General features: G+C 32.8%; 3 protein-coding genes and 1 long non-coding RNA gene across 4 annotated transcripts; 3 read left to right on the top strand and 1 right to left on the bottom strand.

Moving 5' to 3' along the window:
- Positions 1-12,972: 12,972 nt before the first annotated feature.
- Positions 12,973-14,075, bottom strand: LOC128185381 (uncharacterized). The gene is made up of 3 exons (XM_052854987.1): positions 14,066-14,075; positions 13,800-13,864; positions 12,973-13,650 (listed from the first exon to the last, which is right to left on the bottom strand). The coding sequence occupies exons 1-3, from the start codon at positions 14,073-14,075 to the stop codon at positions 12,973-12,975; spliced, it is 753 nt and encodes a 250-aa protein (XP_052710947.1).
- A 15,617-nt stretch (positions 14,076-29,692) lies between these two features.
- LOC128185037 (uncharacterized) lies at positions 29,693-34,812 on the top strand. The gene is made up of 3 exons (XR_008243811.1): positions 29,693-30,557; positions 30,676-30,793; positions 31,800-34,812. It is a non-coding gene; the product is annotated as an uncharacterized LOC128185037 (long non-coding RNA).
- Positions 34,813-41,097: 6,285 nt separating this feature from the next.
- Positions 41,098-55,025, top strand: LOC128183700 (protein jagged-1-like). Its single transcript, XM_052852821.1, has 15 exons — positions 41,098-41,389; positions 44,512-44,718; positions 45,549-45,661; positions 45,940-46,044; positions 46,399-46,503; positions 47,362-47,466; positions 47,676-48,017; positions 48,124-48,228; positions 48,417-48,521; positions 48,941-49,300; positions 50,331-50,345; positions 50,520-50,783; positions 51,142-51,381; positions 51,823-51,900; positions 54,086-55,025. The coding sequence occupies exons 1-15, from the start codon at positions 41,316-41,318 to the stop codon at positions 54,424-54,426; spliced, it is 2,559 nt and encodes an 852-aa protein (XP_052708781.1). The 5' UTR covers positions 41,098-41,315; the 3' UTR covers positions 54,427-55,025.
- A 3,138-nt stretch (positions 55,026-58,163) lies between these two features.
- LOC128183705 (chorion peroxidase-like) lies at positions 58,164-69,009 on the top strand. The gene is made up of 8 exons (XM_052852827.1): positions 58,164-58,195; positions 59,842-60,011; positions 64,282-64,461; positions 64,728-64,880; positions 65,739-65,840; positions 66,760-67,246; positions 68,155-68,364; positions 68,742-69,009. Exons 1-8 carry the CDS (start codon positions 58,164-58,166, stop codon positions 69,007-69,009), a joined length of 1,602 nt encoding a protein of 533 aa, XP_052708787.1.
- The last annotated feature ends 3,080 nt before the right edge of the window (positions 69,010-72,089 follow it).

A 72,089-nucleotide genomic window follows, 5' to 3' on the forward strand; every position in this document is an offset into this window, starting at 1 on the left:
TGACAAATGACTAATGTGCTGTGTAACAATCCATTGACTTGTTAGCATTGTAGGTTGGACTTCGACTAGGCGCTTTTTAAAATTATAGTGTGAAAATTTTCACAAATGCAATAGTTATAATCATCTTGAAATCGATTCCTCTCGAGCTCTGTAGGTATTGAATGAATGAAAGTTGAGAAAATATTAACATTACATATTATTACTTATTAGGTTTGTTACTGACTGTTTACAGAAATGTGTGGGGTCGGTAAAGTCCATAGAAGGCGAGGCGGAGCCTATATAATAAATTAAAATCATAGGCTTATTATCTAATTTTGTACCTTTCTCGTCAGTCGTCTGTGCAAACCTGGATGCCATTGTATATATGATCGTGTTATTACGTCACTGGCAAAAGGGGAGTCACTCTGAATATTTTGGGGCTTTAAAATTAAAGGTATGGTTGAACGTTTGTGTTAAAAATAAGCTTAAATAACGTTACGTTCGCCATGTTGCCGTATAAATTTTAACGCCCGCCGTGTAAAGAAGTTTATAAGGCAATCACGTGACGCGATTCATCCAATGATGTCGAGACATTCTAGTCCGAGGCAAAACAAAATTCATTAAGTCTCAGGAACCATACAATGTATGAATCTTAATATACGCACAAATGTTGTACCTAAGGAATGAGTTCAATTTCTTCCTATGTTATAAACCATAACTTTGGGAAATTTACGCTTTATTAGCCGAAGATAAAACATTGATTTCTTATGTTGTAATTTCTTCACAACTTAAAAACAGAAAATAAGGCCAAATGTTAAATAAAATGACGTTAATCCGTACAAAAAAAGTACTTATAACGTCAAGCGTGTTCTAATGTTTTGCACACGCGTCGTATTGTGAAGTAACAAGTTATGTTAAACGATATATATGAATCTGTGTAGCCAGTCAAATGAGGCGTTACGACCAAAATTAAATTTCTATATTATAACTGCATGTTTATTAATAATACATCCATCTTTTTTGTTCTCTCGATTAATGGCGCTGTCGTTTTATATCGTATCTTTAAATTGTGTAATATTTGGCTGTTTAATGAAGAGTATGCAAATAAACATTTCTTAACAATACGTCTTAGCGATTTAGACTAATAAGAACAAAAAAACTAACATAGTTATGAGTAACTAATTATGTAAACCACAAAATTATGCAAAACATTTGCTCTAAAATAATTCATGTGATAAAAAAAATTCCCACAAATTTTAAACCACTCGGGATCTTCACCAAGCCATTTAAAACTAACATACATTTGTCAAACAGATTTTTATCAAGGTGGTTCTACATTGATATGATTATTTAAAAATATTATCAGAAACATACCAAAATGAAGAAGGCTTACATAGGCAGTGCCTGCTTTGTCTTCGTTATTTTCTAATGTCAGATATTTGTACATGTATAAACGAGCTGATTGCTGTTGTGTGAATTTTTAAAAATGCGCACTGTGCAGACAAAACAGTGTATTGCCTAAGAGGCGACTTGCATTTTAATGAACGGTATTTCACAATAAACTGATTTAACTCCAGTGTAATTCCTCTTCATGCAGACGGAATTTTTAAGAGTTTCTCAAATTTGCCATACATAGTATAATTTAACTTATTGTTTAAGATATATTAACTGTAAATTTACCCTAGTTTCTCGAGTATCGACAACTGATACATGTATACTTCGATCAATCTGTATACAACTATTCCATGATTTCACATACGTTCTGATATTTATATTACAACCTGTTTTTTGAAACTTAAAATATACCTTCATTTTTGAAAATTCCCATTCTAAATATAACTTATATGTATTCATGTTGTTTAGAAGAGTGTGCTCGCGGGCGCTTGCCAAAATTCCTATACCTGCAACATAAATTCTGACGAACGTTCGCGAGCTCTCACTCTGTTGAAAAAGCCTCGGGTTTCATGGTATCATTGTGTTTGTGATATCATTTTTGAAAAGCATTAAGGGGTAAGGTTAAAAAAAGCTTACAGCAACTGTAAATCAATAACTAGTTTCTTTGATTCTCTCCACATCTTAAATGTTTTCGAACGATTTTTAATATCAATTTTTCTCTGACTAAAAAAATTAATTTTATATATTAACTGATATATTTATTAATAGTCCCATACCGGTTTTCATCGGATGGGACTATAGCTTTCATCTGCGTCCGTCAGTCCGTCTGTCCGTCCGTCGGTCCGTCTGTCTGTCCGTCCGTCTGTCTGTCCCACTTCAGTTTTCCACACTTTTCTTTCTTTATGCGTTTGAGGAATAATATGAAATCTGCTGAACAGCTTCAAAATGTCAAACTACAGATCGAGTTTACACTTTTGTAGCGTCTGGTTGACATATTTTCGAGAAAATTATTTTTTTTATATTCCATTTGTTTAATGTTCGGGTTTGCTATCGGGTTCGGTGTATATCGAATAAACGAGGAAAGTATGTAGTCAGTAATAATATCGTACATTACTTGGACCATTCCTTTTATTGTTTCTAACAAAACAAATAAGTTCTGTATAATAGTGTCAAGCATTGTGTTGTAAATTTAATTGACGGGTTTTTTGTACTATTAAAATCGGGTTCGTTATCGGGTTGGTCTGTTGATTCGGGGTACAGAAGGCGGTAAGAAATGATATTCTGAATAACAGTGCAATGTTTACACAAATTTCTACAAACCAGTAGGGGACGTGTATTGCTTACGCAATACTTTCAGAATGACTGTTCTTTATGGTATAGATACAGAGTTTCGACTCTAAAATGTACATGTTTACCCAGTTGACGATAAAATACTGATGTAAGTTTAAATTCGTTAATCAAAATGACAGTTACTTAGAGCGGGAAATTTTTAAAGAAGGGGATATGGTACAATGCAATATTAATATAAAAAAATCGACACAATCAATCACGATTTCGAAGTATGTTTTTAACGAAACTTTTAAGGGGTGACAGGGGCTAGCAATGGCACACAATGGATGTGCACAGTGGCTGACAGGGGATTACAGGTTGTAAGAGGGCTGTGCTGTATACATGGGCTGACAAGGGGTGCCCAGGGAATGACAGGGAAAACACAAGGGAAGACTGAGGATTTTCATACGGACAGGGGTTTTCAGAGCCAGTAGTGGAAATTAAGTTTAATCTGTCGTATTTTGATTGATTATATTTTACAGATTTTTGACGAAAAGTACCTATTTGCATTAATGAAGATGGAGAAATAGTTCTTGATAAGAGCATTATTCTTGTTGATGGATTTCACGACTCTTGTTATCAATGGCGCTTTCCACAAAGCTTTTAAAGATTTCAAAGAAACGCCAAAAGCAAGTGAATTCACTAAAGATGATGCAAATGAACTAAAAGCACCAGTTTTGGCATTTGTTGTTCTGAAGACCATTACAGAAATTAAGAGCATTACAGTTACAATTTACCTTTTCATAACCGCAGATCGTTACGTTCAAGTTAACAGAAAATGGCCATTCATTATATCTGTCATCGTGTATTGTTTGACTTCCCTCAAACTGTTATTGCCCTTACAACTGCATTCAAAATGGAGAAAATGGAACTTGGGGATGTCCAATTTGAAAAACCAGTGTTAGGGTTATTTAAGGCAATATTGCAATCGCCACTACTTTGGCTTAATTATTTTGAAGAAGCACCATTTACTCGGCTAATAGAAGTTAAAAACGACGAAATAAACTACGGATCTAGTTCCAGAAAGCGTCCCTCTTGTCTTCAGTGGATGGCTTATATTGGCAATGGTGTAAACATTTTATGTTCTTTCATTTTGCTGACAAGAGTTTCAAAGTCTATGTAACACAAAAATAATAAAAGGACTGTTTGTAGCTTTTTACGCGTTTTGTATTCTTTTAAAGAGATTTATCAATAATGTCTACGTGTACATGAATGTAGTTTTATCAATGTGTGATTGTCCTCCAATCTTGATCTGCCCTATGTAAATATGTTTTCTTTTTTTTTCTTTTTTGCTACAAAAGCAACTTTTTATTATTCTTATCTCTATTCTGACAATTAATATTCTTTACAGGTAGGTTAATATTATAAACGCATTAAGATTTTTTTAATTGTATTGTCAGTGTCATTTCATTTTTGATTTTCAAATTCAATATTTTCCTCCACTTCCTCATGCTGTGCAATTCGCCCTACCAATGTTTTCTCCTTTTTTTTGGATAACAATGTTATATTTATATACTCATAGACTTACATACAAGATAACCGTGAAAATCTCTATATCATTGCTGAGTGATATCTATTTTTAGTGTGCACTATGGATAAATCCCCATTCTAATTTTATCTTCAATAGTTGTAAAAGAGATTCAACAGAATCAAAAGTAATGGCAGGAATCAAAAATAAATCAAAGCTTATTTATAAACGTAGCATTAACGTAGTATAATGTAAGTATAATCTTTCTGAAAATCGGACGTGTCTAGTTTTGAATATAATTTAAAGGGTCATTATCATGGCGTATTGAATTATCAGCTTGTAATGTTCAATTACCAACATGTAATGTTAAAGTATCAGCGTAATATGTTACAGTATCAGCATGATAATGTTAAGATATTCGCATGCACAATGTACATGTAACGTTGATGCATCAGCTATAATGTTGAAGTATCATCATATTATGATTATCCATATGAAGCAGTTAAGACGTTCCATATGCATAGGTATACCCCTGATTACACTATTACATGTTAATAAATCCAAAACCGTGCAAAATAGATATACAATATAGCTGGAACGGTAGCTCCACGATCCGTCATTCCATATTTTCTGTAAATCTACAGCTCTGAAGCTAGTGTAAGTGAAATTTTGTCAACAAAGCCTAATACTCGAAGGAAAAAATCGGCACAACAGTTGTGTCCTTTAATTTTACCATATTCTAAATGCTTGCTCTATTGTACTAAATTTCATATTTTTTTTCTTAAGTTATGAGTTTGGATAAAAAACAAATCGTGTTATTCTTGTGTCTTTGTGGTAAGTATACAAAAGATAATTTTGTATTATAATAATGAAGAATCGACTCTATTTTTAACAATTTATGAATATGAATTTCTCTGAAAAAGACCTCTGAAAGAAAGTCAGGTCTATTTTTAATAGTTCCTACTTCAATTGTTAAGAAGCTACAAATTCAAATTAAAGTAAAAAAAAAAAATGCCCGGCGTGTAAGAAAAAGCTTCCGCTATACCAAAATAACGAGCCGATAGCAATGATTCACCAAACTTAATCTTTGAATTTTCTTCAAAAAATAACCAAAAGAAAATTCTAAATACTTATTGAAGCATTGGCAAAAGATGCGCATGAAATTCATTACAGACGAAATACTTGACATAGCGTAGGTTTTAGGCTCCATACAAAACGAAAATAATAAATCTCGTATCACATTTCAATTTTTGTAAACATATTTGTAAGCGGCTCGAAGTTGCAGTCGTTCTGACCCTTCTCCAGTTCACGCCGTAACAAAAGCTAGCTGCAATAAACCACGAAACCAACTTGAATGCACTCTTTTTTCTCAGAAACGTATTGTCATATGCCTCTATAAAATACCTTCAGTCCTTTGAACCAGCTTTAGTTTTAACAATACCCTTGAGATAAACACATCTTTGATTTCCTTTTTCGTACGAATACTTCTTGTTCAAAAGGTAAGTTGAAGTTCAACTCTATTTAAAGCAATATGAGCTGCAATTTTCATGATTATTTTCGTCTAAAATGACAAAAATATCATGGTTTTCAACTTTCTTTCCGTCAAATTTTGGTGAAAAGGGGCGTTAAGGAGCCATAATTGGAACAAAATTGAATTATTGTCGTCCTCTACAAAATTGATTTGCTATATGTTCCTTAAAAGAGATATCCTTCCTCTGACAAAAATTAATAATTTTTTACAACCTTATTTATCGTAAAAGTTTAAGTTACATGCAGATTTACCATTCGATAAGTTTTTTTTACAACAAAATGAAGTTCTAAAAAATACAGCTCATATTGCTTTAACAACATAACAATCTGTGTATTTATTAACCTATCAACATGTCATGTATATATAGAGCCCAAGGCATGCCAAATTATTTTTTTTTTTTGCTCCTCAATGGATTGGACTCGTTTTCAAGAAAACTTAATAGCATAATAATATAGTAAATAAGTATGCAATGAAATGTCAAGTCACCTTCAATATGTAAACATTTTTACCTATCGCCGAAGCAAAGTAGTATTTAAATGAACATTGTGCCCCACAGGCTGCACGTTGTATAATGAAATGGGGCATGGAAGTCTGCCTTCCCCCACCCAGCCCACACTTCTCTTTCAGCACAAACTTTTCTTAAATCTACATATACAACTGTGAATTATCATGCCTTGTTTACAAGGGGGGGGAGGGAGTGCGGAAGGATCTTCATGATTGTTGGACGAATCTTTTTTTCTGTCAACTTTTTTTGGATTTATCTGCCCCACCCCCCCCCCCCACCCCCCCCACACACACACACATACAACACTAATAACACACTTTCGAAAGCGATGCTAGGTGCCTGTTTCAAATAACAATATCTATTTTAAATTTTAAGAGCAAAGTTTTAAATATTTTGACATAGTTTTCCAGTTCAAGTTCTATACAGAAAAAAATATTACTAAAATTAATAAAAACCTCATCAGCTAATAAAACTCGCTTACACTGCTTGCACGGATCTAAGCTTTCAGACCCCCACCCCTTGTCAAATTTAAAGGATACCTGCAGCCCAGCCAATGTGAAACATATGTTAAAGAGTTTATTTACCCAAATTTAACGCAAAAAACCGCATCGAAATCGGTGCAAAAATAACGGAGTTACGCCTCTTCAAAGTGGCTATTTTTAACTGCTTTGGGAAATCTAATCAAGAGAAAACAGAATTAGGCGATAACGAGGCTTCAGCGGAAGTGACGTCACGAGGTCAACAGGAGGGAAATTTCCTTACAAAGCTATACAAATTAAATTCGAGTTTTCAGCCAAAATGATTGATATAGGTCTGATGTTTTGACGTATCTTGTTATTTTAAGTATTGTAGATCTAGAAATTTGTATCCGTTATTATTTTATTACAATCAGATTTCTTTTTAAAGGATTTTAAAATTTGTTATTTTCGTCGCCTTTTTACCGATTAATACGATGTCTTAAAACGCTTACATTGGCAAATGTATGTTCATTATTCATTTTTTGATTACATAATATCCTTTCACACACGAGTGATCGGAGATAATGACACAGGTAAACAGGTAAACTAACGAAGCCACTGCTCCAGACACACGTGTATCTGGGGTATTTATACACAAGGTACACGAGTCTGGTGAACAAAGAGAGGGTTTCACACCTCTAGACTGGTAAATTGATTTGTGTATAATTAGCTACTCAATTGTTAAAAGATAAAACAGAAAAATAAATTAGACTGTGTAAAATCAAGCATTCGTCAGCTAAAAGATGTGTATCTAGTCCGTCAATTAGTGATTATAGACAATGCATGAAAATAGTCAAACTAATGTTCGAAGTAAATGCCTTTATTGTTACTTATCTAATCACTTAAATAATGACCAAATTTACAATTCAGCAATTGAAACCTTTTTATGTGATCAAGTAATTATTTCGGAAGTAATTACGTTGGTCTTTATAATTTCTTATTTAATAAAGTGCAACTTTCTTTCGAGCGCTGTGGTCAGCAATTAAACGCTTTGTAACTCCGTATAGACTGAAAACGAATCATTATGAAATCTAAATAAAATGGATCATTTTGACAAAGGATGTAAATAAATGTAAAATTAAATTCCATTATCGTATTTTTAAAAGAATACGAGACAGACTTAATCATGCAGTCATCGTGGACGTTCGCCTTGATCCGTTTATTATCCCGTGTTTGTTTGTTAAATAATGCATACAATTTTGATTGTTATTGGTCCGATATCAATATCATTGAATCATCGGGCGACATCATTTGTAATTTTATGCCTTATACGAGGAATAGACCCCGAGTTACCTTTTACGAAATATCATTATGTATTATCAATATTATTACTCAGTTAATAATGTCACTGAGAAATAATTCGAAAGAATGACAATATTAACAAAATATGTTTCTTATAACAATATTGCTTTGAATAATTGTCATTTTGCTACATATGGTGTGCATTTATATGTAGAATGTGTTACACATTTGACGAAATTCATGAAGCAAACAATTGTCCGAATTCGGCATTTTTGTTCGATAAAATACGGGTTAAACTCAAACGACAGTATAATTAGTCATCCAGGGTTGATAAGGAAATAAAACAACAGAAAAAAATGTTCATATATCTTTAAAACAATGCAAGAAAACGAACAGTTTTCATACGATATTCCTGTTTCTCATACAGCGGCGTTGACCCCGTGACGTCACAGTTCATCTCGCGCCAAATCGGCTTGATTCAAAACTCGTTCAGGTGTGAAATCGGGTTTTCCCCAATTATCTCGAAAACTACTTATGCGATCGCTGTAGAATTTTCAGGATGATGTTTTTACACATAGATCTCCATTATATCAAAAATTGACCGGCACTGCAGGTACCCTTTAAGTTTATAAAATTCCCGTGGTACTAATGAAATGATGTTACACTATTAGAATTTGGGGAGGGTAGAACACCGTCCAAAAATTTTTATAACAATTACAATTTGGAATCAGTATCAAACAATAGTTGTCATTGAAGCAAAACCGATCATAGATAAGACCGACCGATAGACTGTTTAAAACTGGACCGTGTAGTTTTCAGCCCTGCCAGGTTCTGTAGCGCTATGTATCACAATTGGTTTTTTCTAAGAATAGAAGAGAATTGACTCGTTTGCAGCAAATATTATTTGATAAAGTTTTATGTCAGGTGCCATTTTCAATTTTATTTATCTGAACAATTTTGATTTACATCATTTTTTGTTTTAATTCATTTTACATATGTTCCTTTTTAAGGATCATGGGAGAAGGGTTGGTAAACAATATAAATAATACACCGATTTTGGTCCTTTTAAATGCCTCAATCTTGGCGTTGGATCTCCTTAGTCTTCTAATTGACGTCCTTACAAAACAAAACACTATGAATAAAACATTCCGTCCTTACCCTAGGTTATAACTTAATTTGTACTTAATAACATCGTTAATGATGTTCTGATATTCGGTAGTCAACATGTTTTTAAGTTGTATTAATGCTGTAGAGTGTATGTAGCCCATTGTTTAATTCGATTAAAATGTAAATATGCGAGGGGCGCAACTCAAGTTGCTCGCTAGATAGCGCCACCACATCACCGAGTTTTCGTAATAAAATCCGCCAATGTTTATGGGGAGCAAAGTGGACCGAAAACACTTGGCTAGCGAAGATGATAGATTGTGTGTCTAACAAATAACAATGTTTATACCGAATAAAATCTGTTTGTTAATTTTCTTTCTTTTTTTTATCCACAACCTATGTAATTAATAGTCTTTTCAAAGTCAAAATTTGAACTGTTCTCAACATTTTTGTCCTTGTCAGCGAAGAACAATTGAAATTGTCAACCATGTATGAGGGTTGCTTGATATGTAATTCTTATTGTACGGTATCTCCAAAGCATTTGACTCAAAAATTGAAATATACACTTCATCCCTGATTTAGATGGGCTTATGAGGCACTTACTGATGGCTGAGCTAAGCGCTTCTAATTAAGGACAGTTCCTACACTGAACAGATAAGAAGGTTCAAGGTATTGGAACAAACAAAAATAGAATGAGGCTGAATATGTAGAGTATGGTTGATGTGACAAGACGGTAACCTTTGACGACTTAAAGAATTGCTTTACAAGCTCGGATGTATGTGATGGAGCATTTATGAAGTAGACGAACATGCCTAAATTCTTACTCATTGCGATGTTTGTAGGAAACAGAAGACCATATTTTATTCTTCTGTTTCTTTTCCGATATTCTTCTTCGATGTTATGTATAACACAAGCAGTAATATGTAACCCAGTAGTACATGTAATAGAGAAAAAAACATATCAAAAAGGAAAAAAAAATGCTTCAAAATTGTCTTAACAATATGATACCGATTAAATTAATCTCTAGTAGTTTTTTTATTTTCAAAATATCTCAGTAACGGTAATAAGTTTTTAGACATTTGTTTCATTAGCCATTAAGACATAGGAACTTGCTCTTTACATTTGGGGTCTCGGAGGTCTGAAGTATTTCATCTTAGTAAAAAGGAGTCTAACACTTTGAATAGAGAATCTACCTCTTTTCAGGTCATGTCGCGTTGTCAAATATCCCAGTCAAAGTATAATCTTTCTGAAAATCGGACGTGTCTAGTTTTGAATTTAATTTAAAGAGTCATTATCATGGCATATTAAATTATCAGCTTGTCATGTTCAATTACCAACATGTAATGTTAAAGTATCAGCGTAATATGTTACAGTATCATCATGATAATGTTAAAGTATTAGCATGTACAATGTACATGTAATGTTGTAACATCAGCATGTATGTTGAAGTATCATCATAATACATGTATGAAGATTATCCATATGAAGCAGTTAAGATGTTCCATATGAATAGGTATACCCCTGATGACACTTTTACATTTTAGAAAGTCCAAAACCGTGCAAAATAGAAATACAATATAGCTGGAACGGTAGCTCCACGATCCGTCATTCGATAGTTTCTGTAAAGCTACAGCTCTGCAGATAGCGTAAGCGAAACTTTGTCCACTAAGCCTAATGCTCGAAGGAAAAAATCTGCACAACATTTGTGTCCTTTAATTTTACCAAATTCTAAATGCTTGCTCTATTGTACTAAATTTCATATTTTTTTTCTTAAGTTATGAGTTTGGATAAAAAGTAAATCGTGTTATTTTTGTGTCTTTGTTGTAAGTATACAACAGATAATTTTATATTATAATAATGAAGAATCGACTCTATTTTTAACAATTTATGACTATGAATTTCTCTGAAAAAGACCTCTGAAAGGAAAGTCAGTCCTATTTTTAATACTTCCTACTTATATTGTTAAGAAGCTACAAACTCAAATTAAAGTTAAAAAAAATAAAAATACCCAGCGTCAAAGAAAAAGCTTCCGCTATACCAAAAAGTCGAGCCGATAGCAACGATTCACCAAACTTAATCTTTAAATTTTCTTTCTAAAACCGATACTGGGTTTGGGCAGTAGCCGAAATTCGCTGGTTCAAATATCGCTGTGGTCACCTAATGATGAATGTTGTGCACTTTGACAGGCATTTTATCATTATTGTCTCAGTCCACTTTCACGGAAACCGGGAATGGTACCGGCATTGTGCGCCTCCTTCATGCCTCGGAGAAGGAATTTTTTTCGAAAAATCAAGTGGACCCTCTGGCAAAACTCCATAAAACAGAAAAAAATTAAACAAGACTGTGTATTTGTTTTTGCATACCTGTTTACAAAAGCATGGCATGCATGCAAATTGATCTTATCACTCTTTGTCTGATCCCTCCATTTCTATTCACACACGCTTTGCCAGTAGAGCTCGCTTCGCGCCGGCGCTGTGCGCCGGCGAGCTGCGCTCGGTATAATTAACCAATAAATTCATTAGCTAACTTTAATCTGCTTCAAACCAATTACTACAGTATGATTGTGTATATTTTTTTCATCATATTCTTTTCCGTATACATGTGTAGACCGGACTTCAAGCAAGCATCCTCAGATAGTGTAGAATCTAGTTTGTTTTAATCATTGTCGCAATGGGGGATGAAATTTTACATTGAAATATATAAAGAAAATCTTCAAAATATTCTGAGAAAGCTTTCAGTCCAACATGCAGGGAGGGAGGGGGGGGGGGGGTTTTAGGAATAGAGAAAAATCATCTTACAGGTACAACAACAAAAGGGCTTGGTATTTAACAATAAAAATATGTGCATAAAATTGGCAGATTTTCACAAAAAGTTTGGCGAGATCTACTGTACTTAGTTGTCAAGATATTTTGACTTTGATAGTGTAATGCTAATTTGAACAGAGTTAAGGCTATTGTTGCTCAGATGAGCAATGAGGCCCCTGTGCCTTTTATTTTGAACCCGTGACATCTTCTTGTTGAATGGTGGGATATCATATTCAATAAGCAGGTCACCTTTCTGTATCCCCGGTATTATTTTGAGCTTCAGATATATTTTAAAATGATCTTAAAATGATATCAAGGGATCAACATCTACCTCGTGCATGTGTAGATGTTACCTTCCTTTAACAAACTCTGTAGATTGTTTTTTGATAGTTGTTCTAAGTTGAAACCTGAAACTAAAACCGCTTTTCATATCATTTCAACGGAAGACCTTATTTTAATTCTTCGGTTTCTTTACAAATATATATTCTTCTTCTTTGTATTACCAAAAGACTACTGAAAGTGCTAAATAACATAAAATACAATACCAGTAAGAACATACTTAAATTTTATTAAGTAATGGCGTAAATTGGCTACATTGGTTGTCATATAATATTGCAACATATATACAACAGTGGAACTGCCGAACAACTGGCTCGCCCCAACTACAACATTTCCATGTGTTGTCCCTGACGGGCAAGTAGCATGCTGGCTAAAACTGCAATCATGCGACCAACACAATGACAACAATAAACTTTATATTTACCTGATAGCTATTTAATCTTTATATTAACTATATGTTTTAATAAATTGATATTTTTAAAGAATTCAGAGTCTATGTTATACAAACCAACAACAACTTTTCAACAAAATATCATTCAACGTAAACAATCATAGTCCAAACTTGGGAATTGAAGGTGACGATTTCGCCACTGGGGCTCACTGAATGAATGTCTAAATATGATTACACAATATTCAGGCAGGCCACCGCCACATAGTGAGGTTAGAAACCTTCAATTCAAAACCACTGTAGCCATAACTCTAAACCTAGATATCCATATTCTCCCCTTCATGTCTTGACACAATATGACTTCAAGAGTTTATGACACTGGAAAGTGTCTGCTACTCCCGTCCCCAACAAAATATTCTAATGCCCCCTGAATATTGTTCAGAAAGAGGTAGTTTTCTAAGTTAGACAAATGCACACCATCTGAACTGTAGAGGTTATGGGGTTTGCCAATAAACTGGGGGTGTCTGATTATTCTCCCTCCACAAGCTAAAACCTCCTTCGCAGCTAACCTATTGACCCTATTTCTAGCTTGCTCCATACACCTAGGCCTCTGGGAGTACCTCCATGTTATTCGCGGCAAAATGAAGGACCAGACAAGCTGACAGTCAGGGAAAACTGATGCCATAAGTCTGATGTCACACTTGATGCTGTACAACAATTTAGACAATGGAATTTGGCCCAAATCATTGCCACCACAATGCATAACAATAAATTGAGGAGAATCTTGCAATGTACCTAGGAACCTCAACTTCTTGGCCACATCTACAAATTTTAAACCCCCATACCCCTGCCACCATAACTCAATCCCCATGTTTTTCAGACCAAGGCTTGTTCCCGCAGGTCTTAATCTTGCTTCAAAGGCTGTATGCTTTACGATTGAAGAACCAACTATCCAAACACTTGTAAGATTAAGCTCTGAAATGTTAAAGAAAATTAACAAAAAGGTGAAAATTGTGTGAGTGGTGACCGTATGTATGTTTGAAAAGCACTAGATTTCCACCTTCCTGCAAATTTGATTTCCTCATCAGACAACCCTCGCTGAAAAGCAGTAGTAGCTGCACCTATTCAAAATGAGATTTGTAAAAGTTCTTATCTAAACCAATAGCAGCGATTGCCTTATCTAAAACTGCAGCAAACTGATATCTTGTCAAAGGTTTTCCCCCATAATGACAGAACAAAGGACCTGACAACTTCGGTCGAACCTGCAAAAAATTTAACATACAATTCACTGGGCAAATGTAGGAGTCATAGGACTTGAGCACTATTATGATATGTCATAGGTTTATGCTTTGTGAGTAATATTCCACAGTTAATAAAAAAATAGCATACAAAATTATCGTATTTGGGGACGATATTCTTTATCGCGATTTTCAGTTATTCTGTTCCCTCTTCGTTTTCTATACTTTTTGCCATGGTTGATTCCCTGTATAGCTTTATGATGATGTCCTACACTGAACCGATAAAGTTGACTTTCGTTACTAATCATTATCAACAGGTGTTTACGTTATTTATTTTAAAAGCACTGCTGTGATGTCATTCCTTTGTTTCAGCAGTCTACAATTTTACCTGTGACGGCCCGATATTAGTAAGGATCTTAACGTCAGGCCGTTACCAGTGGTTACAGTACTGATATCATTCAAAATCGGACTGTCTCAGGTAAATCAACAATAAAATTCAATGACAGTGTTTTAAATTCGAAATATGCCTCAAACACCTTTGTGTTACAGTCATTTCATGCATATCTTTTACAATTTTATGAAATGCTATGGTATGCGACTCTTATGATATGCTATGAGATTTGTTTTCTATGCTATGAGATTTGTATGCTATGCAATGAGAAATTGAAATGAAGGGCTTAATGATATGGTATGGTATGCTATGCTATGGTAAATCAACAATAAAATCCAATGACAGTGTTTTATGCCTCAAACACCTCTGTGTTAAAAATTAGCAGACATATCTCACAGCACAATTCTATCCAAAACAGCAATTATTACTAACTGAGTTCGAGATTATTTTTTTATCAATTGCAACAGAATTAAAGTTATTTTATTTATTACAGTGTAAACCCCTCGTATATATGATCAGGGAACTGCTAAGCTAATGTGTTCATTTTCTCAAATAAGCCCAAATGAACCAAATGCTAATTAATACATGTACAATGTAATCAATTTCATTTTTTTACTTTCTGATTGATGCTAAAAAAATCAAGTCATGCTTGCAGGAATTATGCTGAAGGAAGAATCTCTGTTTTAAAAAGTAACAAACGCAATACGAAACCATTCAAAAATTATTTGAAGGACAAACGGGTCATAAATACTACCGAGAAGTTCTTTGTCATGTGTGTTTTGGTTTAATTTTCATCTATGCAATTATATTCTATCTAGTTTATTACAATGCATTATATTAAACGGTTCGAAGAGATCTAGTTATAAGTCAGGTGTATTTTACTACTCTTTTTTTCTTAGCAATTTCAATATTATTATGTTATTTCTTATTGAATACTTTGATAAGATATTAAGTCAGGTGAGTTTACTACTACTCTTTTGATATGTGCATTTAAATGTTTTTTATTATGAATTTTTAATTTTTTAACATGTAATTGCTTCTGTAAAATATTATGTAATCTTTTTAAGGATCATGAACAAATGGTTGGAAAACCTTTTAGAAAAGATGACAAAATGGTTTTTTGTAAATGACTTAATACTGAAGTTGGATATCATTAGCCTTCTTATTGATGGTCTGTTCTACAAAGCTCTCTCCGAAGCCCCACAAGCAATCCTCAATCGTGCTGATGCAAATGCATTGAAAATACCTGTTTTGGTATTTGTGATTTTGGTATGCATTATACAACTTATAAACATCTCGTTTTCTATTTACATATATCTGATACGAGGGCCATATGAAAACGAACGAAGAAAGAAGGACTGGCCAATTATTGTATCAATGCTTGTTGCTTGGATTGACTTTGCTCAAATTGTAATTGCCCTCACAACAGCCTTTAGAACACAACAACTAATTGGAAGAGTTCAGATTACAAAGGCTGTGTTTGGATTAATTAAGGCATACCTTCAGATTCCTGCTCTTGTGATTCTTTACTACGACGGAAAATTTTGTCCCCGAGTTTTTGACGTTCACCACGAAGAAGAAAACTTGGTAGACACTTCAAAAGTGCGCTGGTCTTCTCTTTTAATCATTACTCTTGTTGGATTTGTTTTTAATTTCGTTTGTTCTTTTGCTTTGCTAGTGAGAGTATTTATGTTACTTGTAACATAAGCACTCTGACTTGTAATAACTATGGAATGAACATTGCTGGTTGTATGCTTTTCCATTGATCAATAATTACATATGCCTATATGATTATTAATAACGCAATATACCCGGTAAATGTTTAATTTATGTTTCATGACAGTATGTTGTACTGCATGTCATCCTAAAACATTTGCAAAGTACATTTAATTTTAAAGAAACCTACATTGTAAATACAATTTCAGCTCCAAATTTCAATTTCATTTCCCGTTTAAATGTATAGAATTTTACTGGGTATCTTCGATGCTTAATTAAAATTTGAATGCCAATCATTAAATTACAAGTGTTAAATTAACTCTTTGATTTGTAAACAAATCCATCCTGAGTCTTGTCATTGGTTATATGTGTGTTGTACTGGTACATGTATACGTTACAGTTAAATTTTCCTTCTTTGTGAATGAAATTACTAATGACTAATGAACGTACTACGTCAGTTTATCCTGTTTGTCGTCAGTCATTTTGTCAAAATTATGATTATTTCTATGCATTACATTTTTTGTAAACAAAAACTAAACTCGAAATTTGTCTACATATAAAAGTTATGGCGTCTGTATACCGTTTGTAACTCAAGTTACAATGTTGAAATACTGTGGAAATACACAAAATGCCCAAGTTAACCAATGTATTCATAATGAATGAAAATAATACATTTAAAAAGTTTTCATCTCTTATTGTGTTAAAGTCTCTTTAAGTAATATCTAAGTTTTATAGTATCATTTGGGATTGATTTGGTATGAATAATTCTTCAAATACTGGGGGGGTTTTACCTACAAAATCGCATTGTAGGATTTCTTTATTTTGAAATTTTATTGTTTGATACATTTCAAAAATGTCTTTGTTTTTTACATGTACATTTGCGTTTTCTTCCCAAAGTAGTGGATATATTATAGACTGCAAGCTATAATGTATTAGGGTAAATATTTTTGTGGTGTTTTATAGCATCATTATCTATATACTAGTATACTGTAAATCAACTTTTATTCGCGTACGAGAAATTTTCGTGAAGTTAGCGCCGCGAAGCAATCCTTTGTCTATAGTTTTTTAAACAATACAGGTATGGATAAGGCTTAGTCACGAACATTAGTCGTTGCGAACCAGTTTATCGGCAGATAATCGCGAAATAAAGTCGCCGCAAATAAAAATTGGTTTACAGTATTTGTTTAAGAAACTTTTTTTTTTAGTTTTATTAATTTTCATGGGTTAGAAATCCATAGGCTCCATATCACCTAAACATACTTTTAAATGTATTTTACTAATCATGTTTACAAAAATGAACATATTCCCATATTAACACCTCTTCATTTTGTCTGGCCTTTATATTTCGTAAAACAATGCGATGGGCCTTAGAATGATTCGGCAGCAATATCATATTGTAAACTTATATGAAACCTTCTGCATATTTCATAATGTATGTGAAAATCGATTCCAGATTACATAACTAATTTTTTGACACGGTGTATCTTGATTCTATTTGACGCTAGAATTATTGTCAAGTATCGATGAGATTAGATACGTAACAACCGGACATTATAGGCAATAACATGTTAAATTTCATGTCGTTCTATTCAGATACATGATTATGATATTCTAATGAAAATAGAAACAATATCAAATCATATTTGTTTTGTTTTTTTTGGTTTTTTTTTTTTTTTGTAATTTGGTATATAGCATATTTATTGTGCTTTCTATGGATAGTCTTCTTCGCTAGCCAAGGGTTTTCGGTCTACTTCGCTTCCCATAAACCCTTGGCGGATTCATTACGAAAACTCAGCTTTATGATTGGCTGCAGCTGCGAGTAGCTGTTCCACTCGCAGTGCTAGTAAATATAAACTTAAAAGAAAACACAAGTGTGATCTTTGGTAAAACATTCGGTGCTTTTAACAAGTTGAGACACAAGTTCTCGAGTACAGTGCCTCCCAAACGATGGTCTTACCAGATCGCTTTAAAAACCTGTATATTTTTACTGATACAATGTAGCATGGGAAGTAAACATGGCAAATGTAGAAGTTTCCTATCCCGTAAGTATATACATTCCTGCTTATTGTTATTGCTTTTAAGGGTTCAATGAGCTGTGTTTAATTTAATTTCTTTGGTCCGCAATATTCACAAAAACGATACCTGGTTTTATGGCATGAAAGCTTACATATATTGGCGACTTTTTCACTCCCTGTACTGGTCCTTACAAAACACTTTGAATAAAACATGTCCTGCTTACCCTAGGTTATAACTTAATTCGTACTTAATAAAATCGTTAATTATGTTCTGATATTCGATAGTCAACATGTTTTCAAGTTGTAAAAATGTTGTAGAGTGTATACAACCCGTTGTTTAATTCGATTAAAATGTAAATATGCAAGGGGCGCAACTCAAGTTTCTCGGTAGATAGCGCCACCACATCACCGAGTTTTCGTAATGAAATCCGTCAAGGGTTTATGGGGAGCAAAGTGGACCAAAAACTCTTGGCTAGCGAAGATGATAGATTGTGTACCTAACAAATAACAATGGTTATACGGAATAAAATCTGTTTGTTGATTTTCTTTCTTTTTTTTCATCCAAATACTATATAATTAATAGTCTGTTCAAGGTCAAACTTTTCACTGTTCCCATCATTTTTGTCCTTCAGCGAAGAACAATTGAAATTGTCAACCATGTATGAGGGCTTGATATGTAATTCTTATTGTACGGTATCTCCAAAGCATTTGACTCAAAATTAAAATATACACTTCATGCCTTCAAAGTAATCTCCGCGGTTTGAATCTGAAATGTGTCACGGTACACTAATTTAGATGGGTTTCTGAGGCACTAACTGATGGCTGAGCTAAGTGCTTGTAATTAAGGACAGGTAACAACGAACAGATAAGATGGTTTTAGGTATTGGAACAAAGACGAATAGAATGACGCTGGATCTGTAGAGTATGGTTGATGTGACGGTAACCTTTGACGACTTAAAGAATTGCTTTAAAAGCTCAGGTGTATGTGATGGAGCATTTATGTAGTAGACGAACATGCATATATTCTTACACAGTGCGATGTTTGTAGTAAACGGAAGACCTTATTTTATTCTTCGGTTTCTTTTCCGATATCCTTCTTCTCTTTGTTATATATAACACAAGCAGTAATGTAACCCAATAGTTATTTACCTAAACAACATTTGATTTTTTGCATAAGCTATGTATATAAAGATTTAAAAAGAAAACAACAGAAGAAAATATTTTGAGTGTTTAACGTTCATAGAGAAAAAAACATATCAAAAAGAAAAAAATGCTCCAAAAATTGTCTTAACAATATGATACCAATTAAATTAATCTCTAGTATCAGTAACATTAAGGAGTTTTTAAACATTTGTTTCATTAGCTCTTCAAATGGGGTCTCGGAGGTCTGAAGTATTTCATCTTGATAAAAAAAGAGTCTAACACATTAAATAGAGACTCTACCTCCTTCCAGGTCATGTCGCGTTGTCAAATATCCCAGTCAAAGTATAATTTTTCTGAAAATTGGACGTGTCTAGTTTTGAATATAATTTAAAGAGTCAGTATCAAGGCATATTGAATCAGCTTGTAATGTTGAAATACCAACATGTAATGTTAAAGTATCAGCGTAATATGTTACAGTATCAGCAAGATAATGTTAAAGTATTCGCATGTACAATGTACATGTAATGTTGAAGCATAAGCATGTATGTTAAAGTATTATCATATTACATGTATGAAGATTATCCATATGAAGCAGTAAAGACGTTCCATATGAATAGGAATACCCCTGTTGACACTTTTACATTTTAGAAAGTCCAAAACCGTGCAAAATAGAAATACAATATAGCTGGAACGGTAGCTCCATGATCCGTCATTCGATAGTTTCTGTATAGCTACAGCTCTGCAGATAGCGTAAGCGAAACTTTGTCCACTAAGCCTAATGCTCGAAGGAAAAAATCTGCACAACATTTGTGTCCTTTAATTTTACCAAATTCTAAATGCTTGCTCTATTGTACTAAATTTCATATTTTTTTTCTTAAGTTATGAGTTTGGATAAAAAGCAAATCGTGTTATTCTTGTGTCTTTGTTGTAAGTATACAAAAGATAATTTTATATTAAAATAATGAAGAATCGACGCTATTTGGTACAATTTATGAATATGAATTTCTCTGAAAAAGACCTCTGAGAAAAAAGTGAGTTCTATTTTAATAGTTCCTACTTATATTGTTAAGAAGCTACAAATTCAAATTAAAGTTAAAAAGAATAAAAATACCCAGCGTCAAAGAAAAAGCTTCCGCTATACCAAAAAGTCGAGCCGATAGCAACGATTCACCAAACTTAATCTTTAAATTTTCTTTCTATAACCAATACTGGGTTTGGGCAGTAGCCGAAATTCTCTGGTTCAAATCTCGCTGTGGTCAGCTAATGATGATTGTTGTGCACTTTGACAGGCATTTTATCTGTATTGTCTCAGTCCACTTTCACGGAAACCGGGAATGATACCGGCATTGTGCGCCTCCTTCATGCCCCGGAGAAGGAATTTTTATTGCTGTTTAATATTTTTCTCGAAAAATCAAGTAGACCCTCTGGCAAAACTCCATTAAACAGAGAAACGTTAAACAAGACTGTGTATTTGTTTTTGCATACATGTTTACAAAAGCATGGCATGCATGCAATTTGATCTTATCACTTTTTGTCTGGTCCATACATTTTGTAAAATGATGTTACGCCCTGCCTTACAATGTAGAATGAAACGAGAGCACTGTCAAATTGTTAACTTTCAAAATCATCCTTTACATATTTCACAATGTACGTGGGATTCGATCCCGATAATTTTGACACAAAATCGGATTGTTTTGTTTGGTTTCTTTATGATGCTAAAAATATATCCAACAACGATATCATACATGTACCAGCCAGACATGTTGCACAATCATCCATTAATCTTCATGCCTTCCTGTACAGTACATATCTATGAAAAGTACGGTTGGAAAATATTACATATCATTTATTTAGGTAATATTTGTACAGTTCTGTACCTATTTTTATTCTGTGTTGGATAGTGTATATAAAAATAAATGTTGCACATGGTATATATAATAACCCAATAAATTCATTAGCTAACTTTAATCTCCTTCAAACCAATTACTACAGTGTGATTGTGTATTTTTTTTTTCATCATATTCTTTTCCGTATATATGTGTAAACCGGACTTTAAGCAACCATCCTCAGATAGTGTAGAATCTAGTCTGTTTAAATCATGGTCGCAAGGGGGGGGTGTGAAATTTTACATTGAAATATATAAAGAAAATCTTCAAAATATTCTGGGAAAGTTTTTAGTCCAAAATGCGGTGAGGTAAGGGGGGTGGGGGTATAGGAATAGAGAAAATCTTCTTACAGGTACAACAACAAAAGGGGCTTGGTATTAAACAATAAAAATATGTGCATAAAATTGGAAGATTTAAACAAAAATTTTAGCAAGATGTACTGTACTTAGTTGTCAAGATATTTTGATTTTGATACTGTAATGCCAATATGATCAGAGTTAAGGCTATTGTTGCTCAGGTTAGCAATGAGGCCCCTGGGCCTTTTATTTTGAACCCGTGACATCTTCTTGTTGAATGGCGGGATATCATATTCAATATTATTCGGTATTATTTTGAGCTTCAAATATATTTCAAAATGATCTTAAAATCATATCAAGGGATCAACATCTACCTCGTGCATGTATAGATGTTTTTTCCTTTGACAAACTCTGTAGATTCTTTTTTGATAGTTGTTCTAAGTTTAAACCTGAAACTAAAACCTCTTTTTATATCATTTCAAAGGAAGACCTTATTTAAATTCCTTGGTTTCTTTTCAAATACTGTAGACATACTTTTGTCCGCGTGGTATTAATTTACGCTATGAACGCGGACACAAATTTTCCGCAGAATTTTTTCCCAGTGTACTTAAAGTGCATTTTGGAATCAAATTTTAAAATTGCATTACATGAATAAGGATAATTGGAAGTTACTACATTCTATACATGTAACACTTGCAAATACGTGTACCCAGTGTATATCGTGTTTATCTATGCAAACTGTCAAATTTGTTTTGAGAATTCACTTAATAAATAATTTAATCTCCTAAAGATTTGAATTTTCTGTAAATTTACTTGCATGAAATTTAAACTTCTCCCAGCTTGAGATAACGGCACGTGTCAGACGACAAATAGCCCCAAGCGGGTGTGTCTTTTAATGACCTAATTAACTATACGCTAAGACCCGTGTTTTTACTGCAATTTTTAGATCCCTTTGTGCTCTGACTTTTAAGTAATAAAACTGATCAACTCATAATTTAAACTATATGTGAACCCATAAATTGACAGTTACTATCAATTAAAGATGTGGTGTTTCACAAGACGATTTTAGCCAGCGTCGTAACATCTTGACGGCTAACTAATGACTACCGATCAGTCCACAACCGATAATTACTGTTCACAGTGAACAGTTCTTACAATTAAAGTCTAAAGTTGGACAAATTCTAGGTAATGAAAATCGCTCAGAGCCAAATTTAATAATAATTACTAGTATTCAAATGATTTTTTTTCATTCAAAGAATCCGCGTAAAATTTTACCCGCGGATTAAATTGATATTGTGATTCCGCGGAATTATGACCCCGTGGAAAAAAATACGTCTACAGTATATATTCTTCTTCTTTTTGTTATATATAACACAAGCATTATTGTAATTAATATTATCAGCATGTCATGTTGAAGTATCGTAATATTATACAGATTATCCACATAAGGCAGTTGAGGCGTCCCATATGCATACACCGTAGGTATACCCCTGATGACACTTTTACATTTTAGTAAGTCCAAAACCGTGCAAAATAAATATACAATATAGCTGGAACGGTAGCTCCACGATCCATCATTCCAAATTTTCAGTAAAGCTATAGCTCTGAAGCTGGTGTAAGTGAAACTTTATTCACTTTGCCGAATACTCGAAGAAAAAACTCCACAACATTTGTGCCGTTTACCAAATGATAAATGCTTGCTCTATTCTACTAAATTTCACTATTTTTCTTAAGTTGTGAGTTTGGTTAAAAGCAATCCGTATTTTTCTTGTATATTTATTTAAAGGATAGAAAAGTTAATTTTATATTATGATAATGAAAAATCGATGTTTTTTTTAACATTTTATGAATTTCTCTGAAAATGACCTCTGTAAAAATTATTTTTTATACTTCCTACTTGAATTGTTAAGAAGATATAAAAAAGCAGTTTTACAAACAACGATATGTTTCAGCTGGGCGTTGCAAACGCTAGTTGTATAATAATTGACGATATTACATCTACATTAAGAGCACAGCTTCAAATTAAAGTAAACAAGAAACTACGCAGCGTCAAAGAAAAAGCTTCCGCTATACCAAAAAGTCTAACTGATAGCAACGATCCACCAAACTTAATCTTTGGATTTTCTTTAAAAAAAAAAACCACAGAAAATTCTAAATAGTTTTTAAAACAAATGCAAAAGATGCTCATGAAATTCATTATAAATGAAATACTTAACATTGAGTAGGTTTAAGGCTCACATACAAAACGAAAATGATTAAATCGTATCATATTCAATTTTTTGTAAACTTATTTGTAAGCGGCTCTCGGCTCCAGTCGTTCTGATCCTTCTCCGGTACATGTAACCGTAACAAAAGCTAGACGCCGCAATAAACCACGAAACCAACTTAAATGCACTCTATTTTCTCAGAAACGTACATTATCATATGTCTCTATGAGATACCTTCAGTTCTTTGAATCAGCTTTCGTTTTAACAATACCATCGAGATTAACACATCTTTGATTTCCTATTTTGTACGAATATTTCTTCTTCAAAAGGTAAGATGAAGATCAGCTTTGTTGAACAACCTAACAATCTGTGTATTTATTTAACTATCAACTTGGCATGTATGTATGGCGCCCATACCAAATTATTTCTCTATTTTTTTCTTTTTCTTTTTTTTTGTTCCTGAAGGGATAGGTCTTGTTTTCAAGAGAAACTTAATAACATAATAATGTAGTAAATAAATGTGCATTGAAATATTAAGTCATCTTCAATACGTAAAAAATGTTATCTATCGCCGAAGCAAAAGCAAAGTTGTATTTAAATGAAAAGTGTTGTCCAATGGCGCACCTAGTATTAGGGAGGGGAGGCACGAAAGCTTACTTTCCCCCACCAAACCCCCACACTTTTCTTTCAGCAATCATTTTTTTTAAATTTACATATACAACTGTGAATTATCACACCTTTTTTAGAAGGGGGGTGCGAAAGGATCTTCATGATTTTTGGGAGAATCTTTTTTTTCTTTTTTCTTTTTCAAGATTTTTTTGGATTTATCCCCCCCCCCCCACTAACACACAACACACTTTCAAAAGCATAGCTAGGTGCCCGTTTCAAGTTACAATATCTATTCTAAATTATATAATTTAAAAAAATCATTAGCTGATAAACCTCGCTTACACTGCATGCACGGATCTAGGCGACTGGACAACCCCCCCCCCCCCCCCCCCACACACACACACACTATAAAATATAGGTTCATAAAATTTCACGTGGCAAAATCGAAATTTTTTTTTTACTTTCAGAATTTTGGGGAGGGTAGAGCAACATCCAAAAATTCTTGTTACAATTACAATTTTGAATCAGTATCAAACAAAAATTGTCCTTGAAGCCAATAAAAGGTCATAGATACTACTCTGTAGCATTATGTATCACAATAGGTTTTCTTAAGAATAGAAGAGAAATTACTCGGTAGCTGCAAATGCAATTTAATAAAGATTTTTTGTTAGGTGCCATTTACAATTTTATAAATCTGAGCAGTTTTTTAGAATTCATTTTACACATGTTCTTTTTTAAGGATCATGGGAGAAGGGTTGGTCAACAAAATAGACAATATACCGAATTGGTTCCTTTTAAATGCTTCGATCTTGGCACTGGATCTCGTTAGTCTTCTCATTGACGGCCTGTTCTACAAAGCTCTTACAGAAGCTCCACAAGCAATCCTCAATCATGCTGATGCAAATGCATTGAAAACACCTGTTTTAGTATTTGTGGTTTTGGTATGCATTATACAGCTTATAAACATTTGGTTTTCCGTAAACATGTATTTTAACCCAGAGAAAGATGACAACATATTCAAAATAGAAAAAAAGAAATGGCCTGTAATTTTATCGGTGCTTGTAGTGTGGATTGACTTTGCTCAGATTGTAATTGGCATTTCAACCGCCTTCAGAACAAACCAACTGATTGGAAAAGTTCAATTTTCGCAGCCTGTTTTTGCGTTAATTAAGACATTTTGTCAGATTCCTGCACTTGTGCGTCGTTACCTCGACAAAAACCAGTATTCCCAAATAGATGCCGACGGGGAGAATTGTTTGATAAACTATTTCAAAAGGAATAGATTTTGTTCTTTTCAGAATCTTGTAATCATTGCTCTTGCTGGATTTATTCTAAACTGTTGTTGTTCTGTTCTTTTGCTTGTAAGAGTTTCTATGAATTTGTGACAAAAAGATGGGTTTTTTCTTACATTTGTACATGCAATTGTCTTAACTTTGTAACAAACACTCCTTTACTGTTGTATATAAAACAAATCCTAACATAGTGATATTTACACTTGCAAATGTATCCATTATATAGCACTATCTACGCAATCCGCTGTTTTTACCTGCTTAACATCATTATGGGTCAAGAGGCCAAAGTAGCGCATTAATAATAAAGGTCACTACTTTTTCAATGTCCTTAAAACAAACCGACTTGTGCTGAAAAACACCTGTTAGATATCGTATTGAAAATACAGTTTAGGCATAAAAAAAAAATAAACGTATCTGTGTTTCGTAAAACTAGTACAATGTTTATTTATTCTCTTAAAAAACATAACATTAATTGCGGGGGATAAATGATTCATGTGAACGCCTGTAAACAGAATAGTCTAATGTTTATTGATCGACATCATTACGAGGCATTCTTGAAAAATACAACCGCAATTTGTCAAAGGAGTTAATTAAGTTAAATTTCTCATGTCAGAATTAAACACAATCCTCAATCAAAATCAAAAGCGAAATATCACAGACATTTCGTGTTTAGTCTACTTACGGATCACGGTCAAATTTAATTCCCTGTGCTTCTCTGTCTGTTTTATTCTGTAAAAAGATTATGTTATAGAAGTTAAAATTGCTTTCCTCTATAATGTCGGAGGAAAACATTATGCTCTTGAATCTGATTCTGCGATAGAGTTTTCCTTGAGTATGCCTAAGTAGACTCTAACTCAACCTCCATTCATCGCTTTGTTTTCAAATTTTCAACCGCATTGCGACTTCAACATAAGTAGTACGATTCCACCAAGCTTCAATCGGGTTTTTTTTCATTTGTACAAGTGAATTTTCTTTTCAGTTTTACTTTTATAATAAAAACGTGTTGTCTTGTCAAAAGTAGTGTATTAATCATCATATTCAAATGCGTGCAACATTGTTGTATTTTTTTTTGTTACATCATCTTAATCGAGGCGGCTTTCTAGGTCATCACAAAAAAGAAAGTATGGAGAATTGTTACTATCATAATATGCAACAAATGATACCTTATTTCTTAACAAAATTGTTCCTTAATATGTTAATATGTTATCTTGATCTGTTCCTGATAAGTTTGCTTAATTGCATGTATTTAAAAAACAGAACATTACATTTTAAGTAGTATCTTTTGTTTGTAGAATCATTTGGTTTTTCTAATTCGTATTTATACAAATATTCTAATGCTACTTGGACATTTTGAATGATAAATGTATTTTACAATTTATTTTCTGTCACGAATTCCATTTATTTCAGGGTTTGTTGGGGTTTTTTTTTTTACTTTCTTGTATATTGTAAAGATATTTATTGACATGATACCTTAATCTAAAAACTAGTATACTTTGTTTACAAACATTCGTTTTACATTATACTTTCAAACATTCATAGTACTGTTTTACGTGGAACACACGGCGCGGTAAACACAAGATTTGGGGCAATAACCGAAAAGTCACTGGTTCAAACCCCGCTGTAGTCACCTAAGGATGAATGTTGTGCAATTTGACCGGCATTTCATCTATATTGTCTCAGTCCACTTAACTGAAAAATGGGTACCAGCTTACACAGCGAGATAACCTGCAATAGACTGGTGTCCCATCTAGAAGCAGTCAATGACTCTCATCCGCTTATCACCACAAAAACCGGGAATAGCATTGGCATTGTTCGCCTTCAGGGGCGATGAAGGATTTTTGATTGCTGTTTAATGTTTTCTCGAGAAATGAAGTAAACCTTCATGAAAACGTCATAAAGCAGAAAAACGTTAAACAAGACTGTTTTTTGCACACCTGTTTACAAAAGCATGACATGCAAGCAAGTTGATCTTATCACGTTTTGTCTGGTCCATACATTTTGTAAAATGATACTACGGCCTGCCTTAAAATGAACCGAGAACAATGTCACATCGTTAACTTCTCTAAACATTCTGTGCATATTTCAAAATGCATGTGGAATCCGTTATAGATAATTTTGACACATAATCTGAGTGGTTTTTTGGTGTTTTTTGTATGATGCTTGAAATATACCCAACAACGATATTATACATGTACCAGCCGGACATTTTGAACAATAACCTGTTTATTTCCATGCCTTTCTGAAGAGTGTATATTTATGAAAAGTACCATTAGAAAATATTATGAATCATTTATTTAGGTACCGTAATATTTGTATAATTATGTACCTATTTTTACTGTGGTTTTGGATATTATATATAATAATCAATATTGCACAATGTCATAGTATATATAAATAAAGAATAAATTCATTAACAAACATTAATCTTCTTTAAGCCAATTATAACTGTGTATACGATTGTGTACGAGGGTTGTTCGGAAATTATTGAGACAACTCGAATATTTTCTTTCCTAATTGACGAATTTTGGTAAAAATTGGCATAGACACTGAAGTTACCCCAACAAAAAATAAAACAAAGTGATATTAAAAGAATATCTAATATTTTGTTTACGACGATAGATAAACAAGTCGGTGGTCGGGGTACCCGGAGCAGCCATGAACTCGGAGATTTAATAACTTAAACATCTACTTTATAAGTGTCCGTAGAATTACAGTTAATGATAAAAGAAATCAAATTAAATATGTTCATTTTGCTATTCTTTGCGACTAACTTTTGATTAAGTTTCACTGATGTTTGAGTTGAAATACGGTTATGGTACACATATATTTACCAAACAATAGAAATCGGACAACGACTTTACATTGAATTTTGACGTCAAGGCGGCGCATTAAAAACCGTCAAACTGGTGGAAATCTCGGAAGAAGACCTTTTAAGGCCAAGCAATTGCTTAAAAAAACTATACGATGACAAGACAAGGTATAGAGCCTCAGTTCATTATATTTTTTTCACTGATTGTTTAACTAGAATTAGGCCAAAGGGATTAATTATCAAGTACTTTTGACGCACTAACTGTTATATACAGTTCTAAAATATATAAAAAATAACTGCAGGAGACATTCGCAGTAATTAGACTTTCGGAAAAAAATAACTCGATTTTCCCCCTGAAAACAATAAGAATGACAGAAAATGTAAATGGTGACATCTTGAAATGAAAACAAAAGATGATAAATAAAGAATAATTCTTATTTCCGTTCGTTTGTAAGGTTTTTAGAACACAGGAGCAATAAGAAGCGTTAAGATGACGTTGCGAAAAGTTTGCGGTTGCGCCGGGTCATTGGACGAAGGTAGGTTGGTCAGCTTACCAGGAATGATCTATTCATGCCATGAACAAGAAACTTTTCACATTTATAGTCTCTATCCTGATTTACTTTTTGGTGAAATTTCAATGGTTTATCTTTTTTACTAAAAGAATAAGAGGAAATGTCTCAATAATTTCCGAACAACCCTCGTATGTTACCTTTTTCATCATATTCTTTTCCGTATTTGTGTGTAGACCGAACTTTAGGTAAGCATCCTAAAATAGTGTAGAATCAAATTTTTTAATCATTGGCCCCGTGGGTAAGTGGGGCCTCAATATTGATGTAACAAGTCACCTTTGTGTGTCCCTGGTATTATTTGGAGCTTCAAATATATCTTAAAATGATCATTAAATGATTTCAAGGCATCAACATTTTCCTCTCGCATATATAGAAACAAACTCTGTAGTTTGTCATTTGATAGTTGTGTTCTAAGATGATAACTGAAACCTCTATTCATATAATTTCCATTACGGTTTGAACTTGCCGAAATACATTGACCAACATTTGGCAATTACTAAACAGGATCAAGTAAACAAGAAATTAACTTTAAACTCATATCAATACACAAACTAATTAAGATCCGCCGTACGTGGGAAGCGGAAGACCTTTTTTTATTCTTCGGTTTCTTTTCCGATATATTATTCTTCTTTTTGTTAAATATAACACAAGCATTATTGTAATTATGTATGTAATATTAAATTATCATCATATTAAACAGATTATTCACATAATAAGGCAGTTGAGGCGTTCCATATGCATACACTGTAAGTATATCCCTGATTACACTATTAAACGTTAATAAGTCCAAAACCGTGCAAAATAAATATACAATATAGCTGAAACGGTAGCTCCACGATTTGTCATTTCAAATTTTCAGCTCTGAAGCTAGTGTAAGTAAAACTGTGCCCAATACTCGAAGAAAAAGAACTCCACAACATCTATGCCGTTTACCAAATAATAAATGCTTGCTATATATTACTAAATTTCAATGTTTTCCTTAAGTTATGAGTTCGGTTCAAAAGCAAATCGTATTATTCTTGTATCTTTGTTTAAAGTATAAAAAGTTATTTATTATAAAGATTCGATGCTCTTTTTGACATTTTATAAATTGAATTTCTCTGAAAAAGACCTCTGAAAATAAAGTCATTTTTTTTATACTTCCTACTTGAATTGTTAAGAAGATATAATAATGCAGTGTTACAAACCACGATTCGATTAAGCAGGGCGTTGCAAACGCTAGTTGTATAATAATCGCCGGTGTTACATGTGCATGAAGAGCACAACTGCAAATTAAAGTAAACAAGAAACTGCGCAGCGTCAAAGAAAAAGCTTCCACTATACAAAAACTTCGAACCGATAGCAACTATCCACCAGTCTTAATCTCTAAAAATTTTTATGAAAATAACCACAGATAATTTTGAATACGTTTTAAAACATTTTTAATGTTAAAGGCAAAAGATTCGCATGGAATTTATTATAGATGAATAGCTAACAAAGCATAGGTTTTCTGGTCCATACCAAAACCACAAATTCGTATCCTACTATCTATCTTTCTATCTTTCTATCTATCTATCTATTCGTAGGCGGCTCGCAGCGGCAGTCGTTCTGATCCCTCCCAAGTATCAAAGGCTAGCTGCAACAAACCACAAAAACAACTTCAATGCACTCTTTTTTCTCAGAAACGTGCTTTTGTATTAGCATCTTTAAGACACTCTCTTAGGATTAGCTTTCATTTAAACAAACCCTTGAGATAAACACATGTTTGATATTCCTATTTTGTACGCAAATTGCTTCTTTAAAAGGTAAGTTTAAGCCAACTCTATTCAACAATTTAACAATTTGTGTATTTATTAACCTATCAATTTGTCATTTTTATACATGTATAGCGCCGAAACCACATGGTTTTTTTTTGTTTTCAAGGGAAGGGAAGGAAGGGACTCGTTTTCAAGAAAACTAAACAGCATAGCAATGTAGGCAGTAAATATGCATTAAAAATCAAGTTCAATGCGTACAAATTTTGAAATATTGCCGATGCAAAGTAAGTATTATTTAGATATATTGTTTTATAGGCAAGTATCATTAGGAAGGGGGCATGAGAGTCTGCCCTCTTTTTCACTTGTGAAGACTTTTCGGATAATTTACCCCCACCCACCCCTCACCCACCCATACACATACACCAAACACACTTTCAAAATAACGCTACGTGCCTGTTTCAAGTTAAAAAATCTATTTTTAATCATAAATTTAAAGCTTAACCTTATAAGAGGTATGGTCACTAAATTTTTTAGGGTTTTATTTTCAACATTGCTTTAGAAATGCATTTCTAATGTTCAATCAAAATTTGAGTGTCAGATGTTGTCAAGACACAGAGCTCACAATAATTTATCATGTAAACAAGGCTCGTGTCCTGTTGTTGTTTACATTGGTTCAGTATAGCGGTAAAAGTTCTTTTCAAGCCGATGTCTTTCTCTTCAAAAATAAATAGATTTTCCCCTCCCTCCAGTGCAGTTAAGTACAAGAAGTCCTGAAACTGAAATAAATTAAACTAACATTTTTGTGAATTTTGTGCCTTTTGTTAATTCAGTTTGAAAATACAAATTATTTGTTGATTAATTAAGGAGAAAGCTTAAGTTTATGAACTCTTTATTCTTTAAATAAAGGCACTTTTGATTTACATTTCGTTTTGTCCTACCTTTTTACTCTCTACGACCAAGAATCATCAAGTTTTGGGGAGGGTAGAATAACGTCTTAAAAATTTAATAACCTTTACAATTTGGAATCAGTAACTAACATTTGTCTTTGAAGCAAAGAACGGTCATGAATACGACCGACCGATAAACAGGGTCGTGTAGCTTTTAGCCCTGTCAGTTTCTGTATCGCTATGTGTCTTGTTATATTTATTATCTAGATGAAAATATAATAATTATGATAAAAGCCTTTTATTGGGTGTCATTGATATTATTTATCTTCTTTTTTTTTGATAAGTTTTGATTTTCATCATCGTTTTGTTACAATTTATTTTAAATATTTTTTTCTTTTTTAAGGATCATGGAAAATTTGTTGGTAAACCATTTAAGCAATTATATGTCGAATTGGTTCCTTTTAAATGCTTCAATTTTGGCACTGGATCGTGTTAGTCTTCTTATTGACGGACTGTTCTACAAAGCTCTCGCAGACGCCCCACAAGCAATCATCAGTCATGCTGATGCAAATGCATTGAAAACACCTGTTTTAGTATTTGTGGTTTTAGTATGCATTATTCAACTTATGAACATTGCGTTTTCCGTTACCATGTATTTTAACCCAGCGCCAGATGACAATATATTCGAAGAGAAAAGGAAATGGCCAGTAATTTTATCGGTGCTTGTAGTGTGGATTGATTTTGCTCAGATTGTAATTGCCCTTTCAACCGCCTTCAGAACAAACCAACTGATTGGAAATGTTCAATTTTCTCAGCCTGTTTTTGCGTTAATTAAGACATTTTTTCAGATACCTGCACTTGCGCTTCTTTACTTTGACAACAACCAATATTCCCAACTAGGTGTCGAAGAAGAAATTTGTTTGGTACGCTGTTTCAAAAAGTATACATCTATTTCTTTTCAGAATCTTGTAATCATTGCTCTAGCTGGATTTATTTTAAACTGTTGTTGTTCTGTTCTTTTGCTTGTTAGAGTTTCTACGAATTTGTAACAACAAAAAGCTTTTATTTCTTATATACAATAGCTCCAACTATGTAATAAACAACCCTTTACTGTTATATATATAATAAGAAATACATGGTACATAATTGTTTTTCAATATGTTGTGTGTTCCTGATAACTTTGCTGAATTGATTGTATTTCTAAAACAATAAATTACATACTTTTTTTAGTAATATCTTTTGTTTTTAGTATCATTTTGGTTTCACTACATTAATTCTGTATTTATACAATTATTCTAGTGTTACTTGGTCATTTTCAAAAGTCACATTGTATGATAAATCTAGTTTGCAATTTTTTTTATACTTTATATTTATTTTAAGGGTGTTTATTTCTTGTATATGTGTACATGTATAGATATTTATTTATAGCAAACTATGTATTCGTGTTTATATTTTTTTTTTTTTGTTGCATGATACTTTTATTTAAATACTAGTATACTTTGTTTACACACATGCGTACTACTATTTACTTTCGAACATTAATAATGCTGTTTCATGTGGAGCACATGGCTGAGTGAACATGGGCGTTGGGCCAGTAACCAAAAGATCACTGGTTCAAACCCTGCTGTGGTCACCTAATGTTGATTGTTGTGCGCTTTGACGGGCATTTTATTTTTATTGTCCAAGTCAACTTTACTAAAATTGGGTTTCAGCTCTGCCCTTGGAGTTAACCTGCAATGGACTGGTGTCCCATACATCACATATATATATCACCTATTTCGTCATATTCTTTTCCGTTCATGTGCGCGTTGACCGGAATTGGGCCAAAATACTATGTAAAGCAATTCAATTCATAACCATTACTTCATGAAATTTAGCGTTAAATTACCATAAATGATAACCATTGCTTTTTTAAAGCAAAACATTACCTAAACCCTTACATGAGAAAAGTAGTGTAATACTATCGCCTAAAGCTACTTTGTGAAAAGTCAATGATGAATTTAAAAAAGTCAATTTCAAATAAGATTTTTTTTGCAAGTCCTCATTCAATATATCAAACACACTTACTATACTTACCATCATATTCAATTTTACTGATTTGTACAAAATTATTTCTGTCGTTTTATGGTCATTAAAGTTTCAAAGGTGTTGTCTTTTAACTGCATTCTGTCGGGTTTGAAAATCTTACCAGTTATACAAAATAAACGTTATACATGTACTAGTGCAAAGGAAGCTGTTGACTTGGTGATGTTGATGGTGATTGAGGTCAGATCATATTTTGGAAGAAGGTCAATTTTTGTTCGCTTTGGCTGCTAAGTTTAAAGCCGATAGTTTGGGAAAATACTGTCTTGTCGCTATTTCACTTTTTTAAGAAACTGACTCGTGAAATGAATATCATTTGAAACTGGAAGCATAATAGGGAATGTGTGTCAACATATTTATACATCTGAGATGTTTCCACATTTAGCAAATAACATTTTCCATATACTGTAAGCGCAGTATTGAAAAAATCATATTCTTTTTAATTTTATCGCAATTTTATGACCCTTTGAAATTTTAAAATTGCCCAAGAATGTTTGGGGAGGGGTACTATGGCTTCTGTCAGAAGGCAGTAATTTTAAACAAAAGGAAGCTATGTAGTTTCCATCAACAACGTATATTTTGATAATTTTAGGAAATAACCAAATTGAACGATATCAATTATTCTGATACGTGTACAATAGTAAGCCCCTTTAATTGTTTTTAACGTCTTGGTTCTGGATTTAAGATATACATGTACTTACAATTTAAAAAAATAAATGAATAATGTCTCAATGACAAGAACCCAATTTGTTTATTCGCAATCTATCAGCAGCGTGTTACATATCATAATCATGATATTGAGTCATAACATTTCATAATCTTGATATTGAGTTATAAGTCCCACAACCTGTAAACCTACATTTTAAACATTTTCTGTGCAAGATTTATCGTTCTTTTCCAGAAAATCTCCACATTTTCTGTGCAAGATTTATCGTTCTTTTCCAGAAAATCTCCACATTTTCTGTGCAAGATTTATCGTTCTTTTCCAGAAAATAAGTTTTGAAGTTATTTAGAAAACTATCTATTCTTTCTAAAATATTGATATGCGATTCAAAATCATTTATATAAGTCGTTGGGGTTGAGATGTAACGTTGGGTTCATACCAGTTAGATGAGCTTATTTTGTTTTTCTCTTAATATTGCGGGAACAAAAAGATTTGTAATATATTGAGACTGGTACAAAAGTGAGCTTGAGAGAAAATAGAATTGTATAATGTATATAGATTATGTAAGATGAAACAGTGTCTTTTTGTAAATAAGATGTGAAAAAGGGTTTCTTTGTTTTCTGTATTGCATTTCATAATAATAAACATCCGCAAATACAATACGGGGTTTTATTTTCATTGAGTGCATCCTTCTTGACTTTATTTATTGTAAGCTAGTTCAGAAAATAATTCAATATTAACGATTAATAATTATCGTTATAGATATATATATATATATATATATATATATATATATATATATATATATATATATATATATATATATATATATATATATATATATATAAATAGTATAAATCCACACACGTAGTATTATATGAAAAAAATCACAACACCGAAATAAACTCAACTAGTTTCATTTTAAATCATCAGGAGTTTGAAAACATGTTGCTTAGTTACACAAATACACATACATACGAATACATATTTCTTATTGTGACGTCATAAAACGCTAGTATTATGTTACGTTATGTAGCCGAATTGATTATGACGTCATAATATAAAGATATACATTAAGTACGGGAAAATAAAATTCTCCATACAAATAATAGAAATATATAAAATAATTACGGGAAACAGTTTTTATCTGATACATTATATAATTATTAGGCATTTAAAACAGGTCTATATTTGTTGATAAACAGTTTTCTTTTGCCTCACGTTCTTTTTCTGTGGTATCCCTCAGAAACTTGTAAAAAGGAAAAACGGTAAAATTAGGACTTTTATTCCTTGCACAGTTCCTTATATGTTCACTGACGGACGTACATTGGTATTTAGGTTCCCTGATTTGTTGTCGGTGCACGGTCATCCTGTGTCTCAAGGTGTCTCCTGTCTGACCGATATAATTTTCACCGCAACCAGCGCAACGTATGACATAGATAAGGTTTGAACTGGTGCATGACATGGAGGTTTTGATGGAAAAATCGCTTCCGGTTTTAAATTGAAATGTGGATCCTTCTGTCAGATATGGGCATGTACTACATCTGGGTTTGTCGCATTTTTTGATGATAGGTGGTTCCTGGATTTTACTGGAAAACGATGCTCTGGTAAGAATACATTTAAGAGAACGGCTTTGTCGTTTACTTTTGATGATATGTGAAGTATCTAATATTTTCTTCATGTCTTGATCCTCCTCTAGGATAGGTAGGTTATTTCTAATGATGTTGAACATTTCTGGATTTCTAGGGTTGTGCGTTGAAACGTATGGTATAACATTTTTGACGGGTTTAATTTTAACTAAAAGAAGGTCCTTTCGTTCATGGGATTTGGCTTTGTTAATTCCGTTTTGAATCAGTTGTGTGGGATAATTTCTTTGAAGTAGTAAATCTTGTAATTCTGTGAGACGAAAGTCTAAGATATCTGTATCGGAGATTATTGTGCATAAACGCCTTGCTAAATTGTAAGGAATATTATTCCTAGTATGTCGAGGGTGGGACGAGTCAAATAAAAGATATTGCTTAGTATCCGTTATTTTGTAGAAAACATCCGTTATTATCCGGTCTTCTTTTTTAAGTACCATAACGTCAAGGAAGGGTAGCATATTTTTATCCCATTCCATAGTGAATTTTAGAGTAGTGCTCAAAGTGTTGAGGATATTAACAAACTCAGTTAACTGATTTTCACTTTTGTCCCATATAATAAAACAATCGTCCAAATAACGTTTCCATGACTTTCTAATGAAGGTTTCATAGTCGTGACCAAATTTGTCTTGAATGTTTGAATATAGTTTTTCTTCTAAATAGCCTAGGACAAGTGTGGCATAAGTTGGAGCAACTTTGGTTCCCATGGCTGTGCCTAATTTTTGCTTGTAAATAATATCATTGAAATGCATATAATTGTTTTCCAATATCAGTTGAAGACTTTTTAAAACGAAGTCTTTGGAAACTCGGTCATGTAAAAGATTGGGAAATTTGTCAATCCAATGTTCTATGGCAGTAAGTCCAAGATCATGTGGAATATTGGAATACAGGTTGGTGACATCAAATGAAACAAGAATTGATTGAGGGTTGATTTTCTCAGGAATGATATTAAGAAAATCCACAGTGTCTCTTATATAACTATGAACTTTGGAAATATAAGGTTTCAATAGAATATCCAATAGGTTACTTATTCTGTGGGTTTCACACGTGGGTCCTGCAACTATGGGTCTAATAGTGAGATCATCTGGACTTGTTACGTTGATGTAAGTAGATTCGGAAATTTTGCACTTGTCCTTAATGGTCTGGCTTTTGTGTATTTTAGGCAAACCATAAAAGTTATTAGTTTTAATGTTAAATGACAACAAATATTTGGTTTCCTTCTCTGTCAGTTGTTGTCCGTATTCATTAATAATAGTTTTTAGTTTTTGCATGACTTCCTTACTTTCATATGATGGTTGTTTTTCATAGTATGTACTATTTTCAAGTACAGAGAGGCATAATGATTTGTAGTATTCACGATCCACGATTACACGAACCAAAAGTAATAAATCTATCAAATCGAATTCTTTCTGACATTGAAATTAAAGTACTTGAAAAGGGATTAAAATTTACACCGACGCCTCGCTCAAAACATATAGAGGAAATTACCAATGATACAGATGCTTTTTGCAGAAGATTACGATTGGCTGAATTTTTCTTAGATACAGATAATGATGACGAATCTATTGTATCCAACAAAAGTGACTTTATGCCGCCTAAAGGTAGGAACCAATATTTGGATAAATTTATTGATACAGTGAAAACGTTTCCTATAGAACAACTTAGCGGTAAAAATACCTTTAGGAACAACATAAACAAATTAGAGTGGGATGCAATTGAAAATTTAAAAAATGATGAAAGTATTATCATTAAAGAAGCAGACAAAGGGAGCGCTGTGGTCATAATGGATCTGAATACCGTGAATACTACAAATCATTATGCCTCTCTGTACTTGAAAATAGTACATACTATGAAAAACAACCATCATATGAAAGTAAGGAAGTCATGCAAAAACTAAAAACTATTATTAATGAATACGGACAACAACTGACAGAGAAGGAAACCAAATATTTGTTGTCATTTAACATTAAAACTAATAACTTTTATGGTTTGCCTAAAATACACAAAAGCCAGACCATTAAGGACAAGTGCAAAATTTCCGAATCTACTTACATCAACGTAACAAGTCCAGATGATCTCACTATTAGACCCATAGTTGCAGGACCCACGTGTGAAACCCACAGAATAAGTAACCTATTGGATATTCTATTGAAACCTTATATTTCCAAAGTTCATAGTTATATAAGAGACACTGTGGATTTTCTTAATATCATTCCTGAGAAAATCAACCCTCAATCAATTCTTGTTTCATTTGATGTCACCAACCTGTATTCCAATATTCCACATGATCTTGGACTTACTGCCATAGAACATTGGATTGACAAATTTCCCAATCTTTTACATGACCGAGTTTCCAAAGACTTCGTTTTAAAAAGTCTTCAACTGATATTGGAAAACAATTATATGCATTTCAATGATATTATTTACAAGCAAAAATTAGGCACAGCCATGGGAACCAAAGTTGCTCCAACTTATGCCACACTTGTCCTAGGCTATTTAGAAGAAAAACTATATTCAAACATTCAAGACAAATTTGGTCACGACTATGAAACCTTCATTAGAAAGTCATGGAAACGTTATTTGGACGATTGTTTTATTATATGGGACAAAAGTGAAAATCAGTTAACTGAGTTTGTTAATATCCTCAACACTTTGAGCACTACTCTGAAATTCACTATGGAATGGGATAAAAATATGCTACCCTTCCTTGACGTTATGGTACTTAAAAAAGAAGACCGGATAATAACGGATGTTTTCTACAAAATAACGGATACTAAGCAATATCTTTTATTTGACTCGTCCCACCCTCGACATACTAGGAATAATATTCCTTACAATTTAGCAAGGCGTTTATGCACAATAATCTCCGATACAGATATCTTAGACTTTCGTCTCACAGAATTACAAGATTTACTACTTCAAAGAAATTATCCCACACAACTGATTCAAAACGGAATTAACAAAGCCAAATCCCATGAACGAAAGGACCTTCTTTTAGTTAAAATTAAACCCGTCAAAAATGTTATACCATACGTTTCAACGCACAACCCTAGAAATCCAGAAATGTTCAACATCATTAGAAATAACCTACCTATCCTAGAGGAGGATCAAGACATGAAGAAAATATTAGATACTTCACATATCATCAAAAGTAAACGACAAAGCCGTTCTCTTAAATGTATTATTCTTACCAGAGCATCGTTTTCCAGTAAAATCCAGGAACCACCTATCATCAAAAAATGCGACAAACCCAGATGTAGTACATGCCCATATCTGACAGAAGGATCCACATTTCAATTTAAAACCGGAAGCGATTTTTCCATCAAAACCTCCATGTCATGCACCAGTTCAAACCTTATCTATGTCATACGTTGCGCTGGTTGCGGTGAAAATTATATCGGTCAGACAGGAGACACCTTGAGACACAGGATGACCGTGCACCGACAACAAATCAGGGAACCTAAATACCAATGTACGTCCGTCAGTGAACATATAAGGAACTGTGCAAGGAATAAAAGTCCTAATTTTACCGTTTTTCCTTTTTACAAGTTTCTGAGGGATACCACAGAAAAAGAACGTGAGGCAAAAGAAAAACTGTTTATCAACAAATATAGACCTGTTTTAAATGCCTAATAATTATATAATGTATCAGATAAAAACTGTTTCCCGTAATTATTTTATATATTTCTATTATTTGTATGGAGAATTTTATTTTCCCGTACTTAATGTATATCTTTATATTATGACGTCATAATCAATTCGGCTACATAACGTAACATAATACTAGCGTTTTATGACGTCACAATAAGAAATATGTATTCGTATGTATGTTGTATTTGTGTAACTAAGCAACATGTTTTCAAACTCCTGATGATTTAAAATGAAACTAGTTGAGTTTATTTCGGTGTTGTGATTTTTTTCTTATATATATATATATATAATATATATATATATATATATATATATATATATATATATATATATATATATATATATATATATATATATATATATATATATATATATCGTATAAAACGTGGTTTAAATACCATTCTATCCATGGCCTTATGTAATTTTATTTATGAATATTAAATGCAGGAAAAATTATTTCGTGAATTCTTTCTTTTCAATCAAGTATCTCAATGTTAACTGCTAAATATTCTGAATTTCAAGGAAACACTTTTTGCGTAAGTGGGATTCGCTTTGATTATTAACTATTTACTATTAGACTAAAAAATCCAATGTAAAATAATTGACTAAGGTGAAATAGATTGTTCACTTTTATAATGAACACATGCAGCATTAATGTTAAAGGTGTTTACAATCTTCAAAGTTTTGTTTTACAAAATTAAGAAATTCAAACTGTGAATCATAGCTATATTAACCTTTCTTTCATTATTGCTTATGTGCTATTTTTAACATTATTTATGTATCACAAATATGCATGTAGATATTGAGAATAATGAATAAGCAAATATAAGTGACTGGCTATCGTTATTTAGTTGTTTGTACATCTGAATAGTAGCACTCTTATGAAATTGGTTGAACGAATTTTCGTTTACGTTCGGCTTTGACTGACCACGTGTTTCTATTTTTATTATTGATACTTAATTATTTAAAGTGACTGCTAATTCGGTGTCTTTGAGATTAAATTGTCGATGAATAATTTGGAAATACCGGCATACGAAAGAAATTTCATATGCACTCATCAGGTACATGTACACTGTAGCACCCCAGGTTAAAAGACATCAAATCACACTGGAAAATATCACTGTTTAGTAATTCGTTTATAAATAGTTGATTTTAAGGAGGGTTCCTTAAAAGAAATTGAAACACTTTTACAAGAACAACTGATCCCAAATAAACTGTTCAGACACTTAGTATCAGGGGAGAGGGGGGGGGGGGTGGGGGGTGGCTGCCCCCCCCCCCCCCCCCCCCCCCGCACTCGCAGCAACTAATTTTTTAAAATTTACATATAAAAAGTTGAATAATCATGGAGTCCCCCCCCCCCACTTTTGTGGGAGCATGTAAAAAATATGGAAATAAGGATTGAAATTGAAGTTATATACTTACTACTATGTTATATACGCGAGCCCCCACCCCCACGGATTAGGATTTTGAAGATTTTGGGAAAGTCCTAATATTTTTATTTTTTTAAATTTTTGCTTGTCAAGATTTTTTGGATGAGTCTGGCCCCCCACTTTCAAAAACGATGCTACGTGCCTGATGTTGATAATAATAGACCCTTAAAAATCGATGTCACGAACATGTATGAGTTCGTGTGCACTTATCGCCAATACACATTGTTCGCCTCGCTTCTCTGAACAAATAATACGTTTAAACTTACTGAAACTAAATATTCGGATTTATTGTGACTGAAATACTTGAACCAGAACAAGAAACCTTAATCTTCCGCACAGAGGGAATACCCTATTTATTACGGGTCTGTGGCCCATGCGGTAAAGTAGATCATGTGTTGACAAACAATTTACCAAGGATAAAAACAACTTTTGGCTGCGGAAAAACTAGCGCCATGATGAATCTGAAATACACTTTCGTACTTCTCATTTTGGCAGCTTTTCTTGCTCTTGGAGAGGGTGGAAGAAGGTAAGAAATACCTTCTATATGTTAAAAGGAAAGAGTAAATCCTTTTTATTTTCTATTGATCCTGCGAATCGACAAGTATTCATGCCGCGTTGTGTAACTCTTCATATATCTTTCATGCTGTTGAATATTAGTGCTCTGAAATGTTGGGCGCTGTTGGGTCATTAGAACAGCTTGCAATGGTAAAAATCAATATTATCAATATTATTTTAATCATAGTTTTCCCTTTCTACAAGGTTTGACAGATTTATTTCTGTACATCTTTATACAACAGAATTTTATACTTATCAGGCACGAGTCACAGGAATAAAATCACATATTAAATAAGGAAGGAAGGAAGGAAATACATTTTATCATGTGAACTTGTTTTCAATTTAATGGCTTTAAGTACATGTTCTAGGAAATTAACTTTTAGTCATAAATAGAAATAAATGATGAAAACATTCCACTTCTTTATCTCATATGTATACATGTATATATTATCAAAATTTCACACGTTAAGCTTAATTTTCTTTCATGACAGATTTCCCGAGAATGGCTGGTTTGTCGTTTTATATCATTGATACGGAAATGTACAAAATATTATATAAACAGATTTTTTTCAGAGTGTTTTATAACATTTCCTGTACGAATTTTTTTTTTACTGTTTTGTTAATTCAATTATCTATTTAATCTTAATCAACAAAGAGAACTTGGCAGGGAAACAAGGAATGGGCTATGCATTGCATGTATTAATGCACATAAAATATAAAACTGATGTTAACGCCAGAATCATAATGCTGCAAGATATGTATATATATAGGATTCCACTCGTGGTTTTTTTTTACCAGACAACCAACCCCCCCCCCCCCCCCCCCCCCCGTTTCCGCAGATTGTTTTAATGGGTTGTTATAAGGTTTTTTTCGGGGGATTTCTTACATCAGTTTTGGAAAGGTAAGGATGAGCCAGATGAACAATTTCAAATTAACAAATTTACGCCCCCCCCCTACCCTGTTCAAGCATGTGTACATGATTACTTATAAATATGAATAGTAAAAAAAAAGTTTAACATGACATACATGTTTCCGACGAAATCGTTTCAAGTCTTCATCTATTAAGAGAAGAAAGGTGTTCTTTTTTTTAATAATATTTCATATTTTCATCCGTTACAATGTATGTAATAGTTATTCACCCTTCCGGCAAAACCAATATCAGAACGCCACAATTATATTGACATAACACTCTTTTTTTCTCCCCGTATCTTAGCAACAGAATATATTAATGACACGAAAGCATGAAAATTGATAGGTGCTTGTTTTTCTCTGAAGGCAAGATTTAGGACATTTAATACAAATAAATACATGAAGTTTTATAGAATGAACAGATAATATATACCAACAGTTATTACCTATCTGAAAACCTTAAAAACGCCATTGATCGTTAGCTTTTGATATAATCTTCACAAAGGAATTTGAAAAATCGTCACATTAAAGTCTGCATTTGAAGTTCGTTCTCTTGATATTTCCAGAGATAAGTAGAATGTTTTTATACTTTATGCATAAAATTTAAATCAGATGTTGAATGTTTTCGGAAAATTGTTATGCACGTACTCGTTCAGTCATCTCTCTCTCTCTCTCTCTTTCTCTCTCTCTCTCTCTCTCTCTCTCTCTCTCTCTCTCTCTCTCTCTCTCGTTTTATGACTTTTTATTTTTTTTATTTCATTTCTAATTTGAATCTTTCTTTTTTTTTACCTTTTTATGACATTTCAATACAGGCAATTTCATTAATTTTATTAAACATAACTTAATACTTTTAAAACAGAAAACATATGCACAATCTTGTTTGTACCCAAAAGGATTCTTTTTAATTAGATAGTGTTTTAATACGCACCTGCATATTATTTCTATGTCTCATCGATTTGTTAAAAAAAATCGTGAAAGGCATTTGAATAACTTATTTACAAAATTCACTTAATTACAAAAAAAAAATAGATGATTAATTCATATCATCAGTTTCCTATAGGGACATAATCTTAAAACCCCAGTCAAACATCAGATATTTAAACACCATATATATGTACATGAAATAACAACCACGATTTTGGTGTATGGATTATTATTTTACACACTGTGCATGAATTCTTAAAATTGTTCTGTCTCTCCTTTACTCATTTATGGACAGCTGCTCTAAATAGCTTCATTTAATTCTTTTGATTACATTTTACATGAATGCGGTTAGTGTCACAGTTAGATTAATGGTATTAAGCATGATTACAAAGCACTTTAACTGAAACTAGAAACACAATCTGGTTTTAACCGAGTGGGATTTTCAGTGTATATTGGATTACCGCATACGTGGTATTTATTTATGGACACTCACCGTATTTATCATATATAAATGCGCCAAAGAAAGAAACGTATGTGCCTCTATTTGCATGCCAATATTGATATGATCGTTGAATTACTGTTTTTCACAGTCTGATGGTTGGGGATACATGTACCTTATAAATTTTCGTGTCTCTGAAACACTAGCCCAGAAAATGGCGAAGCCCGATATTAGCAAATTCTAAACTTTACAAATGGTGATGAGACATACATTCAGACAGACAAACGAACGAAATATAAACAGACCATTTGAAATTACACAGAATTTAATCTTTTATCACAGGGATTAAAAACTTGAAATAAAAAATAAAAATCGTGTGATCACTTGAACAAGGAATCATGGGACTAGATTTATTTACATACTAGGCTCATGTTACAGATCTTTTAAGTTCCAATTATTAATGTAAAAGAATCGCTAAATAATATACGTCTTTGGGTTCTTCCTGTTAAAGATTTAAGATTCTTTCATAGATAGATTCAACCAAACGAGTTCACAAAAGCTTAGCTTTCTTGCTTGTCGGAAAACTGAGACGACTAACTTTCTAAAAAAAAAACACTTGAACGAATGCTAAAGAATTCAAAATTAAAGATTGCTAAAAATAACTCCAATACAATATTTAAATAAATTTACCTTAACACGTTTAGAAATAAAATGCGTACGAAGATAACCCGATACATACATGTTTATTATCGTATGGTCAATTTTTCTTCAACGTTTATTCAACATGGTTTAGTGATCTTTTACACAAATGTATTTTTTAGACGCCGGAATAGAAATTGCCCAAGATCTGACCCCGAATCCAATGGAGATCACTGGTGTTGTGATGTCAAGACTAAAAACACGACGATGTGGGATTTTTTTTTGTGGCCTTGCGATGCTCTCCAAGAAGAAAATGGCGGTGAAAATCCCCCTGAAAATCAAATGGAGTGGAGTGAACACAGCAGAAAACGTCGGTCAGGGGACCATGGGTAATGCTCCGAATCACACTCTGAAAATTGTATTTTACAAAAAGAAAAGCATACGGACAAGTAATATTTTCGTATATTCGTACAAAATTCAAAATCATCGTGAAGTTACCGAAATATAACAAATGAAAGTATAAAAGTGCAATTTTAAGATTTCATAATTTCGTCATGGTTCGATAATTCTCTCTGCACAGCCAAAGGAGTTGTGAAGACATATAGTAAGCATGTCAAACCCTTGCTGTGAATAAAGGCCTGTGGTTTTAAATGATTTAGTTCCGAACGATAGCCAGTAAAGAGTTTTTTTTGCTAATTGGTGAATCTTAATAAGATCCTTACACAAAACCAGTTTGAAGCTGACATCTAAATACAGTTCAAAATAGGATGTCGCTCATAAACCACGTGTACATCCAGATCTGACATGCGTTGCTTTAAAATTTTTCTCCGTCATAATAATTTTTTAAATGATGTCTTACTTGGCAGCAAATCATCCAATATACTAGTATCGACTCGAATTCAAACTTTTTTAAATTAGTCTATGCTTTCATGCATTCACGAATCTACACAAAAATGTTTAACGTTAGCTTTAATCTCCCTTTTAGATCCAAATTTAACTCGTAACTGCTGTAATTAAAGAATCAGTGACAGTTACTTTGCATTTTCATATCTTTTTTAATCTAGAGTCAGTCATCTAACAGCCGTAATTTCACCACAATTCACATAATTTAATGAGTGTTTTGTACCTGTCAAGCGTCCTACATGTAAACTGTATTTTCCACGCTTAAGCTTTAATTTTCACCCAATCTTTTGCATTAATTTTACCAACATTCATTTAGTTGGTGGGAGGACTTGTGTATTGTGTGGGTACGTTTCAATGTAACTGTCACTTACAATAATTGGAAGTGCTGCGATGGATGGTCAATGGATCTCGATGGCTACTGCTCCATTGGTAAGATTCTTTCCCCCCGTTTGTTTTACAAATAGTTGATGAAAATGTTAATAGATACTTAATTTCCGGGGAGAAAAAGAACCACTTTGTTCAAGAATTAGCTCTCAGAAACTAAGACTTTTAATGGTTCTATACGTGGAATTGATGAAAATAATTACACAATTTGATTTTTCATAAACATTTATATGTATTTTATATCGAATTGATGAAATGAATTAAGGGTTTTGAATAATGGTACTGATGTTTGTTGCCTATTAACATGGAACATTTGACGACAGCTGACGATGGTTCGACAGACTTATACTGTGATAATGGCGGCACTCCAATTGACAATGCTTACTGTGCTTGTCCACACGGATTCACTGGAACACATTGCGAGACTCGTAAGTAGAAAGTTAATTTTATAAAATGTCTGAATGAGACATGCATGTGTGAACCAATCACCATATCACTTATGTACAGATTTTAAGATTCGAAGAAAAGTTACTGTTGCATTTATATATATATATATATATATATATAATTATATATATATATATATATATATATATATATATATATATATATATTTATATATATATATATATAATCACTTATATACATAATCTAATAGACGCTACTTACTGATACATTGTAATATTAATTGTATGCTGAAAATACATGTGTCATTCAAAGGAAACTCAATTTGACTGGTTTATGAAAGATTTTGTACCTTTGATGTTTCATTTTCTCTGCAGCTATCTGCACACCCGCCTGCCAGAACAACGGACACTGCGGTGCCAGAGATGGACGTCCGATCTGCGTCTGTCCACATAATTTCGCTGGAGATTATTGCGAAACTCGTAAGTTTGTTTTCTTCAGCGTCAGATTTTGTTTCTGTGTTGGCTGCTGCTTGGTGGTTGCATACATGCATAGTAACATTGATTCATTCGGATATTTTGGGTGGAATTGAGTGAATAATTTTTAACATTATTTATTTGATAAAAGATGTTTATTGAAATCTAAATGATATAAAAATACATTTCTCAAACTATACATGTACTACGTTCCGGGCACGTAGCATCGTTTTTTGAAAGTGGGGGGGCCACACCCATCCAAAAAATCTTGACAAGCAAAAAAGGGAAATTTAAAGTTTTCCAAAAATCTTCAAAATCCTAATCCGTGGGGGGGGGGGGGGGGGGGGGGGGGGGAGGTAACTTCAATTTGACTACTCATTTCCTAATTTTCATACCAATTCTTTACTAACTTCCAAAAAAGTGGGGGGGCCAACTCCATTATAATTCATTTTTTTATATGTAAATTTTAAAAAATTTGTTGCTGCAAGAAAAAGTGGGGGGGGGGGGGGGCAGGCCCCCCCTGGCCCCCCCCCCCCCCCCTGATGCTACGTGCCTGCGTTCAAAAGGAACTGCAATTAATACCAATGAAATGCGCGTACGGTGTATGGATATTGAAAAAAGATACGATTGAATGACCATCATATTTCGGCAATAACCGAATTTTCACCATTTACATTTTATCTAGTTGAAAATCATACACATGTAAAATTAGCAGAAGACCCATTCGGACTCGAACGCATGACAAATGGTTAACTGAAAAAATTGATGCTCCTACACATGTTCATGAATTGAAGGTAGACAAAAAAGATAAATGAAAGTGCCCCAGTACTCCTTATAATAATGGTTATTTTTTTCGTAATGCAGCTGTGTGCGACAGACCGTGTCAGAATGGGGGTCTCTGTGTGGCCGATGCCTGCGACACAAGATGTCGCTGTAGGGCAGGATTCGCCGGCAAATATTGCGAAATAGGTAAACGATCGATCGATCGATCGATCGATCGATCGATCAATCGATCTATCTATCTATCTACCTATCTATCTATCTATCTTCTTTGAATTCAATCAATCATTCTTCTTTCTTTCTTTCTTTCTTTTTTTTTTCTTATATCTCTACTGTTTATTTTTTTCATCTACATCTCGGTAGAATCCAATTGTCTTCAAAGCGTCATTTATCTTCAGTAATCAAAGAGGGAGAGTGTCCATCGAAATTTCATGGAGCCTGTCATGAGGCCTGCAACACAGATGTAGACTGCCTCGGTGTCAACAAATGCTGTTACAATGGATGCGGCCACGAATGCATGAAACCTATCAACTCGAGCCGATGTGTTTACAAAAATCGCACATACAACGTAGGAGAGCGCATGTTCAAGGACGACTGTACGACCTGTCTGTGTCAGGGGGAGGGGATGACCTCTGACCCCAGCGGCTTCGATTGTTTTACCATTACCTGTGCCGTCTGGAGATGTCCGGATGGGATGGTCATGAAAACTACACCAGGACAATGTTGCGGGCAGTGTGAAGGTATTAAAGGTTATTTACTGAAATTAAAATTCTGTGTTATTCAATGCAGTTAATTTATCTTTCATAAACATTTGACATGTTTTATTCTCCATCATATTCATAATAGCTATTGAATGTCCAAATGGTTGTGGCGAAGGAGAATGTAAAATGGTAAACGGAAGTCCTCAGTGCGCATGTCCTTCAAACTTCCGAGGGGAATCCTGTCAAATACGTATGTATATATACAATGTATTATATCATCGCATGATTAATTATGTGCATAATTTCAATAAAAAATATGATTTATTGTACAAAATCAAATAAATTCAGCAGACCAGGGGAACAGTTTTACAAAAGAGTGTTTGTTAGATGTACCAAAGATAGTTTACCAAATGTTATTTCGTTCTCTTGTGGTTACAGCTGTGTGTGCTTCCTCTTGTCTCAATGGCGGCACCTGTGTGGCCAGCGGAGGCAATACCTACTGTGTCTGTGGTTCTTCATACACAGGCCGTCGTTGTGAAATTAGTGAGTTTGATTTTCTTACAGCACACTCTTAAACTTCTGTGATTATCACAGTTAATTACCTAAATAAATGATTGGGCTTTTTTTGACCGAGTCCATGCTAGTCATACAAATAAATTGCAATTCGACATCTCATTTACATCAAAAAATGTTTTATCCCGTTGCACAAGCGTCATGTCAAATACGTAGACGAGTGAACAGCTAAAGAACTGTTAAATATGCAGTACATGTACTCATGCCAAATGCTTATCTTTGTAAAATGTGCATTCAACGGTAGACAGTCAGAATGAAGAGGAAGTCTGAAAAATATACTTCGAGGCTTTATTTCATGATAAATAAATTGCTTCATAGGCTTATAAGTTAAAAATAAAAAAACGAAGAGAACAGCTTAGAAAAAAATTGTCTTTTATTCATTTTCATAGAGGTTGAAAGCCATGAAGGGCTTTGTCCATCTGTAAACAGATCAACGGAGTATTGCCGCGACCTGTCTGATTGTCAGTATGATTCACAATGTCAAGGGTACCAGAAATGTTGTAAGTCGGGGTGTGGTTTCAAATGTATGGCAGCTGTCAATCAAGACGTCTGTATACTAGGGGGAGTCACCTACCGCAAGGGCGACTTCCATCAGAGGTCAGCGTGCGAATCCTGCCAATGCATGGGTCAAGGTCAAGGGAATGACCCCAGTGGATTTAACTGTAACAGTATGATGTGCGCCATGGTTAGGTGTGATCCTGGGTTCGTTCAAACGGTATCAAAGGATGTTTGCTGTCCATTTTGTGAAGGTGAGAGTTTAGTTACATATTTTACATAAATGTACAAAATGTATATATTGGCTCCATCCAAAAGAAAGATAACTCGAAATATCAATACTTAATTTTTCATGCAGGGCACTGCCAATTAGTTTATAGACTATGTATGAGTTCCATTCATATATTGTTGTTTAGGGAAAGAATAAATTTCAATGGATAACGCAGATGACCTTTACAGTAGTTTTCTTAAATATGTTGAAAGTATCACCATCATATCAATACTGTACATACCCCATAACGTACTATTTTTCAAGAAAACACATTTAAAAGCGACTACTTTAAATTTATTGTTGTTAATATGCCATGCATTCCTGATCAGTATACATTTTTGGGAGTTGATTGTAATCAACTCTCCTATGCAGTTACTCAGACAAACCGAAAGTGAAACAGTGTTTGGACCTCAGCACAAATCATCGCTGCTGACAAGACTTAGTTCTTGAAAATGATTGATGAATTCGATGTAATGTATGCTAAAGCATTGTTTTTCACGGAAACTTATTTATAAATACCTTTAAAATAGTCAGATTTTAAATGGTACGAACAATTTAAATATTTTTTCGTAGTCGTATGTATTCTTACACCAGAGTTCAATACAGTCTCGTTCAACTCGACGCTCGGCTGTCTCCGTAAATGTTTGTCGGAGATTTACGGTGTCAGCCGAGCGTTTGGTTGAACGAGACTACAGTTCAATATTGCTTGGATCCATTCAATTTTCGAGAAATATTTTGTATTACTGATACATAGTTTGATTTAATTAATTTTACTCTAAATATTCTTTAACACGATTCATATGGGGGTTTCTCGACATTCTTGTCGAAAAAGTCCAAAAATTCATATTATAAAAATGTGCGTAATTCAAATACAAATTAGAAACGACATGTACTTGTCTTGCAAATAACATATCATTGATTTTAAGATAAACAAACATCGACAAAATCAACTCCCGTCAGTTCTTCAGTACTTTGATCATTCTATTGTTTTCATTTATGCTTTTTTTTCACAGAGGAAAAGACTCCAGGTAATTATACCTTTAAGTTTGATTCATCAATTCTAAAGATTATCAATTTAACAAAAATTGACGGAAATGCAAACAGTTTACTCTTTGTAATATTATGTTACATGTAGTGACCGGGTTTTTTTTAAAAATATGTATAATCGTTTACATCGAGTTTACATTGTGTCATGCTTTTAGATCCAACATTCACGAAATGTCCTGAAAAAATCACCTTGGAGGTTAACTCCTACGATAGTACGGTGAACCTAGAGAAATCCCTCTTGCCAAAGTTGGAAGCTTTAGATGGGCGGGGCCAACCCCTGGAAATTTCGTTGAGCCAACGACAGCTCAGGCACTGTGCTTGTCCTCATAGTCAGCGCAACATCCACAACATCGTCGCCAGCACAGCACCAGATTATATTGGAAGAACTGCAACGTGTGCTGTTGCTGTGAAAGTAAAAGGTAAGTTGATTTCGCTAATTTAATTTGATGTATTAATATCGACTTCCAATTAGAAACTAAACAAAATTTTGTTTTTAATTTTTGTGAAAGTAAACGGTAAATTTGAATGCATTGCGTTTATGAAATTTGAAATGAAAAATATATCAAATTCTACTGTGCTAATAAAGACTTTTTTTGTTTTTGTGAAAGATAAAAAGTATAAATGCATTATGTTTACAAAGTTGGAAAAAATATCCAAATCTACTAAAAAAAAACAAGTTTCTGTAAAAAAGAAAAAATAAGAAAACAAAACAAACACCTTTTTACATAATTTATTTTTTATTCAATCTGAACATGAAGAACTTGAATTACTTTTCAGACGTTCATCCTCCAAGATTTACATCGTGTCCTTCCAATATTGAAGTCTTCACCAAAGAGATTGTCACCTGGGATAAACCGAAGGTTGGAGACAATGTTGGAATTAACAACATCGACTTTCTGGGTTCCCAGCATAACAACACCTTCTTTCTGAGTGGAAGTTTCTTGTTGGGTTACATTGCGCGAGACTTCGAGGGTAACGTTGCAGTTTGTCAGTTCACCGTGTCAGTATGGGAAGAAGGTACTATTGTTTAAGCACGATAATGTACAATGTCCATAGTCATGTACTTACCGGTCTTTGACTTATTTCAATTAATAGTAAGTTAAAAAAAAAACATCATTCAAACATCGTGTTTTGTTTATGTTTAAGCAAGAAAGAAGAAAAGGGTAATTTCCAAAGTATTTGAAATAAATATAAACTCTCAATGAATATATCAAAATTACAAAATAAGTTATTCTTTATTGTTCATGCCTGTAATTGAACAGGTTGAAGTCATAAATGTACATATGCATGCATTTCTTCTCTCTCTCTCTCTTTCTTCTCTCTCTCTCTCTCTCTCTCTCTCTCTCTCTCTCTCTCTCTCTCTCTCTCTCTCTCTCTCTCTCTCTTCAAATTCTTGAATCTAAACATGTAGTTAGAGAACCACTAAGATTTGATTCCGTTTACACTATTCTTTAACAGATTCTACAGACGTCAGTATGCCTCATCAGATGAAAAAGATTCAGGAAGATAACGCCCAATCCAAGAGCTTGTTTATCGGTAGGTTTAGATAATCCTTTGTTATTACAAATGTATTATGTCCCTTTATACTTCAAAAGTCAGACGAGTAGATATTTATTTGTAGCAAATTAGTAATGTTTGAAGCAGTCTGAGATATATTTTTTGTCTTACAAAAACTGAACAGTATAGATGAAGAATGCCCCAAATTCAAAAGAAAACAAACTATCGAATATTTTTCTTTTATCAAGATGATTATCATTTACAGTTCAAAGGACTATATATGATATGGGCCTAAAATGCCCCCCCCCCCCCCCAAAAAAAAAATGAACATCATCATTTTACTGTAATTCTTTGTTTTCTTTGTACAGATTTTTATGAGATGTTTTAACATTATGTTCATTTTGATTCAAGTGCCCACAATTTAGAAATATGATATCATAAAGACAACCTTTTCCCTATGGAACGCCAAATTAACATATATTCAAATATTTGTACCTATCTTCAAATAATTGTACCTATCTTCAATTAATTGTACCTATCTTCAAATCATTTGAAGATAGGTACAATTGAATTAAAGATAGGTACAATTGAATTAAAGATAGGTACAATTGAATTGAAGATAGGTGTAAATAATTATACCTATCTCTAAATAATTATACCTAGGTACAAATAAATTATACCTAAGTACAAATGAATTATATCTAGGTACAAATGAATTATACCTATCTTCAATTCAATTAAAGATAGGTTCAATTGAATTATACCTATCTCTAATTCATTTGAAGATAGGTAAAATTCATTTAAAGATAGGTACAATTGATTTGAAGATAGGTTCAATTCAGACATATCTACAAAGGATTTGAAGATAGGTACAATTCAATTATACCTAGGTTCAATTTGTTTTGTGTATTGTTGAAAATAATGAACGCTCCCTTGAAGACATTTCAACATGGAGGGAAACGAGGGAAGCACCAACAACCCCTCTATTTGATGGGGTATCAAGTGCCTATAGAAATATTTGAAAATAAAGACAAAATATATTAAAATCATGCATTCTGACTGTATTTTGGTCTTAACGTTCTACATAAAACAATTAATTTAAGAAATGAAGATAATAATTTTTCTATTGATCGACGTATCGCATTGATGAAAAAGTTTTCCGGTCATTTTTTTCTTTGATACGCCGATCAACAGAAAAATTATTATCTTCATTTCTTATCCTTTAATAAAACATTTTCAAATCAAAAACTTTGAAGTGTCATTGATTAAAAATGTAAATAATGTAAATGAAGCGTCGAATACAAAACAACAACAGCAACAATATTCAAAATGGATGCGCCTTCATCTGATGCAGTACTATACAGGGAGTATTCATTATTGCCAATATTTTAGTAATTGAAGATAGGTTCAATTCAATTGTACCTATCTTTAATTCAATTGTACCTATCTTCAATTCATTGCATTTGTACCTATCTTCAAATCAATTGTACCTATCTTCAAATGAATTAAAGATAGGTATAATTGAATTGTACCTATCTCTAATTCAATTTGAAGATAGGTACAATTGAATTGAAGATAGGTACAATTGAATTGAAGATAGGTACAATTGAATTGAAGATAGGTACAATTGAATTGAAGATAGGTACAATTATTTGAAGATAGGTACAAATATTTGAATATATGTTAATTTGGCGTTCCATATTTCCCGCCATTTTTGCATTTTTAGCATATAAAACAGCTTGTTTTGAAGAAGTTTTTCTTTCAAAAAACATAGGGCGCATTCTTTCTTGAACAAACAAAATTATCGTAATCAAAGATGTAACTAGCCAAGACTAATAATTGACACAAAAAAATTCCTTGTTCAAGCATGCACTCTATATTTCCCATTCGTAAAGAGATAAGAAAAATGTCAATTTTTGACTGATTTTGATTGAATTATAGAAATAGCATTATTTCTGACGTCTTATACTGCAAGTGAGTTCAAATAAATCAAATAAATAGGTGAATAATATATTTTATATCACTCTTCTAAAAAATAACATAACATTTTATTGTTCCCGAAACACTTTAAAAAATGTCGAATTATCGGGGCCAAATTCAGCTCATATCATATATAGTTCTTTCTTATGACGTTGTTTTAATTCTTCTTCAAATTTCACTGTGCTTAAATAATGGAAATCAAACACGATTACAAAAATTACAATGTATTATTTTTTCCAAAAAGGTATTGGTGCTGCACTCGGAATTCTGATAGCAATCGCCGTAGGTGTCGCTCTATACATATGCTGTCGCAGATCTGCTGCGCGCGCAGCTCCTCCCCATGACACGTCACAACACCAGGGATACGACAATGGAATATATGCCATTTACGGCACACCCCCACCGGATTACGATTACCCAGGGAAAGAAAAGCTTCCCAAATACTCCGAATCTGAGCCCCCGGAGTACGAGACAGTGGACCCATTTCCCAAGGAATCCCAAGGGGTGGTGAATCCAACCTATGTCAGTACAATCGACGTCAAACTTGACCTTGACAACAAGACCAATGAAGATCTGTGCGAATAAAGGACTCCATAACGGTGTAAATGGACCAAAACATTGATTTTTGTTTGTTATTTTAGGACAGATGGATCAAAATGTAAATAGATAATTCTCTTACATATTTACATGTATGCATGATAATTACAAGTATATAGAGCTTAATATTTATTTAGCATGCACTGATATTCTGCGTTTGAAGTTTTATATATTTTATGAACCATTTATATTAAAACCACGTGTACAGCTTTAACTTTTTATCTCAATTTCAATCACAGGTGCATACATGAGATTATAAATATGTCATAAGAGGATAATTTAAAGAAAAAATGAGTTAAGTCCTGGGGGTCTAGATACTATAGGGGAGGGGTCGGCTCTGTCCCCAAGCACCTGTGATTTCAATTGTAAACTGTAATTCACGGCCTAATCTTGCATCAAATTGAATTTGCTATTGAGTTAAATATTTTAAACATGTATAATGGGATTTTTAACACGTTATTTATCAGCAGGTCTGAGATTCATTGTTATTTTGTATACTTAAAGTTCATAAACATGTATATATATTATTGTTTGTTCTGTATTCGTTGTGTATCGGACGTATTTTCTCAAATAAAGTGACAACTGTGTCTACTGTTTGAAAAGTTAATTTTAGATTAATGGGAATGCTTATAATTAAGTTTATTTACTCTCTCTCTCTCTCTCTCTCTCTCTCTCTCTCTCTCATCACTACGGTTCAAAACTTCAAAGTATTAAAACTGCTGTAAGTGTACATGTACCTCTAAGATCATATATTTCGGAAATTATTGAACATTAAGATTTATCGAGTCAAAACACACACACTCTCTCTCTCTCTCTCTCTCTCTCTCTCTCTCTCTCTCTCTCTCTCTCTCTCTCTCTCTCTCTATTATGCCATTTCTTAAAAATTTAAAAACAAAACATATAACATATAATATCGACTGGAATACGTATCTATTGATGATCGTAGTTAAAAATTTACTTATTCGAAAATGATTAACAAGAAGATTATTCAGTAATACACAGAACCGATAATCCGATAATATTGAGGGAAACAAAGTGGGCGTCCTCACTTTCCTATGGAGGAGATTCAAGTAAATTTAATGACCCGTACTTATGAAAACGACCTCGTACTTTGAAAATATGAACTAATTATTAATGTAATTGCATAAAGTTGCAGCTACGAAATTGACAATTCCTACAATTTAAAAAAACATGCTCTATCAAAAAATTTATTTAGTCGCAATTAAAAAATGCCCCTAAGTGCAGTCATCCTTTGTTAAGTAAGCTAGTCGAAAATTGTTTTTTTTTTTCCTAATAAAAAAGGAGTTTTGTGTCTAAATTTATTTATAGAAATACCAATTATGTTGTTTTAATTATAATTTTATCAATTTTATTTATTTTAAATTTGTTCTATTAAAATGTCTATCCAATTTTTTAAAGATCAAATGATATCATTTTAAAATAGGTATAAATACATTTACGATCCCAATAAAAAAAAGAAAGGATAACAACTGGTAATATGTCATGTATATATCATGTTACAAACATTTATTTATTTTTTTAACTATTCAACAGCACTTTTTCAAATTTTTCATCTAAACAAGATTTTGACCAGGGCAAAAAAAGGTGAACGTGTATCATTTTTACATAATACAGAACCCATGAGAAAGGCACCGCGTGACACTACTTTTGGATTAACCTTGTATACATTGTACGTTTGTGAAAACAAAATATACAACATAAATATTTTACATAATTCTATATTAAATTGTTAGGTCAAAAAATAAATAAAGCTGCAAATTATTTGAAAAAGCACTTTTTGCAGCAATATTGATATATAAAAATACCACTATTAAATGTTATTTTTATAAGGTTCTTATTTTTTGGGAGTTTGTTCAATTAAAAAGACAAATCTGTCGATCTATTTTCTGAAGATCAAACGACTTTATATCAACAAGTTCGTTACATTTCAATCTCAATGTACAGGCTAAAGAGTAACAGCTGTTTATATATTGCCTTAATTAATCTTCTGATGTATTTGATGTGTCACAGTTTGTTTTACATGTATCTCATTACTTTCACCAATAGGGTATATATTTGTACCTAAAAATTAAAAAAAAGTAATGTATTTCTCTTTAAAAAAAATTACAAATTGTGAATTACTCTACATTATGAAAAATTGGAGTGAAGACGATATACAGCATATCACAAATAGATATGGATAAGAATATCGAAAGGGGGAAAAGTAAAGTAAATTGACCCTATCTAAACTATGTGCAACATTAAAAGAACTTTTGCAACTACATACATGTGGGCAGTGCTACAGAAAAGGACATACATTATCAAATTTGGTCAATGCATTTCCAATGAATTAAAAACACGAACAAAATACTTTAGTTTTTAAATGAAGTGCACCATAAAAATGATTTATTTGCAATACACTCTAATTGATCTATACGCAATCATATTAAGTTTAAGAACCAAACAATAGTCAATTTGAACGCTATCGTGATGGGCAAAACACGTTAGAAGAAAAAAATACATTTAGATTATTTAGATTATAATACATATACTAGTATATCATTAGCAATTATTGGTTTACTAAACAAATGTTTAAGATGGAATACAACATGAAAGAAAGCTGTTACTTAAGACAATGTTCAAAATGAACCAATAAATAGCAATTATATTTACATGCAATATCAAATAGCAAAAAGTTTTTAAAAGAAGATGGGTGAATAGGCGTGTAAAATGTCCATATGAGGAATGATTAGATACTGCCAAATTAGAATCATTAAATCTGATACCTTTTTAAAAACATAATTAAAAAACAATGTATATTTAAAGTAACATCGGATTGTAACCCTTCAATATTTTAAATACTTGCAGTAGGTTGATTTAAACTGGAGTACGCGTGTCAAAACCTCCAAATAGTGTCATTTTTATAACTTCAATGCCTTTTCTTTCATAGAGTGGGTCTGAGCTCCATATTTTTGTCATAGTCAAAATGCGGTTTAATGGAATTTAAACAGATTTTAATCAGAAAAAATGTAGAGAGATGACCCACTATACTTTTAAAAATGTTATTTTGGAGCCCAACAATTAAACGTTTTGGAAAAATAAGTCCGTAAACTCATGGCCAACGTCTCATATAACATTTAAACAACGCACTTGTTTGTGAATGAAATGGTTCAGTGGTTAGAGCACCAGACATTAGATAACTATTTAGAAGTTGGGATTTTAGGTTGTGGGTTCGAAACCACAAAAACTTATCATTTTTTTCTTATCGTTTTTTGAAATATTTCAAACTGAATATAGTTAGAAATTACCCTTATGTAAACTTGTATAATAACATATAAAAATATATTTAATTGAAAAAATGTTATATTTGAAATTGAATTTTAGGACTTAACAAAATGGGCAGTTGTGCTATCTTATTCCCCCATCTTTAAATTTAAAAAGAGATTATTTGATGAAATATACAGTATATATACTACTGTACACTGTATAATATTGACCCGAATGCCAAAAACCGCATAACGTATGTCACAAGATGACGATATTATATATCAAATTTTAAAAAAAATATAAAAATAAAAACAAAAATTACCCCATAAACCATATATCATACTGAGGATGAGCGCATTATGCGCTCATTAGCATGCACATTTTTATGGATGAAGACTCTGTATAAAAGCCTGTGGAAAACTGGGAGTTTTCCATTGATGAGTTTTAGTTTTGCTGCAATGAAGGCGTGGGGAGGAACCCTTATCCTTTGGTGAGAGTCTCTTTTAATTTAGAGTTGTAAGTGTATAGCATGGTTGTAAATATTTATAGAGAGTTTTAAATATATTATTTTAATCACAAATATTTACAAAAGCAAGAGATTATAGTACTTTCTACGACAGATGCGACTATATCTTCATGTATACCTGTATAGGAGGCTTTATGTTATCATAATTTTAGTTGGGTTCGCCATATGTGTTCTTGTTTATTTTAAAAACATAAGCAACAGAAATATTTTTTCTTTTTTATATAAACCACAATGACATTTAATTAACTATTCAGCGCTAAGTATTGATAAAGCATTGCATTTAATTTTATCACTCTATCAAAAGTCGACTTTTTGTCCTCAAACATTTGAAGAATTACTAGCGATTGTTGATCATTTTCATTGTTGATTAATTGTATTAATGAAAATATGAAAATAACAAACCGTCAACCATCTCAAAAATCCATAAAACGAAATACAAATTCAAAGCAACTAATTAATTGCAATTAAAGAGCTGATTTGTTTAAAAAATATAAAAAGCCGTTAGTCGTAATTCAACTTAAACAGACCATGAGTGCATTCGACCTTAAGCCTACTATTTCATTATCAGTCTTTGTCTCCTGTTATGTGCATGGGGAAGCATTGTTGAAGCAAACCTTCCTGATCCCGACCAGTGGTATCTACTAACAACAAATGTAGAGGGAAATTACCAAAACAACAAAGAAGAGCAACTGTCTCGGCGCCAATACAAACGTTCTGGAATTTCTAAGATTTCTGAGTGAGGAAACCATAGAGAAAACAAGTTTGAATTTATTTTGTTCCTAATTTACTGTGTATCTAAGTACACAGTGGTTTTATAATTATAATAAGTATCAATATGTTTCTGCATTTTAAGCTTGCCTTAGGAATACAGTAAAATATTAGCTGCATTTTGAAATTATAATATTTGTCTTTTGTAATTTCTATCTTATCATTTGTTTTTATAACATCGAACTTTAAATCGTGGTTAATTTGATTTTTTTAAAAATCAGGTTTTGAGACTCATATGAATAAAATTAATAAAAATTTCCCTTCTATTAAAATTATATCAATTTACATAACAATTAGATATTTTACGTTCATAACGTAAAACCTTCATTGTTATGAATTTCTAGGCTAAATTAAGTGCGTTTGTTATTTCTATAAACTTTATTTTGCATACATTTACTATTAATCCAGGATGTACTATTTGAACAGTGTATAAAAAGCTCATATGTTTTTTGAACATTTACTGCTGTGGTTTTTTGAATATTGTTGGCATTAAATTGATTCCACAAAATATCAAAATAAAAAAACATTTAAATCCACGAACTTACTAAACATTAAATGTTATTTGGGAATATTTAGAATTGGAATCTTTTTGTTACAAAAAGTTAATCAAAATAATTGGTCGCTTAGTGTTGCTTAAAAATACAAACTTCAAACTAAAATATAGAATAGAATACATAGGTTTACATGAAATATCACATGTTTTGGATTAAAATGATACATGTACAAACTAATATTTGGTTTTGATGGTTCTTACCAAATGTAATAATCGCCTACACAACTATTTACACAACTATGCAGCCTATTTAGAGAAAAAATAACTATTATTATCTTATCTATATTAGGGAGAGACCAAGCGAAGAATGTGCATTTGAAAATCCCATCGATTGTGACAGTGATCCAAAATACAAACATATTAGAACTTATGACGGCAGTTGTAACAACTTGCAGCATCCATATTGGGGAAAAGCTAGAACGCCATTGGCACGTTTCCTTAAATCGGATTATGATGACGGTCAGTATTCGTCTTGGGTTATCATTTAACAGTTTGAATTTGTTTTCAAAATCCCCAACTACTGTGGAATCATTTAAATTCGAGGGGGCCAATTTTCGTGGATTATGACTTTTTTGCTCATTCGTGGGGATGTAATTTCGTGGATGCGTCGGTTACTGTTTCAGGAACAAAGATAGCTCTTTATAAAATAGTTTTCGTTGAGGATTTAAATTCGTGGGTGAGGGTTACTCACGAATACTCACGAATAAAACTGAGCCACCACGAATTCTAATGATATGATTCCACAGTAATTTATAATTACTCTGCAGTCATAAATTAGTGCATTTTTTTATAATCGGGGTTAAAATATACATGTATTTATGCTACAAAACTGTAAATTGGTGTCTATATATTTTGATTAAGCTTAGACATCATACTATTTATGGATACCTAATAAAGATATATAGCATCTTTATTAACCTCCAGATTAACCAAAAGAAACAAAAAGTTTAGCAGAGGAGTAAAAGATGTCATTTACTTCGTTAAATAAATAACAGAGTCAACAAATCAAGTATTATGTAAACAATAAATAAGACGGATCAAAACAATCAACACAATTCACAGAATGAAACTCTGCCTTTCAGTCAACTGAAATGTGACTGAATGATAACTCAAATGTGACTGAATGGTATAGTTATGCCATTCAGTCACCTTTCCAGACCTTTCAGTAAACATTCAATTGACTGAATGGCAGAGTTTCATCCTGTGATTCCTCGAACATTATGCAATACCGACAAAAAGTATAAAAGCACAAAATGCAAATAGAAAAATCGCATGAAGCATTATTTTAATAATAAATTATGAGTTTGAGAAAAAAAAAATTAAGGTATGAATCAAGTTTGTAGAAATTGATTGCATGATAGGAGCACCAGCAGAAGAATTAAGGGTTTTTGAAGCCCACAAACTGCTTTTTATTAGAACATGTAAAAGTTCAATGAGGGATTGTAATTCAAGAGGTGTAGCGTTTGGCTTGTTATTAAATTTTGATTGTTTCACTCTCCAATAAAATAACTTGTCTTCAGGTAGACGGATTTCAAAACTCAGTGAATATATCATTATACCCATAAATACAAAATATGAAGCGAGCAAAACAGTTTTCTAAAATTTGATGGGCAGATTGATTTCTGGGTAAGATAAAGAAGGGGCTTAATGCATCATGGCACTTCGAAAATTTGTTATGAACGGATGTGCTGAATTTCGCAGATACGATACAAGCATAACTTTACTTAAATGGAAGGGTTTTGTCATCGAAAAATCTCCGTCTATACAAAAGACAACATCAAAAATAATCCCTGTTTGTATGCATTTATCAAATCTATATGATCGAGATCTAAATGTAATAAGTTCTAGTTTTTCTGATTTTATAGACATGACTTTTAGGAGGTTTCTTGCCGTTGGCGAAATTCCTGGGCGGCATTATCCCCGCACGATTTACATGTATCTATGCCCTAGACGATCTGTGCGTAACTCATTAAACTGCCAACTTAAGGTTCATACTTGGAGCAGTAAATGGAGACAAAAAGAACGGCTTCCAGCCATTTACCTATCGACCTTTATTTTTGTTGTTTCATTATAATTAACCCTCAATTGCCCTTCCTTCACAACTGAGTGATAAAGTAGAATCATTATAGTTACAAGGATATAATACCTTGAATCATACACACAAGGTCATGGCACTTGTGGAATATACAGCCGGTGATGGTACATGTATCAGAAAGGGCAGGGCATGAACCTTTGGTATACGAGGATTGTTCGGAAATTTTTGAGACAACACGGATATTTCCATTTCTAAGTGACGAATTATGGTGAAAGTTGGCATGAACATTGAAGAAACGTTAACAAATAATTAAAGAAAGTAATATTTAACAAATGTTTAATATTTTGTTTAAAACGGTATAGTAACAAATCGGTGGTCAGGGTACCCGGCGCAAGCATAAACTCGGAGAATAAAAAAACTAAAACATCGTCTATCTAAGTGTCTGCAAACTTACAGCTTATACTAAAAGAAATCAGCTTATATATGTTAATTTTGCTATTTATTGTGATTAACATTTGATCAAGTTTCACGAGTGTTTGAGTTGAAATACGGATATGGTACAGATATATTTACCAAGCAATAGGAATTTGAAAACAACAGTATATAGAAATTTGACGTCAAGGCGGCGCAGCGAATATACATCAAATTGATGGAAATTTCGGAAAAAGACATTTTAATACCACCCAACTGCTTTAACAAAAACTATACGATGGCAAGGGATAAAGAACTTCAGTTTATCGTCTTTTTTCACTAATTGTTTAGCTAGAAATCAGACCAAGTGACTAAATTTTAAGTACTTTTTACACACTAACTGATGTAAACAGTTCTAAAATATGTACAAAGAATCACTGTAGGAGGCATTTCACAGTAATTTGACTTTCAGTTAGAAATGACCCGATTTTTTTACTTCACAAAATTAAGAATAGAAGGAATATGCGAATGTTGACATCTTGAAATGTAAACAAAAGATGAGAAATGAAGAATTAATTCTAATTTCCCTTCGTTTGTTGGGTTTTTAAAACATAGGATCAATAGGAAGCGTCAAAATGACGTTGCGGTAAGTTTGTGGTTGCGCCAGGTCACTGGGCGATGGCAATTTGGTCAGCTTACCAGGAATGATCCAATTATGCTATGGACAATTAATTTTTTACATTGATAAATTCTATCCTGGTGTACATTTTGGTGAAATTTCAAGGATTTATCTTTTTCCCCAAGGAAACAAGAGAAAATGTCTCAATAATTTCCGAACAACCCTCGTATGTATTATATACGAGTTCATATTATATATGTGTTCTTATTCTATTTCACACAATCATTAATATAACAAACGTAAATGTATAATCATACCTTAAGTGGACTGCAAAGGTGAGTGTCTAGATAATTATGCCAATCAAAGCTCTAAAATAGAACATAAAAGCAAATTAAATTAGTTATTTCTAAAATATACAAAATTCAAGATTTAAGACTCATCAGTCAAGAAACATGGGAAATAAATTAAGCAAAAGAACATAATTACTGCAGCTGATAGTAGTAAGCAACATGTACACAGCAGGAAGCACCCGATATCGTTGTTATACTGAAGTAATATAAGGTTTAAGGGTCAACGGAACCCATCTCTGTAGGCAAAATATTTCCGAATCCAAATTAAATTCAAGTGGACACCATCAGAATAGATAACTCCAACACTGTGAGTCCGCGTAAGCGTCAGAAAACCAGTCTGCATGTAGCACAGTATTCTTTGGCATTTTTCAAGCGTGCATTGTACAAAAGAGGGTTCATATGTCTGACACGTTTCCATGGTATAAGTTTTAATTACGGTAAGTTCTTAAATGTCAAATCGTTTATGGGCGTCTCTAAAGGACGCCACAAGGTTTAAAGAGGGTTCGATGGTCGCGGCTAATTTTAGACTTGATTGATCTCTTATAGAAAGATAGTTTTATATAAAAATATGGAAAAATACCAAACTTTATAAAGCAAAGTATATTGTGTTATTCTTCAGCAAACAGTAGTTATTAGCTAATCAGTAAAATACTTGAAACCATCTACTCCTTTTTTTTAATCGATTTTCTCCTGGCATTTGTTTATATATCTAAAGATATTGTAACACATAGGATTGTTTCAGAAAATCGTATAAATACTATTTGCAGGGAAATAGTCACCACCGTTTTATTTTCGCTCCTTTTGCCCACGTTATTAGCGGACGAATCTAAGACTGGTCGAATTCCATTATCTCAAGTTACTTATCCTTTAACACAACTGTGTCCTGGTGAATTAAAGATGGGGCGAATGTAGAAGCGCGAAAATTACACGGAGGAAAATAACCCTGTATACAGTATTTTAGTGTGCAAACTGTTAAGTTTTCTTACATATGAATATCACAAGATAAAGCTCTTCCATTCATTACTGAGAGGTAGCTAATTTTTCACTAAATAACAAAACTTTGTCATTCATTCGTCTTTCTAAACCATTCAGAAAGCATTCAACCGACTAAAAGACAAATATGATTTTGTGTATATCGGAGAACGGGGTCTCTATAACACGAAACATCAAGAAACTTCGGAATCATAATCACAGTCAAGTTTTACGAGACTATTGATTTGTATCAACAAAATCTATTCATCCCAAAGATTAAATAATTGAAACATTCATTACAGTCTTTTCACGGTATAGTAACATAATTTTCTTTTCTTTTAGGAACTGGTTCACCAAGGCTTCTTGGTAAAGATGGAGATGCATTACCAAACCCAAGAGATATACGCCTAAGCATTCACGAGAAAAGTCTGCCTATCCACGAACTTAAGAATCATTCACATTTCCTGATGCAATGGGGGCAAAGAACAAGTCATGATATGTTATTAAAGGTGGAATCAAAAGGTAAAATTATCTCAAGAAGTCATGAACACCATTTGTTTAACTACCGTTTTTATCTTTCTGTCACATTTTAAAAGATTTCATTTCTCTTATTTCAAAGTACAACCTTTATACGACATTAATGACTATTACAGGTTTTGTACGGTGTACATATTTAAACTTAAAGTTTTTCTATTCATATATTCATTTTACATTTAATTTTGTAAAATTGAAATAAAGTTTAAATTTGAATTTAAAATAATCCAAAATATTTGCAGCGTTAAATGGAGAAGATCTGGACTGTTGTGGCGAAGATAGCGGAAAAGAGAATTGTGAAATACCAATACTTGTGAGATCCGATGACCCTTACTACAGCCAATATAAAAGAACTTGCTTGAACTTTAGAAGATCCAAAGCATCTGCTGATCTTAAATGCACATTTGGTAGGAAAAAAGTATAAAGACCTTTTTAAATGAAAAAATAGATTGCTATGATTTGTTTTTTAAACTAAGCAAGGAGCTTAAAGTGGAATTAGCCGTCGAAGATTAACATTTTGATACTTTAGGGGTCGGTATTTTAGGTATAATTAAATAACTACATGTACTGTGGAATCAGTAGAATTCGTGGTGGCTCAGTTTTCGTGGTATTCGTTGGAAGCCCCTCCCCACGAATTGACATCCTCAACAAAAACAAATTTAGAAAGAGTTATCTTTGAAACTGAAACTGAAAACCTGCACATCCACGAAATTACATACCAACGAATAAGCCAAAAACCCACAATCCACGAAAATTGGCTCCCACGAATTTAAATGATTCCACAGTACATGTACTTTATTTTAAAAGGATGGATGTTTTCGGCTGTGAATATATAGTCTAAATCTTCTTGGGAAAACAAAGTAATACATGTATGTAAAATTAAAGTAAAATATCAAACTGCATTGAATATATTAAACCATTGGGTTGGGGTTTTTTTTGTTCCGGCGGCAAACTTTAATAAATATTTGCAAGCAAGTAGAAAATTATTTCAGATATTAGTTGGATCTTCAGTACCCTGTCTTTTCAAGGAAATCAAACATTATAAAATAAAGTTAATGTGACTTAATCTGAATTAGGTAACGATTGCATTAAATGTCTAAACATTATTCTTTTTTTAAACCAGAGTTTGATGATAAATATATATGGATTGCGTACATAATCTGGGAATCTGATTGACGACACTGACGACATTCTCCATGCTTTTTCATTAAGAATTATAAAGAGTAGGGTATTTCATGTAACAATTATTTTTATGTTTCAAACAGGTACCCGGCAACAACTGTCAAATGTCACCAGCTTCATCGACGCATCTGACTTATATGGATCTAATGATGTCACAAATGCAAATCTTCGAACAAAAGTAGACGGTATTTATTCATGTTTTTGCTCACCTGTCGATCTTAAACCTCATTACATTTTCGACTTCTTCTCCAGAATTACTGGGTCGATTTAAAAATAAACTTGGCACAGAGAAGAAAACTGCAATGTAGAATATATTCTATGACCGTAAAATCATACTATTACAAAAGGGGCTGAATGTTAATTTTTATTAATGCATGACACATTGTACGACATTGTCCAGATACTCTGCATATGATTCTTTAAAACTGATTTTATCGAAACAACGAAATTCACAACAATTGGTATTCAACAAATATTGATGAAACCACAGTAGCTATGCCATTCAGTCACCTTTCCAGACCATTCAGTTAACATTCAGTTGACTGAATGGCAGCGCTTCATCCTGTGGTGCCTCTCAATATTTTATTTAAATAAATTAAAGGGTTCATATTTTATGTATAACGATTTGTGAACTTAATTCAAAAGAATATGTTTGTGTTATATGTATAAAATCATCTAGCAGATCGAAAGTGCACGGCACGGCATAATAGGTCTTGAAACTGTTGTCCACGTCACTACTATGCCAAGCCTGAATGATTTCCTATAGCTATTTAAATCACATATCATGATAAATTAGAAACAGAATATGATGCAGTTTTTGAAGTCTGAACGTGATGAAAAAAACACTGCTTTAAATTATTTAGGCTTACTTAAGACACAGATGCGCTCTGATGGTAGCGAACTGATGCCAGCAGTAGAAGTCAAATTTTGTAGATCACCATTAGAAAAGAAATGTTTTCAAGCAGGTAAGCTATTGAGAATAGTTTTTCACTTTCACAATAAAATAAAAACCGGATTAGATGTGAAAATCAGTTCATATCCTTGCTTACTTTTGTTGAGTATATACTTTCAAATTATTGAGGAGGTTATTATACAACTTAATAGGAGATTTCCGAGCAAACCAACATCCTGCATTAATGTCACTGCAGACGATTCTCTTCAGAGAACACAATCACATAGCCAGGAAACTTAAATTCCAAAATCCAGAATGGAACGACGAAAAGCTTTTTCAAGAATCAAGAAGAATTGTCATTGCAGAAATACAACACATCACCTTTAGTAGTTTCCTACCCAACATTCTCGGCTCGAAGATCATGAACCTCTTTGACCTGTACCCCCGTCCTATAGAAGAATACTTTACAGGGTACGATGACAGAGTGATACCAACGAGCAGAAACAGTTTCATGGCCGCTGCTTTTAGGTTTGGTCACAGCTTGGTAAATGACCATCTTGCGTTTAAAGATTGTGCTGGGAACAAGGAAAGAACACTATTTCGACATCTTTGGGGAAATCCTGATAAACTGTATGAAGCAAATGGAATTGAAAAAACATTACGTGGGCTTCAGGAAGAACATTCACAGAGTGTCGACAGGTAAATTAAAAGATAAGAGTTCGAATTCAGCCTTTGAATTTGTTTCACCTTACAGATGTAATACATGTACGTTACACATCTCTAAGACTTGAAAGGTATGCAAAAATATGATTACGTCGATTTCTTGTCTGTAATCTTAGCAATCCCTATTTTCTAAAAAAAAAAATTCCTCTCTCGATACCCAAGACATTATTTATATATTCATTTTGTAGCTGCAGGTCTGTAGCTTTCGGTCTGAAAACATTTAGATGGACGACCGGGAAGATTTAGTTTCATACGTGATAAAAAGTTGCAATTTACGGCGCACAAAAAATTGCGTCTGTTTTGACTGTTCAGTTTTATTTCCGAAGACATGTACAAATATTTGATTCTAAAAAATCCTTGTCATTTCACTACAAATTAATCAAATGTTATCACTTTAACTGCCTCTGATATTCTTTTAAACACCATCACCAGCTTTATCAAGTGCATTGTTTGAGTTTAATTACATGTAAAAATGGCGACTCTTGTTTTCCAAGTGTGAATTTAAAATGCTTCATTTTCCGAGGTCGGTTAGTGTGTTAAAAAAAGGTCTCGGGCAAGTAACGTGACGATATTAGGAGTAAATTGCCTTAAGAATTTAATGGTTACCGTACTATTTTATTCCACATGACTTGTGTGGAAACAAGGTAAAAAAACTAGCGCAATATTGTGCGCCGTAAATTGCAATATTTTAGACACATATGGAACTGTTGCTTCCATGCCACCAATCCGATTTTTTAGACTATTTAGTTAAGTTACAATTTATATGGGAGTTTTATTTTTTAATAAAAGGAATGATGAAAGCATAGATAGATACATGTATTGTATACAATAATTTTCTAACTAAAAATAAGAGAATGTGTATATTCAAAATCATCATTTTATAGATATAAGTCCGAAGAAATGATCCGGTTTTTTGAGAGTCCTGATCAAGCTGGGACTGACGTGATATCAATGAACATCAATAGAGGGAGGGACCATGGCATTGCTGGATATATGGAATGGAGAAAGATGTGCAAACTATCAACCGCTGATCAGTTCTCCTCCTTGACAGACCACACACCCGAGATGGTCAAACTACTACAAAGTCAATACAGGTTCGTAATGAAGAGTTTATTTTTCTTCAAAACTTTATTTGTTGTTCAAAACTTAAGACAATATAAGTTATTAAATTTTTTTTAATAAATTTTCCAAATGCTTGACGAAATTAAAAGTGTGGTATATCTGACGTGCATTACAAATCAATGTTAATATAAAAACGATAATAATAACGAGTAAAGCAATAAAACGATATTATAATCTAAAATATAAAAAAAATTCTTTAAAATAAGATTGACTGATACATGTACAATGTACCATTTATGTCAGCTATTTTTAATTAGTGTCTAACTGTTGTAAATATTGAATTAATATTCAAGTTAAAGTCATCTTTTGAATGAATCGTTCTTGATTTTAATGTTGGTATTTTTTTTAGACATCCTAGTGATATAGATTTATTTGTTGGAGGTGTAACAGAGACGCCATTGCCAGAAGCATTAGTGGGACCTACATTTGCCTGCATTATCGGTCTTCAATTCAAAGCTTTAAAATATGGCGACCGCTTTTACTACGAAAATAGCCACCCTGAAGTTAGATTAACCATAACACAACTGAAGGAAATCAAGAAAACAACCCTGGCTGGGGTTGTCTGCCGAAATACTAATATTGGTGAAATCCAGAAGGACGTGTTTTCTCATGGGTAAAATAGATTTCTATATATTTCTACGTATCGCCTTTTTCATATTTGTGTTTGCTTGCATGTTAAGTATAAACAAATGAATGATGTTTAAAACAGACGTTAAAAATATAACAAAAATATATAAAGATTGCAATTAGACATAACTGATTGCAGTACTTTGATTAATTTGATCGTGTAATATGTCCTTACATGGTTACTTATATTTTTTAATCCATTACTGTTTAATCATTCTCTATAACATGCTCTCATTAAAAGAAGAACAAAATTTTATTGTTAAAAGTTGGAATTCATTTTTTTTTTACTTTATTTCGCGTTATGTATGTAGAATACTAGATATATAACTTTTTGTATATGTTATTTGTGTTATTTCCTTTTTTTTACATTGTCTGTTTTTAGCTCTCCTCTCATTGATTGTGATGAAATACAAGATGACATCGACTTTACACTGTGGAAAGAAGTTCAAAATGACTAACAACTTTCACAAGGTCTTATTTCGTATTAATCCAATGGACTGTTGTAGATAAAGGATGCACGTTGCAAAAATAATAAAACTCAAATATTTCTGTATTAATATTATTAAAAATACATACAATGTATCAAGATTCTGAATGGTAAATGTACGATTTGTTGTTGATATTTATCTTATTTGAAATGTTACATATGTACATATGTAGCTTGATCTGGGTAGTAAGTAAAATTCAAAGACATTTAATATTTCTCTGCTGTTGGTCACTTTACTACGACGGTTTTACAACGCTACAACTTAATCAATGAAAGATTATGGAGATGTTTGACACAAATGAATAAGATATTCTTTAAACTTGCCTTATTATTCAAAATAGTAGCTTACGTTATGGCTTTTTTAACGTTTATTTTCAAATTTGGAAAAATGTGTCATTTATTACATTTTCAGTACTTAATAAATAATGCAGAAAAATTGGGAGGTGTGTAAACTATACAAACTTCAGTATTTAAAATTTTAAAAAAGCATAAACGACTTAACAGACTGCATGAGGTGAATGTGTAATTACATTAGAGTACCAGTCACTCCGTTGACTTGCTGTTAACCGATTTCTTTCTTTATCGCCTTTAAAATTTTATACGCAGAATGATGCTATCATTGGACATTTTCGGTTGTGTGAATAATTACTACGACTTATTATTTTCGAAAAAATGTCTGGAACTCCCAAAGCACTACAATTCTGTATTTCGTATAAATGTTTTTTATGCTGCACTTTTTTCAATATGGCAAATAAATAAGTATTATGCCCAATTGCAAGTTCACAATCATACACTAAAAGCCAATTGAATTTAGATAAAATAAAAACAATTTTTTTACCTTTTATTCTTTTGAAAATTGCATGTAACATTTAGCTAAGCGGTAGTTACTTGGTCGCGATGAAATGCAAAATTTTACGCACTTTTGTCAACCAGAAGAATATTTACATTTAATAAACAGTTCAATGCATTATTTACAAACAAAATATGCACATTAGATAAGAAATAATTGCATGAAATCCAAAGACAACGAAAAGAATATTACACGTCGGCCACGACTTTCAGTTGTAAATTCGGGTGTAACGAAATCGAAGGGTGTATATACCGGTACCTGGCCTGGGTGACAGTGCCTATTTACGAGCGACGTTCAGCTTTGATGCTGAACAACGCTCATAAATAGACAACGTCTCACAGGTTATGTTCCTAGTATTTAACCCTTCGATTTTGTTACACGCGATTGCTCACCTGAAAGTCGTGGTCGTCGTGTAGTACCCCTTTCGTGGTTTTTGGATTTTATGAATTCATTTCTTATTTTATGTTCATTATTGTTTTAAATCATGCATTGACCAACTTAATTGATGTACGTATTCTCCTCATGGCTTGAAAAACGTGCGTAAAATTTGATAATTATATCGCGACCATGTAACGCGGCGTGGCAAGTTCTACGTCCACACAGGTTAGATCTCTACAGCGGAGAACTTTGAACTGTTTAGAGGTCTGCGCCTTATATAGGGTTTGTAAGGACAGCAGTGATGAAAAAGAGATATGGCGGACGGTGCCTATATATGAGCAGTGTTCAGCTTTAATGTGACCAGTTTGGCAGTAGTGGTCAGTAGAGGGTCCGATAACGACATCAGTCAGATGCCACATTTTGCAGTTCCTGATTCTAGAAGTGGCGAATATCTCCAGTAAGATATAGAACTGGTATAGAAACTGTAACCTTTGAACTGAATATCTTGTAAAGCGGGCACATGTTTTCCTTGCCAGTAATCTTGTTTTGTTGTTATTTTGTAAATTTTGCAGGTAATTGAGCTTTAATGGTAAATATTCGTGTGTTTGTTTATTTATCTGGGATTTATTAGTCAATATGTGCTATTTTCGGTGCATATGGTTGTTTTGTGCAAATTCCTGAACAACAGACTGTGGGTCCTATGGAGGGCCATGTGGGCAACAGACGAATGTCGGGGGTGTACGCTGTGTTGGGCTGGATATAACTAGTCAGTAAGAAGTGGTTGTATACAGTAAGTCACGGACCTGTGAGTCCAGGGCTTGCGGTGAGGACGTATGAGGGACAGGCTGTATGACAACGACAGGAGCGACTCGGTTACATGGTGTCCTTGAACTGTTAAAGGTGTGAACCACGTGACTAAGTTCCTTTTCAGAGTGAGGGTATCAGTATGTTAAAATGACTTTTGTTACAAGTTACTTTTTATTGATACAGAGCTGAAATTTGAATTATTTATACCTTTTTGAATTATTAAACCTTAACATTTTCTGAGTTCGATCATTTCTTAACAAGTGTTTTATTGTTTGAAAACACTTTCTAAAGCATAATCTTGTAGTTTATTACATTTTTATATCGATACATTTTTGTCATAAAGTCGTTTACGTTAGAAATTCATTTCAAGTATGAGATATTTGTCTATTTGAATTATCTTTTTGAAATTTTTGTTTGAATGAGAGTAGTGTGAAAGATTGAGTGAGAATATTGATTTGTTTTGTTTATTTTTATTTTCATATTAAACATGTTTATTATTTTTACGAAGTCTCATTTTTTCATTCAGACGTACAAAACCAGAAAAACTC

This window comes from Crassostrea angulata, chromosome 5 (genome assembly GCF_025612915.1).
Source record: "Crassostrea angulata isolate pt1a10 chromosome 5, ASM2561291v2, whole genome shotgun sequence".
In the NCBI taxonomy this organism is placed as follows: Eukaryota; Metazoa; Mollusca; class Bivalvia; order Ostreida; family Ostreidae; genus Magallana; species Magallana angulata.

Excerpts from the sequence above, each read along its gene's own strand:
- LOC128185381 (XM_052854987.1), bottom strand. Across the intron at positions 13,651-13,799 it reads AAACCTTTGACAAGATATCA|TGCTTTTCAAACATACATAC; the intron begins GTTTGCTGCAGT and ends GTGGAAATCTAG.
- LOC128183700 (XM_052852821.1), top strand. The coding sequence starts at position 41,316 with ATGATGAATCTGAAATACACTTTCGTACTTCTCATTTTGGCAGCTTTT. Across the intron at positions 50,784-51,141 it reads TGTTGCTGTGAAAGTAAAAG|ACGTTCATCCTCCAAGATTT; the intron begins GTAAGTTGATTT and ends ATTACTTTTCAG. Across the intron at positions 51,382-51,822 it reads CGTGTCAGTATGGGAAGAAG|ATTCTACAGACGTCAGTATG; the intron begins GTACTATTGTTT and ends ATTCTTTAACAG.
- LOC128183705 (XM_052852827.1), top strand. The coding sequence starts at position 58,164 with ATGAAGGCGTGGGGAGGAACCCTTATCCTTTG. Across the intron at positions 58,196-59,841 it reads GGAGGAACCCTTATCCTTTG|GGAGAGACCAAGCGAAGAAT; the intron begins GTGAGAGTCTCT and ends TATCTATATTAG. Across the intron at positions 65,841-66,759 it reads TCTTCGAACAAAAGTAGACG|GAGATTTCCGAGCAAACCAA; the intron begins GTATTTATTCAT and ends ACAACTTAATAG.